The following is a 72,089-nucleotide window of genomic DNA, read 5'->3' as shown; positions in this document are numbered from 1 at the left end:
TAGGTCCCTATACCAATGATGGGGCTAATCTAAAACTCATATAGGCTACACTCAGTGTATTTTAAGTTTAATCGATGGTCCTTAATGATTCAATGATCGGATCCTCACTACATCTAGTCTTCAGGATTCTTAAGGGTTATTAGTCAATTTTATAAAAAAATTTATGGTCGTTACAGTGATTAAATAGTTGGCTTGGTTGTTTATATGACAAATCAAACTACAACAGTTTCAAGACCAATAAATGGTAGATTTTACTAATTGGGACTTAAAACAGAGAATGTACTGTTTAATTTTGTCCATAGATACTCCTTCTAAAGTTTTGTCATAAGTGGATTCCTAAAAATGAGTTTTCATGTGTAAAACTTTCAGATTTCAAGCATGGATCATGATATGTACACACAAATACATGTAACCTTATTCCGTTCTTCGAGGTAACACCTAAGGACTTCCAATACACGAGTATTAGATTACAATCTAGCCCCCTTAAATAGAATTTTGTCTCCAAAATTTTACACTTCTGCCTTGAATGGGAATGGAGACAATCTGTTTTACGGTGCTTATAAACATTCACTCCTTTCCCCGTGAAGTATATTTATATGTACAAGTTTATATGATTGACTAACTGAACTAGGGTTATTACAACTGTGGCGATGAGTTTACCGCTAATTTACAACAATATGTAGGGACTGTTAAAAACATTGAAATACGACACGAACAAGCCAAGTTTGCGGTGATATTTCAACTTATCCGCACATTTGTAAAAACTTTTATTAGAGCCTATGTTATTCCACATTAGTCATCTTCCAATTCATAAATCGTGAAATTTTAATCAGACTACGTTCGGTGGCTCAGCCCTTCAGGCGACAAAAGTTAGGGATGACCCCTTGTGCCAAAACCAGTTGGATGAGAGAAACAATGAATATTAAAATAATGCACATTATATTGGTATAATAGTTTATGGAAATTCATATGAAAAAAATACATGTAGGGCATATGGGCATTTATGGAAGTCGTAAGAGTCCGGAAGGTATTTCTTAATCACGTTATTCGCTTATTCTTCTAAGATATAGTGCCCCATACTCACTTAGGGTGATTATCAAATGTAGCATAATTATTTGCTAAATCTATATAGTTATCTATACACGTGCGTTCTTTTTGGGTGATCCAACAAGTAAATTCTCTATTCACATCAACATTACCAACTATACAGCGACTGCGCCATTGGTACTCTCTCCTCATGAGAGATCGACGTGTCTTCAGCAAATCCTCCATTGTAATATGAGATTAATCAAATTCGATCCCCAATACTCTTTATTCTTGATGATCATTAACCAGTCTACTTCAATTAGTTCAGTGTTGCCCACTTTAGACCCATAATCAAGGTAAAGTCCATCTCACTGAATTAGAGAATGGAGCCACTAAAGTCAAAGCCGATGTCACAAAGACATATGGTAGTGGAGTAATGGTCCAGTTGCCCTCCATCATCCTTCATCAAAATTAAGTAGATACCTGAATTAGGTTCTTTTAAACATATTCCTTCTGATAAGGAGCTTTGTTAAATTCATCTATCAAAGCAGGTAGAATTTGTACTGAGCAAGGGTCAGGCTCCCTCACATCGCAAGATGATTCTATAGTATATGAAAGACAAAGTATCATATTAAAAAATAATTGTATTTATAATAAGCGCATATATTAACAGAGGTCCATTGACAAAAAGCCACTGATATTCAATGCAGATCATCGATCTTAATTGTGGTCTGCTAATATTATCTGCGGTCCATAGTGAATATCAGTGGAATTCACCATGTACCAGGGATACTAACATCGGTCCATTGATTCACTATGGACCATAGATAATATCAGTGGTCTTCTGTTAATATTGACGATCCACGGTGAATTCCACTGATATTCACTATGGACTGCGGATATTAATAGTAGACTACTGATATTATTTACAGTCCGCATTGATTATCAGCGGGCTAGTGTTAGTATCCGCGGTCCATAATGAATTCCATTGATATTCACTGTAAACCGCATATGATATCAGCGGGCTACTGTTAATATTCGCAGTTTGCAGTGAATATTAGTGGGCCAATGTTAATATATGTGCTTCACAATGAATTTCACTGATATTCATCGTGGATTGTGGATATTAATTATGGCCCTGCTGATATGATTAGCGATCCACAGTGAATATTAACGAGCCACTGTTGATATTCGTAGTCCACAATGAATATCATTGGTCTGTAATGAATATTAGGGGTGCACACAGGTCGATTCGGTCCGGTTCTGGGGTGAAACCGGAACTGAACCGTTCCTAACGGTTATGAGATATTTGGAACCGAAACTGGACCGTTAGCACCCTAGAACTGAACCGAAATCAGACCGTTAAAACTAGTTCGTTTCCGGATTGGTTCCACGGTTCTAGGCTTTTAATAATCCAGCCCAATTGCATGTTTTATTTTATAATCTAACCCATGTCCATTCGTATTCTGATCCATTTGATGAATGGTTTAGATCTTGTATAAGGTGTGCAAAAATACATTTATAGAAACAATCAAATAATGCATTGTAAACCATAAAATCATGAGTCAAATATGGAAGCAATCAAAGGGTTCCTGGTTCGGTTCTAGGTTTGATTTCATGGTTTGGTTCCACGGTTCGGATCCACGATTCGGTTCTACGGATCTGTTCACAGTTCAGTTCGGTTCTACATACCCCAAACCGAGAACCGAACCGTTGTAATCGGTTCTTTGATTCTTGGAACTAAAACTGGAACCGGTGCACTCTAGAACTGTACCAAACGGGATCGTTTGGTTGGTTCCGGTTTGATTCCACGGTTCTACCGGTTCGATGTGCACCCCTAATGAATATTCGCGATCCATGTGGTCTCACCATTTATGTAACAAAAAAGAGGACCCCCGCACTATCCTCCATTTCACAAACCCCCACCATTCATACAATAAGAAAAACCCACAACATTTATAAAGTAACCTCCACACCCTCATTCCTTTTATAAACTCTCACCATAAACTCCTATATGTCACAAACACTCACTATTTATGCCCACCAACAAAGATAAAACAAAAAAACATAAAAAACTTAACTTTACTTACCATAACTTCTACTTTGGAGATTGTGCATGGAAAACTTAAAAAAAAAAAAAACGTCGGAAAGTGGTCAAAACTTTGTCAAAGCATGACTAGAGTTTTTTGTTGTTGCTTAGATAATGTAGACTTGAGACGTACAACTACTATCCATCGCAGAAGCTTCGACTTCACGTGGTCCCGGCTAGTGGAAAAAAAAAAGAAGAAAAAAAGGAAGAAAAAATGATCAAATAGTTCTTGCGTAGAAAGGACTCCACGTTTTGAACCCATCCATGTTTAATGTGGAGCCCATTTGGTTGTCTTTAAGTAAATTAATCAATTTCACATGTAAGAGATTTTAATTTAATGCCATCGGGCCAAGTTTGAGAGCAAATCTCATCATAGATGGACAACAACAAAGAAAAAAGCTTATAAATAACGTATAGAATCAGTATAGTACCGGGCCGCAGATATTTTCAAACAAAAAATGTGAAAATATCTAATGTAGGGTTTATGACCATTTAATTAAAATGAATGAATTAGATCGACCAAGAGGCTGGTTGCATTTCAAATTTTTGTGGGACCAACGTCCATTTTAAAAAAGACCTTTTATTTTTCGAGATGAGAACAGTACAAGTGACAATTGTGGCATGAAGCCATTTTCGTCATCCAAGAAATGAAAAAGGTAATTTAAAAGCTACAAAACTTTAAGTGTCCATACAAGTTTATGCCACGACAATGTCACAATACGAGGCTATTTAGACAAAAAACCTAAGGATGATGGGCTAGTACCAACAAGGTAACGCGCGGCTCGATGATGGGTTCAGGCTTGGGGAAGCGGATCGGTTGGTGTGCTAGTGTACCACACACCTATGACCAAGTGTGGGTACATGTCGCCTGAAGATGAGGGCTGACACTCCTTGAGCTTCTAGCTTTACTAATAGTTAAAAGAGATCAAAGTTACACTTATTATATCTATTCGTTCATTCATTCTCACTTTAACGTAGGGCCCGTTATAACGTTTATTTTCAATCCAATCTATTAATAAGGTCACATGTACCTTGATTAAGATAAAAAAATGTATCATATTGATCCAAAACTCATGTGACCCTTAAAATGGATTCATTGGTAGACTTTTTGCAATGCAGTACACTTGATATTTGTATCTCTCTTGTTTTTACGCTCCAGCCTTAGGGCCCGTTTGGACGGGAGTATTAGGGTGGAGTACGTTGCAGTGGGTTGGAGTGCACAGAAAACGAAGCAATTTATTGAATATCAGTGGATTGTCTCATAGCTAATTGGAGTGACAATCTAGCACCCGTATGGTGTATACGTTTGGACAGTCCAACGATTCCATACGTTGTAGATGCGGAGGCGTGTTTGGCCGGGCATGGGATTGCATGTAATCCCATCCAATCCAACGGCTGGAGTGTTTGGACGGTCTACGGATGCCTTTTAATTTTTCTTGTTCTTGTTCTTTGTTTTTGGCACGTTGTATTCTGGGCGTTTGGTGGGCCCTGCCATTGTCCAATGCAAAAGGAGGATCTATTCCCAAACATGTTGGGAACTTTCTTTTTCAATGCCTGTTTGAAGGGGTGGAGTTAAATGATGCTCAGGCGCGCAGCACGCTTGATGTGCGAGCACTCAGAAACTGTACTCCAGGCATACATGAGCTCAAGTTCAACCGACTAAATTGCGGAGCCCACTATTCCATTGTGACAGTCCTAAAATCATATTGTTGGGAAAATTCTGACGTCGTATTTTTGGACATTTTTTCGTCGAAATAGGACCGTGGGATATTTTTAATTTTTAACCGTCCAATTAATGTCCCCCACAAAGATAGTCAAATAAAAAAATGAGCTTATTTCTTTGTTCATGCTACATCTAGATTAGGAATCACAATTTAGATGGATTAATTTGACTATTCGTACCTGTTACAATGCATTTCCCAAGTACTTGCGTATTATCCATCATTCTCTGGCCAGAGTATCAAAGTTTTTCTCGCAGAAGGACTGTTTAGCACCTGTATATTTAAAGCTGTGGTGCCTCATCCATGTCACGCCTTTCATCCATGTATGGCAATCCAAACCGTCCAAATCATTGCCCCCATATCAAGTATTGTATTGTTCGAAATGGACAACGGTTGAAAATTTTTAACTTTTGATTTCAATATGGGCCGCACATTCATGGATATGTTCCATCCATTCTGTTCATATGGTTATTTGAAATAATTAGGAGATCCATGTCAAATTAAAACTAGAGATGTAAAGAGATATCAATGGCACAAAGAAAATATAAAATATTACACGCAGGCTATACTATAACAAACCATCACACGGCTATTGTCCACAAAAACCATAAACATAAGTAGAAAGAAATATTCAAAGTTACCACTGCTATATTTAAAATTTAATAATAATAAGCAATGTCAAAAAAAGAACCACCAGGCCCACGAAAATCGCAACGACTTTCTCGCTATCCGATGGAGCAAGATCATCAGTCGATGTCGCCCTCTCCACCACCTCCTGTCTTGTCTGGGTCGACTGATGGGTAAACGAAGTCGTAGCGTGCTGGATCTCGACCTCAGCAGATGCAGCGGCAACCTAAAAACACAGAGACTTTTGCAATGGTACGGATGACTCACAGGCCTTATGGAAAAAATTCTCCTAGCATGCTATGGCCTCCTTCCAGTTCCGAAACGCGCGGTGCCTGCCGCCACTATATCCCTCAACTTCTACTCGTGCCTCATCCCAAGTGTGATATATCCCAAGGCGTCGCCCGACAAGGACAACGTAGAACTTTTCTTTACCCATCTGCGATGGCATGCATGGATTATTTTTGTGATATATTAAAAAATGAATATTTGTAAGTTAAATAAGCAATTATAATCTTATTTTATGAATTTCAAAGTTGTATGTACGTACCCTTCTTGCATTATATGAACTGACTAATCTAATCCGAGTTAATGTGCGTAATGCAAAAAATGTGAGTAGATATATATGAACAATCTCCAAAACATATTTAGTCATTCAAACAACAGTCATCATGGTATACATTAGGCATATATACCAGCACACAAAAATTCAAAATATCAAAAAAACATAATGTGAGAGTATACGGAACCAAACATCACAACAGTATAAGTTATTACATGCCACCAAAGTAGAAACCAGCATAACAAACCCCAATAACCACACCCTGTCAGACAGAACCTTCACCTTCATCACCGAAGTGATCATGCAGTTTTTCCTTTAACCACTCCACTCGGCGCTCGGGTCGAAGACTAATAAAGAACGACCCCAACAACTTGTCCTTACTCAGGATCTCACCAACATCGATAAATTCTTTGGTGGTCAGGCCTTTCACCTCCTCGAGGACATCAAGTACTTTGTTAGTACGATTAACCTATTTATTGAGCCCAAATTTCATCATTGACTTGGCCACGGTATTTAATGAGGCCCTGAGTACATCACATGGACGAGCCGGGCGCGTTCGTTTCCTTATTACTTCTGTCACGCCCCAAACTCGGAGACCGGGCTCACAAAATTCCCGATCGCCGAATCCGGCGCCGACAGCCTCCGTAGAACCCCATTCTCGGCTCCCAGCGCCCATTCGCCAGGTTCCGATCCTGGGATGCTACAAGGAGGATTTGTACATCAGTTTGATTCGTAATAAGCATAACCAAAGGCATAACCCACAAACAACAACCAAAAACTCCATCACATTTCCACTATAATCAAAACTTTACAGGTACAATGAGCATAAGGGAAATACAATGAATATAGACCAAAACTCCAAAAGAAGATCAGCCACGCGTCCAAGCCTCAGCGCTGCTGCGATCCAACGTCACCTGCACGCAACGGTCGTGCATAAGCTTATAGAAAGCTTAGAGGGTGGTGAAAGTGTATGCTCAAGGTGATAATGTAGTCATGCAGTATCAGAGTAATGCGGAACATGCTGATGAATGCTAAGAATCCCATTAGCCGTACCAAGGCCATGCGGTGCAAAGAATGATGTCGGCCATACCAAGGCCATGCAATGCAAAATGCAAGTCAAGCATACAAATCCTCATCTAAGTCCACATGTCAATACGGCTCAAATCTGGAATATCACCGGGGTCTAGTACACTCCAAGCCAGATTGCCGCCCCATCGCGCGCAATAAGGTGAGTGGAAAAGACCTCACTATCCGCCTGCCAATATCGGGCTCGGCTCGTCAATAGCGGACCCATTCCTCGAGCTGGTCAGACTCAGCCTAGCATTGCCCCTACTCTCGGGCGGGTAAGGCCGCACCCCCTTCCAACCGACCACGACACAGTGGAAAGCGCAACCGTCTGGTAATCGGCACTCAGCGCTCATGCACCCACTCGGTCTAGACGTTGGAGCAACCTCCTGGTACCATAAGGGTTTAGGGACTTTCACCCAGGGATATCTATCGCACCCCATGTAGAACAGTATTTCCGGTATCCAATCCTGCCAACCACGATGCGTCTGTGGAGGCTATGGCCCTGATGTCGCTAGGGCGTAGAGTAACCATATCACACAATGCGAATGCATGAATCACACTATTCAGTCATGCAGCAATCCTGCGCGTATCGTGCGCTCATGTAGGGCAACACCCCCTATGCGGGAGTCCCTAAACAATCTACCCAAAGACTTATGCTATGATCAGTCATCTCTCATATCAAGCATACATATGATGCATATGATCATGAATTTATGGAATTTAAACATGCTATATAGGATGGATGACATGCATAACGAAGGTGGGCCTAGACGACCTGCACATAACACGCATGGGCCCGCCAATGGGCCCTAGGGAAAGGCATAATGCGGACATTTAACCAACATCGTACTTGCAATGTGGACGTCAAACCAACATTGCTCCCAAGGCACGACTGTCATAAATCATGTCGGGATTGCACATTGCAATGGACCTTTGGTATATCCCATTGGGCCTTCAATACATCAAATGAGCCGTATCGTATGGCCTATATTCATTAAGCGGGCCGCACCAATGGGCCTTATGTACATTGCAATGGGCTATAACCCGGGGGCTTCAGAACATATCAAATAGGCCTAAGCTTATGGGCCTTACACATGTCAAATGGGCCTCGACAATTGGGCTCCATATGTACATCAAATGGGTCTACTCACCTGGCCTTATATGAATCAAATGGGCCTCACCAATTGGGCCCCATGTACAAATCAAATGGGCCTCAACTCATTGGCCCCATTACGTCAAATGAACCTCGACCCATGGCCTCTAATACATTGGATGGGCCTCAACCCATGGGCCTTTTATATACATCAAAGTGGGCCTCAACCATGAGTCACAGGTACTGAGGTGGGCCTCAATCACGGGCCTCAACATTAGTAAAAATAAAAAATAAAATAAAAATATATACATATAATATGGTATATAATATGTATATATAGTATATAATATATATACATAATACATATATATAATATTATATGAAATATAATATATATATATATATATATATATATATATATATATATACACACACACACACACATCACAGTGGGCCCACACACTCATCACAGTGGGCCCACACATTCATCACAGCGGCTCCACGTCCACCGTCCAGGCGGACGGTGAGACTAAAACACTTACATCACTGTGGGCTCCATGTGGGGCCCACCATAATGTTTATTTTCCATCCAAACCATTGATGAGGTCAAGCAGACCTCGATGAAGGGTGACAAGATTTTTCACCCTGATCCAAAACTTCTGTGGACCCCAAAAGAGTTTCAAAGGTAAATGTTCAATCCCACTATTTCACACAGTGTGGGCCACCTGAGTCTTGGATCAGGCTAATTTTTGGGGTGGGCCCATGTCAGGTAGTGGCCCACCCTATGAACGGTTTAGATAACATATAAACATCAAAGTGGGGCCCACAACCACAACCGTGGGGGGCTGCTTGACCGCCCGTCCGTTGGCGCTGGCGGGCGCAGGCAGCGCCTGCTGCATTCTCTGACACAGCAGCGTTGCTGCTGTGTTATGATTTTTTTTTTTTTTTTTTTGAAACTGAATTCCTGTGGTTTTTCACAGGTGGGGCCCACGTCCGATGATCCACTCCGTCTAATGGCCTCCCATGCTTCTAGACAAGCAAAACAAGCCCAATATTGGGCATATTTCAGTGTTTAGGAGCAATAGGGAATGTTTCAATGGTGAGCGCATTGTTTGCCATGCTATGGCCCGCCTGAAAGTCTGATTGGTCCCATCTTCTGGCTCAACGCCTAATTATGGCTTGGGAAAGGAATGGATGGTGTGGATTTAATACATACATCAAGGTGAGGCCTACATAAAGGGGCCACCCAAAGTTGCACCAAGCTATTATTTGTGTTTTCCCATTGCAACGTCCAGCGTCCAGAGACGCTGGACGGTCTGCCATACAAGTGGCCTACTCAGGTGGGCCACCACTGATAAATGGTGAGGGTACTATACTTATATGGTGGGCCCCATTCAAATACAATACATACTACATGGTGGGGTCCATTCAAGTGGGCCACCTAACCTCATAAACATCACAAAAAAAGAGACTAAAAATAAAATAGAATAAAAAGAGAGAGGGATAGAAAGAGATAAAGGACGAGATCCGCGTGATGGAGGGACCCCGGCACTATGGGCCCTCCCTTGTACTAAATCATACATCAAGTGAGTCCCATTTCATGTGGCCCATTAAAACTTAATCCAACGGTGGAGATCCCATCTCCACTAAATTAAACGGTCTAGATGACCCTAAATATGCAAGAAAACAAACATCATGATGGGGTCCATGGAGAATGGCCCCATCATGGAATGATCATGGTAATCCAAGTGGGCCATTGGCCACATCTTAGGGTCCAAAGTGAGATCCGAACCATTGATCGGTTGGCCTCACTTGGCCCATCTTAAAAACATCAAAAACTATCCTATCCAAACACCCACCGCTTGATCTTCTTGCTCCCTTGGCTTCCTTAGCTCCTTGAGCTCCTCTTTGATGGTGGAAGATGAGAAATGGATGGTTGAGATGAGAGATCAAGGGGTAGGAGATGGGCCACACTTGAAACTTGGGAGAGAATGGGAGAGGGTCTCATACGTATGGTGCTCTCTCTTTTGGATTGGATTTTTAAAAAAATGAATAAGAGAGATAGTTGTAAAGGGAGAGAGAGAGAGAGAGAGAGAGAGAAGGAGATGGGTGATGGAGTGATGGGGGATGGTTTGGGTTGAAATTTGTGAAAAGGTGTATGGTTGTTGTTGAAATTTGGAAAAGAGGAGTGGTGAGGTGGAAAGAATGGTGGACTTTTGTAAAAGGTGGAGATGGGTTGATGTACTTGAGGTATGGGATGCTTTAATGGTTGATTGATGGGACTAATAGTAGAGATTCCCTCGAAATCCGCAACGCGCGGTGTTTCTTCGGAATAAACGCTGATCGGCATCTTCTTACCTGGGTATCGGTTTGGTGCGCAAGTCACGGCGTTGGAACCGCGGCGACGACGCGGTCGCTATGATATAACTTTCAGACCAAGCCGACGTCGGTGCGCGGGACCTGGCTTAGGATCATGCGCAAATACCGAATACGGTGCGAAGGTTGCCGAAATTTGACCGGAAGGACCGCGGAAGCTAACGGAACAGTACGGATTAGGACACGGGTCTTACAACTATCCCTCTGTGAATACCATCAGAATCAGAAGTGTGAGTGAGAGTGTCACGGGACCCGTGATGTCCCATCGCAGGACTGTCCGATGGTAATGGAATGGTCCCTGTGGAGTTTGTTACATAATCCTCTTATAGATCTATCATATCATCCATATCGTCATCAATAGAATTTCATGCTTCATAAGGTCTCGCTGCAGACGAGAAGAAGATGCCAACACAGCCATACTCCTGCTGCCTCGCACATAACAGCCCGTGGCCTGGTTGGATCCACATATCACTGCGAGGTCATCCATCCTGTTAATTCGTTTACCGCGGAGTCTTACAACGTTTGGATGAGACTGCCAGAGGAATAAGACAGATGTAATAATAGGTAAATAATACATAGAGATTGATGATAGATAATTCAAAATCAGTAAAACATACCCTAAGATATTGATCCCAGACTTCATCAGGGGCTGTCACAACCATCCTCTCAGAGTCCCAACCGAAGCCACTCGCTGCCAGCATGTCCTTCACTGCAGTATACTCTCACTTGTAATATCTCAATCGATTGGACATGTTTTGCCATGTGACAATTACCTCAGTGTGCTTTGTAACTTCGTCGGCCGTAATCTGGTATGCCTCCCGCTTGAATCCGTTATCAGCCTTACGGCCTAGTGCGATCTGTTCAATGAATGTGTCGAACAGTATCTGGTTCATAACACTTGTCCATTTGATCTTCGGTGCTCTAGGTGAAGGCTCCATGAGAGATTTCGTGGTTTTAGCACGTGGTGAACATCGAGTGGCTACTAGCGGTGTTTTTGCCGGTGACTGGGTCGGTGTGGATGTATCGTTAAAAATGTCTGTCATTTCACCAGAATATGAAAATTGTATGATTTTTTTACAAATTGCAACTATAATCGTTAAAACAGTAAATATTAAGATAGACTTATATAACATAGATTCACTCGTCCTTATAAGTATCCGACAAACCACCAAGTTTGTAACTCGATGACTATTCACTATTTTTCGAAGTTTAATAAACTTGAAATATAGCATGACCAACTGTTGTAAGAAAATTAAATAAAAAGTATCATCATCTACTCCTACTATTCTGTTGAGCATCTGCCCACATTCTGGCTGCAATGTCATCGCGCATTCGATTCCAAGCATCTTTTTTACGTTGCGTTGCTCGAAGTGACCATTGCCGCTCGTCGTTTCTTGATAGCTCTTGTGGTGTTGGGATACCCTCCACATCGGCACCAGATATAGCAGCAAAATCATTGTTCTGTGGAGACTCATCTTGGCCAAGTATATAATTGTGTAGGACACAGCAGGCTATCACAATTTGGACTTGTGTTTGAAAGTCATACTGCATAGCGCTCTTCAAGATCGGAAATCTACATTTCAATAAACCGAAACATCGCTCGATTACATTGCACAATTGTGCATGTCGGTAATTAAACAGCTCATTCATATTTGCAGGAGCTCTCCCGGTTCGATATTCTTGTAAGTGATACCGAACGCCTCGATATGGAGCCATAAATCCAGGTGAATGAGCGTATCCAACGTCAACAACATAATATTTTCCTATATATTCGAATCAACGTTATATTAAGTGAGAAACTGGATACAGTCATAATTAACAATTAGATGACCACTTTCATAACACAGTACCATTTGAAACATGTAAGGGATCATCTGATCGGGTCATTGCGTTGTGTAACACTCTTGCATCCGAAGCAGAACCCTCCCAATCAGCCAATACATATAAATTTCATATCGAATGAACACGTTGCCAGTACATTTTGGGAGAGCACCCCTTTATGATTACGGAAGCTCTCGTGGTCAATCACCAACACATGCACTGGAATGTGTGTACCATCAATTGCACCAACGCAATCCTAAACGTAAAGAATCAACAACCATGAAGCGACCATACATTGGAGTGAAGTAAACAATGCGGGCTTAGAAAACACACCTATTGCAAATATACCTGAAAGTAAGCAGACCAATTCAGATTTGTTTGGATCTATGATGACGTCTTGGTGTCGGCCGGTTTAACTAAATCAGGGTACATTGATATAATTGCTTGTAACACACGATGAAAGTGCCGACTAACTGTCTCACCCAATCGAATAAATCTGTGACCTATGACCCGATTACGAACATTGTGCCCCAATGTGTGAAGGGAAATCACTACTTGTTCTTCAAGACTAACATTACGCATATCACGGAGTCGTGTCTTCTTGCGTAGTAGCGTACATAGTTCAAAAAATGATTCTCGATTCATCCTAAGCTGATCTACACAATCTTTGTTGCTAGCCCGAATAATGGAATTGATGAACCTTGCTCGCTCATCATCCCCATGACGCGCCGGTTGCTTGAACATGTACATACGACAATATTCCCCAATAGCTTGTACGCAAGTTGCCACTGCTTGAAACACAATTATACTATTCGGTGAGTCCTCATCTGATGAATCCATCGTCGACTGATAACCTACACTATTACGTGTGTATTTCTCATAAATATACATTGCAAATAACAGTGGGTACAAATATAAATGTTGGACGAAGGGATATATCTAGAGATATATATAGATAAAATATATATATATATATATATATATATATATATATATATATATATATATATATATATATATATATATATAGTATATGACTACTTAGACCTCCATGGTCGAACGCCAGCAGTGGCAAAAATGCTTATATATATAGATATAATAGTCTTCAAGTGTAGTTGATTCTACAAAATGATCTCATAAGTTACGCAGATCCAGACTGAGTGGAGATACATCGTTTCAACACTTGGGGTCTTGGTATCGATCCCTAGTGGGGGTGGCTAACATGGAGTGTGTGTACTGACATGGGTGTGTACTTACAAGATAACTCCCCCCCAAAAAAAAGTAGATCCGGATGGTTTGTTTGACCATTAAATATTTATTATGGGCTACATAAGGATTTAAATGAAGCCTATCTTTGTATTTCCCCTCTATCCAGGTTTGATCGACCTTATCAAGGGTTTGGATGGAAAATAAACATTACTATAGGCCCGAGGAAAATGTTAATCGAAGTTCAATCACACGATCATTTCCTGTGGTGTGGTCCATCTGAGATATGTATCTGCTTAAATAAACAGTTTTATTGCACCTAAAATTCATGCAGGGGGGCATCCAACTATAGCATTCAACATAATATTTAAGCCCTAAGCAATTATAATCCTATTTTCTGAATATCAAAGTTGATGGAATTTGTATATGGACAGCCAACAAATATTTCAACAAACAATAGTTCAAAAGTGCTTCATATAGCCAATGATATCAATGATTAAGAAACTAAAAAATAGTAGAGAAACATGTGCATCCAATGATTAAGATACAGTAGAATAGTTGAGAAAATTCTACAAATGACAAGTCTGATACCTAGGATTTCTACCACAAAATGATATGTTAACTTCTACTCTGCTAGCCATTCAAGATTTATCTGGCTCAGAAGTACGGCTGAGGTTCTATACATGAAGAACCTCGTGACAGCTTAGATGGTCACAAGTTATCCAATTAATGTGATTTTGGCATTTAAAGTGTCCACGCGATGTGGCCATCAAATCAACGGTCCTCAGTGTAGACTAAAAGCTTGTTTGGCAGATGTCAAGGACTGGCAACCAGCATCATGTGGTCCAACCGAAGCCAAAAAAAGGCATGAACTGTTGATAGGGGTCTCTATTCCACACATTCCAGATGGTTTAGATCATATTGTTGTATTTGGGTATGGATCATTAGAGGAAAGTTTTCAACTCAGGGACTCAGCAGTGTAAGCATTCATCTAGAATGAATATGGGGAAGTGCTTTTCAAGCTGGGAAATTACCATAAAGCAATTAGATCCAAAGAGCATTCAGTTTCGGTCCTAAACATGTATGAAGCAACATATGCTTATCAAAGTCAACATATCCTTTGTTATCAATTTATAGGAAAGACGGTAAAAGGACAATACCGTACTATGTTGGTACTACAACAAATTTCAATATTTACCTGTCATTTAGTCAAAAAATAAGTGAATTAAATAAACATCAAATCATATATGGAGAACCAAATAAGCAAACAGTCACATTCTCATTGTTTATCATGTGGGCCCTATTATATCATGTGGGATCAGCTATATGCTGGCCGCTTTCCACCATTGACGCTGAGAAAATAACCTACAAATCAATGAAACAAATATTCTTTCCTCTATCGTATCATCCATGTCTCCTCTCTCTTGGAAATCAAACAACAATCGAAAAAACTCAACTTGTTCGAAATATGTAAGAAGAACCCATTTCAAAATCCTCATTGACCGCCCCAAATAGCATCTAAAAACACCTTAAAGCAGCTTCTATTAAGTGAAATCTCCCCCACCATCTGCCAACACTAGTTCTTGCTGAAGAAACCCAACGCTGGTCGATTTTATTTTATTTTCTGTACAGTATTAAGACGCACCCATTTTAAGATCTTCCGGACTGACACCCCAAAAGGAAAAAACAAAAAACAATAATAACAATAAACCATTGCAGCTAAAAGCTGCTTCCTTCGGGGAAATCTCCAAACATTCTTTCAGCAGTAGAGCTTATTGAAGAAACTCTACTCAACAAGAACATAAAGCCAGATTATCTGAAATGATTTTTCTCCAAATGAGATTGAAATGCCAACAATCTGGACTCATAAATCAGAAATCAAGAAAAGAAAATGAAGAATAACAGGTGGAAATTCAAGAGAAGAGAATCTTTGGCTTTTTCTAGGAGCTAAGAAACACAAGATGAAAATAAACAAAGCAGATAATGTTTGATCAACTGAGTACAGATTATCTGGAAAAAACCCATTCATACTCTGACAGCTATGTGCCATCCAAACACAGGCACATAGCCAAATAATACGTGAGATGAATGCACCAAAATCAAAATTATTCAAACAGTAGGTCTCATTCCAGAAAGGTAACAAAATAGAAATTTAACTGAAGAAGTATTGTAACTGGAAGGTAGAAAAATCGAATTTAAAATACACAAGTTGCAAAAATGCATTTATCAGCGTCTGAATATGATTGTAAGGATATGATCCATCTGTGGGTGCCCCACTATTTTGATGGTATGATTTTTTTTTCGTTTATACATGGTCTAAAGAAGCATCATACATGTAATAGATGAGCATAAGGACTTCCAATGTGGGAGTACATAGACCCACATGTAGACATGTGAGCAGAGGTAGCATTATAAGAGTTCTATTGGCATTGCAAATATCAGGAAAAGTCACAGATTCTTCAGGCGCAGACTGAGAGATTGTAAGGCTCCTAGATTGATTTAATGATCAAAACAACAAATTATTCATTTATATTAGTTATTTATTTTATATGGAGTTGGTTTGGTGTCTCATGGGATCTTCACTGCAGGCTTACTTCCATATAAAGCAGGGCCCACATGATATATATGGGCACCATGACCGCTATAAACACCATATGTGAAACAGACTTATCAAGTCATTCCCCTCTTCAATCCAAACCATCCCCCATCAATCTGTCTATGCATATTTCTAAAAGACTCCAACTACCTTGCGACACCCAAATATACCTTTTGGACTGAATAGTAGCAACTATGCAATGCATGTAGAAATAAACTATTTTCATAAAAGACAACAATAACATCTCAAAACATGAAAGTAAACGTAAGCAAACCAAACCATCCCCTTCCAATAGGTTGTCCCTACCATGAGGATGAACAACAAGAACCAAAACAACAATGCAAGATAAACATGACAAATAGTGAAGACCTAGTTGAGGAAACAACTCAATCTCGCCACCAAGATGACAGAACCAACTTCATAGCATTAAATACAGCACACAAAGCGTTCCAAAATCAAACGAACCAACTGAAAAGAATATTTAAACAACAATAATGGTAACAAAAAATCAAATTCATGAGTTCCACTTTAGGAAAAAAAATAAAATCCAGAAAATGGAAACTATGTACTGCGACGGCGTCTCTGATGTCCAAACACAGCGTGATGGATGTCAAAATCCATTCTGAAACTTAACAGAGAATCCAATAATCCAGAAACCCCTAATTTCCGTATTCACAAATAAGCAGAAATTATATATCACAATACCCCCAAATCCAATTATCATTTTCCAAAAACATTATGAAAATCAAAACCATCTACTGCAACGGCGTCATTTCAAGGCCAAACACATTAATTAGAGAGGCAAGAAAATCCAATTGTAAATAATCAGAGAGGCAACCTGAAAATCCACAAATCCCCAATTTTTGTATATTTAAAAAGCAAAAAATCAGAAAAAATGTAAAACCCCTAAAATCCAGAAACCACCACCTCTGTGACATCCCATTATCGTGTTTATTCCACATAGATTATTAAGCTCAAACAGTGGTAATGAAACTCATGGCACAACCGTATCCGACAATACATGCATGACGCAAGACATAGGCCCTAAAACAGCGAGGTGGGATGACATGCATGTAGGGTTTCATGGCGTCAAAGAGCTTTCAATGCCATAGAAAGGGAGAAATCGTACCTTTGCTACAAGCGTTACAAGCGTTGCTTGATGTAATGGTCAGGATGAATGAAGAAGAAGAGATTATATAACAGAGAAGAAAGGGTACGAAAATTACCTCTCGCCACCACTCTCGAGACCTTACCGTCTTCAATCCCATCTTTCTTTGACCGTACGGACGATTGCGGAAGGGATTGGGATTGGGCTCGAGGCGCAATCCGGAGAGAAAGACGAGATGACCAGGCACTATGCCGAATCCAGCAGGAGAAATCCAATCCGGTTGCCAAATCCAGCAGCAGAAATCCAATCCAGCTGCCAAATCCAGCTGGATCGCTGGTGAATCCCATCGGCCTTCAATCCCTTGCTAGTCCAAATGCATCAGCGACTGTATTCAGCTTCGTTTTCTGTGCACTCCAACCCACTGCAACATACTCCACCCTAATACTCCCGTCCAAACGGGCCCTTAAGGCGCATTAGCCAAATGTACGTACCGTCTGGATATAGCACATATCTCATAATGGGACCATAGAACTTGGTGACGTCAACACATCAGCCATGTGTGGTACACCAGCCGATCCACGGATTTCCTGCCAAAGCCCTTCCTAGGAAGTTCCTGCACACCTAGGTGAGGCCCATTGTGATGTTTGTGAGAAATCCACACCGTCAATCTTTTTTATTAGCTCATTCTAGGATACAGGACCAAAATTGAGAAGGATAAAAGACTCGAGTGGGCTGTACTGAATGAAAAGGTGTTTTGGGAAATTCCTGTTGTTGAAATATCCATGGGGTTGACAATAATGTTTACATTCATTCTTACTGGGATGAATTGAAAAAACAAATATTAACATGATTCAAAACTTCTCTCGGGGTCACCGATATTTCAACCCTGGAAGTTCAATTCTTACGTTTCCGGCATACTTGCGTATTGGATCTGAATCATTTTTGGCCTCATACCTTAAAATGAGCTCACAAAACGGACGAACAGTATAAATTTCTCGCAAACATCACGGTCAGCCCCACATAAGTTTCCAGCGCAGGAACTTCCTGCAAAGGGTCTCGCAGGGAATCCGCCTCCCTCCTTATGTTGTTAGCCCCGCCTAATCGCGCGAGTAGAACCCAACAGCCGTCTTCTCACGCAAGATCTACTCGTCTTCATTTCATCAGAGGAGAAACCCAGACCTTCGAACCAGAACCAAAATGGCTTAGACCCCACCCCCTCTTTCTCACTTCAATCCCCCAAAACCTCAAAAAATTACCAAAAAAAAAACACCCCTACCTCCTTTTAAGAACACTTCTAACCTCCATTCCCATCTCTACTCTCCCTCACAATCCTAAATTCTCCCCACCAGAACCCAAACGTTAGAAATGGACATCCTCTTCGCGCAGATCCAAGCCGATCTCCGCTCCAACGACGCCCTCCGCCAATCTTCCGCCCTCCTGCAGGCCCTCCAGCAGTCCGCCGCTGGCAAGGACATCTCCTCCCTCGCCCGCTCCGCCTGCGAGGAGATCGTCGCCTCTCCCGCTTCCGCCGTCTGCAAGAAGCTTGCTTTTGATCTCATCCGTTCGACCCGCCTCACTCCCGATCTGTGGGACACTGTCTGCACAGGCGTCCGCTCCGATCTCGACTTCCCTGACCCCGACGTCACTGCCGCTGCCATCTCCATCCTCGCCTCTATTCCCTCCCACCGCCTCGCCCGCCTCATCTCTGACGCCAACAAGGAGATCTCCTCCTGCTTTGACTCCCCCTCTGACAACCTCCGCTACTCCATCACTGAGACCCTCGGCTCCATCCTTGCCCGGGACGACCTTGTCCTCCTCTGTGAGAACAATGTCAATCTCCTTGACCGTGTCTCTAGCTGGTGGAAGAGGATCGGCAGCAACATGCTCGACCGCTCAGATGCTGTCTCCAAGGTCGCGTTTGAATCTGTAGGCCGCCTGTTCCAAGAATTCGACTCGAAGAGGATGTCACGGCTTGCTGGGGATAAGCTCGTGGATAGTGAGAATTCTCTTGCGATCCGGTCGAACTGGGTGTTGTCTATGGTGGACTTTGTGTGGAAGAAGCGGAGCGCGTTGATGGCCCGGTCTCTGATTGTGCCAATAGAGAGCTTCCGGGCCACGGTGTTCCCAATTGTGTATGCAGCAAAGGCTGTGGCTTCTGGTCTTGTAGATGTCTTGAGGAAGGTTACGAAGGCAGGGGGGAGTAATGTTGGGAGTGGGCTGGATTCGGGGAGTAATGCAGAGAAGGTGGTGGGTGTTTCGGATATTGTCTCACATCTGGTGCCATTCTTGGCGTCTTTGGATCCAGCGTTGATTTTCGAGGTGGGGATTAATATGCTGTCATTGGCAGATGTTCCGGGAGGTAAGCCAGAATGGGCTTCGGCGTCAATCACTGCAATTCTCACGCTTTGGGATAGGCAGGAGTTTTCGTCTGCTAGGGAGAGCATTGTGAGGGCTGTTGTTACGAATCTCCACCTCCTTGATCTTCATATGCAGGTATTTCTAGAAATGGTTGTAATTAGTAGATTTGTCAGTCCTAATTACAGGTTTTGATTTGTGTTATGCTCCTTTTGTGGGAAAAAGGAGTCTTTGCCAATGCACGGCATTGATCACATTGGCCTTTGCATTGGTTTTTTGTGCCTACTGGTATACTGTGAATCTCAAAATCTTGTTCTGAAGTCAGTTGGATGCATAATTATTACATAGAATGTTGTGAGGAGAATGCTGAAACTAGAATGCATGTGAAGAATTACACTGTCCACCGAATGGCAGTGTAAAATAGGAAGCTGATGAGATCTATAATCTCAAAGAAACCTTTTTCTACTAAATCAGTTATGGAACTCAAGTGCTGGTCAAATCATGCCGCATGTCTAATTGATCACAAAAGTTAACTTGCTTTTTGATGCAACTCACATAGTGCTAAACCTGTCATACAGTTAAAAGCAATGTCTACGTGTCCTGTTTTTCATGCTCATGCATATTAAATGCCAACAATGGTTCATGAGATTTTTTGTGGCTCATGTTACAGTGGACTCGATGCACACTAAACAACTATTAGATATAACCTACTACAAGACATGAGTCAGTAATATACACGCAGATGTGGATGTGCACTCATCTTTGTGCATGTATGTGTTTGTTGGCATGTATATAGTTGACAAAATAATGCTACCGAATTCAACAATACACATGTCCAAATGTTACTGACATATCTAATCCCATAAATTGTAATTCCTGAGTGGCTGTTGAAGCTCCTGTTGAGTGAGATTGACATCAATTATATTGCAAATCACGCGCATGCTTATTGAAGGGTTATGAAATTTTACCGAAATGAAAAAAAAAACTATACAAAAAATGATGATAAATCTTTTGATTACAAAAAACAATTAGACACTACACTAGTTCATGAATCATGATAAGAATTCAAGGAGAGAATAAACAAGGATCTCTTATTATTCAGTTTTCCTATTGTGATCCAAGATAAAAGGGGGAATAAAAGCCCCAAAAACCCATTAAAAATCCCCCATAGGATCTTAGATGCCATAGTGCAATCTGTATATTGTTTTAAGCATATCTTTACTTCATGTGATGAGAGGAGATGACACGGTCACTGGTTACAGGGGCAAAAATTTGTAGGAAGGTAGTTTTTGAATGGTGAAACTACAAGTTGTTGTTAAAGGACATGGAAAGGGCTTTAAACCAAAGAACGGGCGTTTAGGTAATTCTTGCATACATGAGATGCTATTCTTCTTGATGACCTTGAAGCTTTTGTTTGATGTTTTGGTCCATTCATGATTCTCTTAATACATGCAATTGGTACCGGCCTGATAATAGTGCTGATGTTAGGGTTGTCCATGAGTACCCAATACAAAGCAATTGTTTTGTAAAATCCGAAAGGAAAGCAATTCATCACTTTAAAAGGGAAGGGTTTTATTATCTACGGCAAATGTTAATCAGAATCATTCCCTTTGCATATTGCCTTTTTTTTTTTTAATAGATAACTGTTTGCCATTTTCTGTTATTTATTTAATCACCATACAATTAGATAAAATAGAATTGAAACTTCTCATTGAGTTTGAGCTGTTGTTGAGTTGTATTATTGGATCTGAGAACAAAACAATGCCACTTTACTGACTGAGGTGGTGAAGAAGTGGTCAGTGCTTTTCATGCATAGTGTGGCCTGTGCTTTAACATTTAGGCATTAGACATGACTGGATATTGTATTCTGCTTGCAGGTTTCATTATTTAAGAGGTTGCTTCTCATGGTGAGAAACCTGAGGGCAGAATCAGACCGAATGCATGCTTTGGCATGTATCTGTCGTACAGCTCTTTGTGTCGATCTTTTTGCAAAGGAAAGTGTACGAAGAGGTCAGAAGCCCCTTCCCGGAACTGACATTGCTTCGCTTTTCGAGGATGTGAGGATTAAAGATGACCTTAACAGTGCTACAAGTAAAAGCTTATTCAGAGAGGAGCTAGTTGCTTCATTGGTAGAAAGTTGCTTTCAGTTATCTCTTCCATTGCCCGAACAAAAGAATTCTGGTACAGAGAGCAGAGTGATTGGAGCTTTGGCTTATGGAACTGGTTATGGTGCATTAAATTGGACGGAGCCAGCTTTGGAGGTGGTTGAAGTTTGTAGGCCTTGCGTGAAATGGGATTGCGAGGGTCGAACATATGCTATAGACTGTTATTTGAAGCTGCTGGTTAGGTTGTGCCACATTTATGATACCAGAGGGGGCGTTAAAAGGGTTAAAGATGGTGCTTCTCAAGATCAGATCCTGAATGAAACGAGGTTACAGACTTTGCAACAGCAACTTATTAAAGATCTGCGTGAGGTTAGTATACACTTACAGTTAATGCTTTACCCTGCTATTGAATGAGCATGTTCACTGTGCTACTGCTTAGCCTCGGAGTCTATCTAATTCGAGGCATTCATCACTTTTGCACTGCACATGTGCTTTTGAGAATTTACTTTGATTGCTGTTAAGTGCACAGATCAAGTGTATGTTATACTTCGTAGTGGAAATCTGTTTTATGTTTTTTTTTTTTTGCTAGGGATGTTTGCTACGTAGGAATCACTCAACAGGTTTGCTCATTTTTAAGGGTGTTTTGGTTTCCACTTGGGATTTATAACATAACCCATCAAGCTCCATCCTGATTACTAAGTCCTGACTTTCCAAAACGTACTCCTTTCAACATTTGCCTAAAATGCTCAACATCATTTAATTGTGGCAACAATTGAGTAAGTTGACGGTTTTTTTTTTTTTTGTTCAGTTTTCTTTTTCTGCATGCTATTACTATTGGTATGCATGTAATCATATGATTGATTTCCACGTTCCATCTATCTCCTATAGACACCTAAGATTTTAGAAAATTATTGTGACAAGAATTCTAGGCTTTGAGCATTGATTATATTATGGTCTCTTTTATGAGGGCATGTGTGTGGTAAAGGCTTTAAGGCAATGTAGGATTTTTTTCTGCAAGACGGAAGTGTAAAGCTTTAAAAACTTATTTTTAATTAACATGTGATTGATTCCCCATCTAGATACAATCAAATTTGAAAACCCTAATTCGAATGGTTTAGATCTTACTTTAGGATAGCGTTTCAGTAGCCCACTCGCTACTCAACCTGTCAGTATCTAATCCGCGTCCGAGAGAGCTTCTGTTTTTATGAAAGTCTCTCGTCTTCTCCAGAAAACCTGCAATACGATTAGATTTCGATATTTTTCACTAAAAAAATCTGAAAATGTCTCTAGAAATTTATCCTCTCCTTTTTCAAATCCGAACCCAAATCCCTGTAAACCTTAGTGAAATCGGGTTTTCTTTCAAATATTCTCTTTGAAGAAAAAAAAGGGTTTTTTTTTAGGGTTTTCGTATCTCTTAAAATTCAGAGCAATCAACTGCGATTGGCCCACTATATCCAACTGAAAGCCACTTTTGCAGGTAGATCTCGAGAAAAAAAAGATAAGAGAGATTTTTTCTATATATATTTTATATTTATTTCATTTTTTTTTTCCAATACTAGGGAGAATGATCGCTATTTTTTCGATAAAATCGAAAATATCGCTGATATTTCGTCGACATTGGGAAGATAAACGAAAATATGGGGTTTCGGTATCACTGGTTTAGCGACACCGATAATATTGCCGATATTGTCGATTTCTCGTCGATAATGAAAACACTGGTACCACCTCACACGAGTCACCTGCCTCACATGGGTGGGGCCTGCCTCACATGAGCCACCCACCTCACATGGGACGCCCACCCCGAGTGTGCCCCTACATCCCACAGGCAACCCCACTTGAGCTTGGTGTGAAAATGCCCCTGCATTAATGTCTCCCATGCATCCCGCTGCTTGACACTGCAGGTAGCCCACGACAACTGCATGTCTGTGGTCCTAACCCTTTGAATGTGGGCAATTTTGTTACAACCGTCTGGTTTTTATGAGCCATAGATCGGATGGTTAGCATCACCACCAATGTACTTCTTTGAAATCATAACCAACCCTTGGTGGGACATGTTTGATAGAGTTTTCAAGATGATGATTGCACGGGCCTACTGTGTTTGTTTGCTCGATCTTGACTGTCATGATCTTTGCACCATGGGTTGCCCCTTGGTGGTATGATTGGACTATCCAAAGTGGTAAATAGTCGTGCTTTACTTGAAAGAGCTTCAGGGACATCATTGACGTCCCCAACACCAACCCCCCCAACCAAAAAAAAAGGATAAAAAGAGACACCCACCATGTATCTATATATTTATAGAACACACGGATGTCAAGGTTGTTGTGCAAGTTTTGCCTTATCATAAAGTTCTATGTTCCCTGATTTCTCAATTCTCTGGTCCTGTTTTCCGTTTTACACCAAACTTTCAAGTTACTGAGAGTACATTGATCGTTGAATCCCTTTTATTTCCATCTTCTTGTGGTTAGTGCATACATCCTCTCTCTGTATATTATTTTCATCGGACATCCTTGTACACTTGTCAGGTGAACACACCAAGAATATGCGCACGCCTGATTTGGGCTGTTTCAGAACACTTTGATCTAGAAGGCCTGGATCCTCTTCTAGCTGATGATCCTGAAGACCCACTGAACATAATAATATCAAATATTCACAAGGTGCTGTTCAACTTAGATTCATCTGCAACTACTTCGAATAGGCTTCAAGATGTGCAGGCAGTCCTCCTTTGTGCACAGCGCTTAGGATCACGGCACCCTAGGGCAGGACAGCTGTTGACTAAAGAGCTTGAAGATTTCAGAAATAATGGCTTAGCTGATTCTGTGAACAAGCATCAGTGCCGTCTTATCTTGCAGATAATTAAATATATCACAAGTCATCCAGAAAGCAAGTAAGAATTTTCTGCATGAAGTGAATTAGAATCATCATGGATATCATTAATTTTCTTTTCTTGGTTTACGGTGCGTTTGGCTGCACCAAATATAGTGAACTTTCATGATTAATCAGTTTAATTTGGTGCAGAATAATCATGAAATTTCATGATATTTGGTGTGACCAAATGCACCCTTAACTATTTTGAACATAAATTCCATTCAGCATAGTTCTTTCCATGATTTTATGTGTATACAAATTTTATGTTATATTTCCAATGATGCTACATGCCATTCATTCTTGAATGCAATATGGGGAACACAAATTCAGGTGAACAGTACTAATGGATTATCTGTCCTGCTACATGACCTTAATCTTTGACTTTGTAATAACATGTGGTATATTGCTATGGGATTTTACTCATGCAGAAATATGGCCATGCTGACATCTGCTATTCTGGAACCACACTTACCTCATCTGGTTTTCCATTCTTACTTCATTGATTTTGATGGGCCATTTTAATGCCAAAAGCCATATGCAAAGCTCATCTTGCTTTTTTTTTTCAACCATGAATAGGTGGTGTGAAGTTACTAGCCACTTAGGAAGAGTTTTGAAGACTAAAAACCTAACTTTGGGAAGGAGATTTAGAGAAAGGGTTTTGGCAGGAAAAAAAAATGGAATTGTTGCCTTCAATGTTTTAAATAGCACGTAGCGTATTGTGTAGCGTTCATCCCTCTATAGCGTGTAGCACTACATCGCATGTAGCGTAAGCCAATGTTCAAAATATCATATTGCATTACATATCGCATCCTTGGGATACAGATATATATCGGTCATCGCACGGGATATGTTGTTTGTATTGGGTAATTTATCGCACTTTTTGGGAAACATGGGGAAACATTGGGAAAATGGTTGAATTTTTCAATGAAACTTCAGGAATTGTTAAAAAGACATTAACACAAACTTTTAAATCATTACATCTCAAAAAAGAAGTGCACATAATAGCTTTTCTTTGTATAGGGTCCTGAGTTATGCACTGTTTGACTGAACTAATGCAACTATATTCAAATTGAATGCAACTACACACTCATTTAGAGTGTACATGATGATCATTTCATCAAACACTTCAAAATACTTCTTAATTACTCTCAATTAATAGCTAGTTGAGGGGAAATTTTGAAAAAAAATATTTTTTATTAAATTAAAAAATGATTTTTATTTTCTGAAAATTGACAAGGACTTGACAAATCAGTAGATCGGCTCTCATACATGCTTGATTTCATGTTTGGAGTGCAACATTGCAAGTAATTTGAGAGTAATTGGGGAAATTTCGAATTTTCCCTAAATTTCGAAATTAGAGTGTATGTGATGATCATTTCATCAAATACTTCTAAATACTTGGAAATTAGTCTTAATTGATAGCTGATTGAAGGAAAAGTTTGGAAAAAACATGGAGAACATGAAGAACCAATGGATATCAAAATCAAAGCTCCAACTCCATGATTTTTCATGCAAATCATTATGAACCAATGGATTTACAACCATTTGACACTGATTTAATATAATTTCAACAAAAAAGGGATCGGAAATTGAAAATGGTCATTGGATCGAACATGTGGGATATATCGGCACTACTTGTGCGTTTCGAATTGCACAAGTGGGATACAATATATATCGTGGGATATATCGGCCGATATCAACAAAAACATTGACGTAAGTTACACGATTCTTATATTTTTTAATTAAAATAATAGGAAAAAATGATAAATAGCAAGAATAAATATATTAAAAAAACAAAAAATTCAAAAAATGCCTAAAAAATGCTGTCTTTTCCTATAAAAAGTATGTTAAAAACAACTTATTAATTATCATTGATCAAAAGTCAGTCCATTTATATTTAAACCAACTGTAGCATGGTGGCCCACATGATGGTACGGTTAGAAAATAATAGGCAGCCACTACCAAGAAAACAAGACCACCACCGTCATCACCTGGACACTACACACTACACTACACTGGACAACCACTGCACACTACACAAATGGTTGTAGAACGAGCTTATTCTATATTGCACATTACTGACCCCCCAAATCAATATTAAATCAATAACAACAAAATGAAAACAAATGGAAAATAGAATCAAAAGACATCCTAAATCAATATTAAATCAATAACAACAAAATAAAAGTTATTAACTGAGATAAAGAGTAAAAGAAATACTTGTATTGAGCTTTTAATCGATAAAAAATTCAAATCTTCAGCTCCACAGCTGTATGCACTTCAAATGGGAACTCTTGAAGTTCTCCTTTGTTTGGGCTCCAATGCCCATGAAACTTCAGCCGTAGGACCTCCTCACAGGGCCAATCAATACCTTAAATTTTCGTCTCCAATGGTTCCTGGTATGGGAGAATCAAAATAGGAAGTTTGGTGGAAAGAGGGCTTGCCTTCAAGGGTATATAGGCTTTCGATAGAGGGCTTTTGAAACCCTCTTTCGAAACCCTTTTCTTTTAAAACATTTTAAATGTGACCATTTGATTTTTCACACCATTTGGAAAACTCATAAATCTTCTGTTGTACATGTGTAGGCCTTTGTATTGATGGTCTACCTGATATGGTTATATATAAAAATATTCTTCATCAACAATAGGACCCACAATTTGGATGGTCTGGATAGCTCCAAATCATTGCCACATGTGAGAAGGATTGGTTACCACCATTTTACATCGGCAGCTAAACTAACATAAAAGGGGATCTTTTTTATTTATTTATTATTTTTTTAAAATAAAATAAAATTGGTATTATGGTGTAGCATACGCTATGCACGCTACGAGCTTGTAGTGTATGCTACATGGGAAACACATTATTTACTTACGCTACGTGGTGTGTAGGCTACACAATGCTACATGGTGATGCTACTTGCCTTTAAATTCCCAGTGGAGCAATATGCAGGTATTTGTTCAGTTAGCTGCAAAAGTCAGAAAAGTGAAACTGTGAAAGCCTATTTGCAAAGACGTGATTTCTTTTGAGATATCTATTTTCTTATCAGACAACCAAGATTTGTTAAGAAATTCGTGAAATTGGACTATTGACAAGTTCAAGGGCAATTCAAGAAACTTGCTTTCTATATGGACATCTCTGATAAGCTAACATGCTACAAAATTTGACTTTCGGCAATTGGACAGTTAATGTTCCTTCAAGAAGATCCCTTTAAAAAATCATTAATGATTTGCCTTGTTTAGATGACAAATAAATAACCACTCTTCAATGCTACACCTTTTTGTATGAGAATGGGGCGGGCACTCTTCTGGCATTACGTCTTCACTGGTTCATATTGAGTAGCATGCATGCTAGTTGCAATGGTTTTGCATGGATAGCTAATGCCATTCCAGTGTTATCCATAAGATGATGGTTCCCCATTAAGCAGAAGTTCAGTGTTATCCATTAGCTGATGGTTCCCCGTTGAGCAGAAGAATACTAATCCCCGTTGTTTTATGTAGTGGACGCATTTGTTTCTCAATGTGCTTTGGAGACGCAGCCTTTTTTTCTTATGGGTGCTTTAGGACAGATGATTCGGTATCTTTCCTTTTCCTGTTGTCTGCTGTCATGGTAGCAGCAAACAACATACATTGTGCATGTATATTTTTTGGTGCAGATTTAATTCTGAGGTTTGGTCATCCTTTTTAAATATCGTACAAATGATTCCTTGCATGAAGAATGAAAAAAGAGAAAAGATGATTGGCTGCCCTTCATATTCTTGGATTTCGATTGTTGAGCTTACTTCTGTAGGTTAAAACACAAATGTTTGCCTTCATCAATGGGTTTCTAACTTTAATCATGTGTGGTTTTCAGGTGGGCAGGGGTTGGTGAAGCCAGAGGTGATTATCCATTTAGCCACCACAAACTTACAGTTCAGTTTTATGAAGCATCTGCAGCTCAAGACAGGAAATTGGAAGGGTTGGTTCACAAGGCCATTCAAGAGCTTTGGAGGCCAGATCCTAGTGAATTAACTCTTTTGCTGACGAAGGGCATTAATTCTACATTCCTTAAGGTGCCTCCAAGTGCATTTACTTTGACTGGTAGTAGTGATCCTTGCTATGTTGAAGCTCATCATTTGTCAGATTCAAGTGATGGAAGGATTACACTACATCTAAAGGTAAAGTCTTTCTTCTACTCAAAGCTGTTTTGGATGCTTTTGTAAATTCTTCGGGTTGGAGCATCCCATATGACATTGTCCTTCTCGTACGTACACACACACATACATACATACATACATACATACATATGTACGTACGTACGTGTGGGACATCCACACCGTGCATTTGGTGGGTCCCCTCTAGGTCATGGGATGCCCCATGTGAGTGTGTTGGACATCCACATTGTGCATTTGGTGTGTCCCCCCTAGGTCATGGGGTGCCCCAAAATTCAGCTATATCCGAAACTCAGGTGGGCCACACAATCTGAAACTATGTAAAATCATGCCTAAAACATCCAAAAGCACTTGGTGGGACACACAATGGATGGGTTACATGTTTGAACCATATCTCTGTGGGCCTTATAAATAATCAAGAAGGTTTTAATTGGGTGGGCATCCATTCTCAACTGTTGTATATGGTGTGGCCCACCTAAGTCATGGATTGTTTTGATTTTTAGGCCCATGGCTTATCATTGAAGGGTGCATCTAATTGATGGTGTGGATGTTTGATACATTACAGTGGGCCCCGTAGAGCTTGACCTCATGGGAGCTTGCCATGAGGTCGACCTCACAGAACCTTTTACCACACGGCCACACACACACACACACACACACACATGTATGTATATATATGATAGAGTGCATGCGTGCGTGAAATGCTTTTGTTTTCAAATCAACTTTCTTTAGCACATGAAATAATCGATGTGACTGAGTCACATACCATAATGCTAGTTTTGGACATTGAAATGAGATTCTCCACACGAGAGCCTAAAAAACCTGAAAACCTATCACATTTGCACTGTTGTAAAATAATATCTGAAACGTATATATTTTTTTGAAATATGAGATTATATTAACAGAAAAACGAACAAGCAACACAAAAGAAAGAAAAGAACAAGAAAAGAAAACCTGGAATAATAACAGAGTTCCCAAAACTCAAAACCCAACCCCATACACAATCAAGGAGCCCACTCCTTAATCCATCGAAACGTTTTACGAAGGACCCCACTAGGAGTCCCCTAACTTCCCAAGAGTGAAGATGGTCGTGAATGCGAGCTGACACCACCTAAGCCATATTAGCTTGTTGGAGAATGCCATTCCATATGAGAGAGGAGAAAAGGCAGTGGATGAAGGTATGATCAACAGGCTCTGCATTTGCGATACAAAGGGAGCAGATAGTCGGAAGAACAAGGCCTCTCTTTTGGAGATTATCGATGGTCAGAACATGGTTTCCCGTAGCCAAATAAAGAAAGGCAACCCACTTTCGTGGGAGCTCCAAAGGATCAGACCATGTCAGTGCAGCTAGGAATGGAAGGAGTTTTAGGGTAGGCCAAGGTGCTGTAGAAAGCCTTGACAGAGAACTTGGCAGGGGTCCAGACCAATGTTTTAAATATCGACGATATCGGCCGATATCGTCGATATATCCCATGATATATCTTGTATACCACTTATGTGATACGAAACGCACAGGTAGTGCCGATATATCCCACGTGTTTGATCTGGTGAGCATCTTCAATTTTCAATTCATTTATTTATTTATTTTTTGTTGAAATTATGTTAAATCAGTGTCAAATGGTTATAAATCCATTGGTTCTTCAAGTTTTACATGAAAAATCATGGAGTTGGAGCTTTGATTTCAATATCCATTGGTTCTTCATATTCTCCATGTATTTTTTTCTTTTGAAAATTTCCTTCAACAAGCTATCAATTGAGACTAAATTCCAAGTATTTAGGAATATTTGATGAAATGATCATCACATATACTTTAATTTCAAAATCTGAGTGTAGGTGGCCTTATTTGGGGAACATTGTGGAAAATTCAAAATTATCCTAATTTCTCCCAAATTGCTTGCGATGTTGCACTCCAAACATGAAATCAACCATGTATGACGGTTGATCTACTAATTGTTAAGTCCTTGTCAATTTTCAGAAAATAACAATAATTTTTTACTTAAAAATTAATAAAATATTATTATTATTATTTTTTCGAATTTTTCCTTCAACCAACTGTTAATTGAGACTAATTTGAAGTATTTAGGAGTGTTTGTGAAATGATCATCACATATACTCTAAATGTTATGCATTCAAGTTGAATATAGTTGCATTAGTTCAGTGAACACATAGCTTAGGACCCTATACAGAGGAAACCTGTTATGTGCACTTCTTTTTTGAGATGTTATGATTTAGAAGTGTGTATTATGGTCTTTTTAACAATCCCTGAAGTTTTGTTGAAAAATTCATCTATTTTCTCTATGTTTCCCCATTTTTCCCAAAAAGTGCGATAAATTACCCGATACAAATGATATATCCCGTGCGATAATCAATATGTATCCATATCCCAATGATGCGATACATAACACGTTACTGATATTTTGAACATTGGTCCAAACAATGGAATCTTCAGCCTTTGGATTAATTGCAAATTCCTTCAACAGAGAAAAGAGGGAGATTAACTCCTCTATTTCATTGTCTTTGAAATTTATATGAAAGGAAGGGGACCGAGCTCCAATCGAGCCGGTCGAGGAGTAACACTTGGCCACAAAGGCTTGAAGGGAGGAAGAGATTCGAGCCAAAGCAGGGAAGGAAGATGTAAGGGAGGGGAGACCGCACCAGGGGTCCAACCAGAATAGGACATTATTCCTATTTTCCACGGAGAAGGATATATATTGGAACATCAATTCTCCCACCATGTGTATCTCTTTCCAAAGATTAGACATCCTATACATGGAAGAGCTTTTGGATCCCATCCACATTGATCAACACCATGCTTGGCCCTGATAACAGATTTCCACAGGGCCCCCTCTTCCTAAGCAAACCGCCAAGTCCAGTTACTAAGAAGGGCAAGGTTAACTAAATCTAGATGCTTTACCCCTGAACCACCTTCCTAAATAGGCTCATAAACCTTATCCCACCTTAGTAGAGGAAACTTTCTGGAGAGACCCCCCTTGCCACAGAAAATTCCTTCGAAGCCTGTTGATCTTGATCAACACCGATTTAAGATAACGAAGCAAAAATGAAAAAAATAAACAGGGAGGTTTGAAAGGGAGTCTTTAATGAGAGAGATTCTCCCGCTCAAAGAAAGAAGATTGCTTTTCCATGGGGAAAGTTTCCTTTCCATCCTCTTGAGGACATCCCAAAGATGCAGTGCATGTTTACTAATTCAGAGTGGGAGGCCCAAGTAGGTGGAGGGAAGAGTTCCCACTCGACACCCAAAAGCAGAGGTGAGTGAAGCCAATTTAGGCTTAGCAAGATGAATTCTGAAAAATTTGCTTTTGGCTCTATTAATTAATCTTAAGCCCGGACACAACTTCAAACCAATAGACAATCATGGCTAAGCAATTAATATAGGAATCAAAGGGTTTGCAAGATAAAAGTGTGTCATCAACGAACTGAAGATGGGTTATACCTTGCTGAAAATTGTCCACTATAAAATTGTGATACAGACCAACCTCCTAGCCTCTCGATATCATTTTACTAAGAGCCTCAGACACAATGATGAATAGAAATAGGGACAGAGGATCACCCTGCCTAAGGCCCTTAGAGGATTTGAAAAAGCCAAAAAGAGATCCATTAAGGATAACAAAAAATCTTGCTGATGAAATGCAGTTCTGAATCCATCCATGCCATTTAACCCCAAATCCCAAACGATTCAACATGTAATCCAAGAATTTCCAATTAACATGATCATATGCCTTTTTTATGTCAAGTTTGCATAGAATTCTCTTTTTACCCCACCCAATGATAAGAATCATGAGCAAGCAACGCATAGTCCGGGATCTGTCTCCCGAAGATAAAAACACTCTGGAAAGTCGAGATCACATTAGAGGGGATCGTTCTAATTCTCGAGCTAAGTAGTTTGGAGGTGATCTTGTAGGGACTCCCAATGAGGCTGATGGTGCGGAAATCCTTGAGACTTTCAGCCCCTCCTCTCTTGGGGATTAGTTTGATGAAGGAGCACTCTATTTTTGACGGAATTCGACTATAGTAGAAGAACTCATGGACAAAATCAAATACAACTCATGGACAAAATCAAATACATCTTGTTTAATCAAATTCCAAAAGGATTGAAAGAACTCTATTGGAAATTCGTCAAGAGTAGGGGCTTTGTCCCTACCTAAACTCAACACCACAGCCTTAATTTCATTTGGGAGGAATGGCCTTTCTAAGGATTCTCTAACATCGGGAGAGATTTGGACAAATGATAGGTCATCCAGTAGAGGCCTATCCAGGTTATCATAAGAGAACAAACAAAAATAGAAGTCAACAACAACCTTTGAAATGTTTTTTTTTTTTTTTTCTTTGAGTTAATCTCTCACTCTCAACAATGGTAGAATAAATAGAGTTACGCCTAGCCCGAGCACTGGCTATGCCAAGGAAAAACTTGTATTTTTATCTCCCTCTTTGAGCTAGAGGACCCCATCCCCTTTTCTCTCAAGCCAAAGGCCTTGCGATGCCACACCATCATTTTTTCTTTTAGCATCCGCATCTTCTTGGAAAGCCTGAATCCTGGTTTACCCTTGATCGAGAAAGAGGACCACCATTCGCCAACCAAAGTTCGAAAACCTTCCAACTCTAGCCAGGCCAATTTAAACCTGAAAGGCCTAGAGCTCTAGTTAATTTCATCTACTTCGAGAACAATTGGACAATGATCGGACATTGGCTTGGGCAACCCTCTTTGACGGGCCAGGGGAAACTTTTGAACCCAATTAGGGGAGACCAAGAAATGATCTAAAAGAGACATAGCTAGGGGACCCGCCCCATTAGACCAGGAGAATCTAATATCGCCCATAGGAAGATCAACCAAATTGTGTTTACAAATCCCTTTGGAAAACCGCTGCATACTGGCCGAGACCTTGCCTCCATTAAGTTTCTTGTGAACTAAACAGGTGAAATCCTCTATAATGCACCAAGGAAGCTGCCATCTGCCCCAAACAGAAGAAAACACCGCCCGTAAGGACGTATGGAGAGAGGGGCGGTTAGGGCCATAGACAACAGAGAAAATCCAATGGAAGCCCGAGGAGGATTCGGAAAATACTAAGTTAACAGAATACTCACCTGGCCAATTTTCTTCCTTTCTCCAATTAGTAGGATCCCACACTACAAGAATGCCCCCTGTAGAACTAGAACCCAAAGCATCAAGCATTTCCCACTCCACACCCTTATGACTCTAGCTACGTCTAACTTTCTGTCCACTGATCGATGCTTAGACTCTTGAAAAACAATCATACGAGCCTTCGATGTGTTGCATGTTTCCTTCACTATGGATCGCTTAAGAGGGCAACCCAATCCTCGAACATTCCACGAAAGGATCTTCATGGGAAAACCATCTTGCACCCTCTCTCCCTTCTAACTGATTGATGAATAACCTCTTCCCTAACATTAGTTGTTGCTCCCAAGTTAGCAAGTTCCTTAACATCAGTTGTTGCTCCCAAGTTATCAAGTTCCCTATTACCTTTAATCAATTTGGGAGGGCCCTTTGGGCTGCTTAATGAAGAAATGCCAATCCCTCTCTCTGCCATCAGACCGAAGAGGGCTATGCAATGTTTTAAATATCGATGATATTGGCCGACATATCCCACGATATATCTTGTATCCCACCTGTGCAATACGAAACGCGTAGGTAGTGTTGATATATCCTACATGTTCGATCTGCTGATCTGATGAGCATTTTCAATTTTCGATCCCTTTTTTTTTTTTTAAAATATTGAAATTATGTTAAATTAGTGTCAAACAATTACAAATCCATTGGTTCTTCATGTTTTGCATGAAAAATCATGGAGTTGGTGCTTTGATTTCGATATCCATTGGTTCTTCATGTTCTCCACATTTTTTAAAAAAAATGTCCTTCAACCAACTGTTAATTGAGACTAATTTCGAAGTATTTAGGAGTATTTGATGAAATGATCATCACATACATCCCAATTTCAAAATTTGAGTGTAGGTGGTCCGAGGAAAAATTCGAAATTTCCCTAATTTCTCCCAAATCGCTCGCAATGTTGCACGCCAAACATGAAATTAAGCATGTATGAGGGCTAACCTACTGATTTGTTAAGTCCTTGTCAATTTTCGGAAAATAAAAATCATTTTTTTAATTAAAAATTAATAAAATATTTTTTTCTCGAAATTTCCCTTTAACCAGCTGTCAATTGAGACTAATTTCAAAGTATTTAGGAGTGTTTGATGAAATGATCATCACCACATACACTCTAAATGTTATGCATTCAATTTGAATATAGTTGCATTAGTTCAGTCAGACATCACGTAGCTTAGGACCCTATACAAAGGAAACCTGTTATGTGCACATCTTTTTTGAGATGTTATGATGTAAAAGTGTGTATTAGGGCCTTTTTTAACAATCTCGAAGTTTAACTGAAAAATTCAACTATTTTCCCAATGTTTCCCCATGTTTGCCACAAAGTGCGATAAATTACCCGATAAAAACGATATATCCCTTGCGATAACCTATACGTTTCTATATCCCAAGGATGTTATACGTAACACGATACCAATATTTCGAACACCGGGGCTACGTAGTCTTCATCCCATTCCCCAAAGACAACTCCAAGAAGCCTTCTGACATGACGAATGATGTCCTTTTACCTAACGTTTTTCTATAATGAGAGCCAAAAGATTATCTATTTGGTCTTGGGAGAGGCTTCAAAGTTTAGGACTTGGAGGAAGAAAGCTACCATTAAAATTGAAAGAAGCCCTAATAAGGGAGATCACCAAGGCTTTCGGCATTAAACCCTAAGAAAATTGTCTTGACCCCAGAGTCCGAGGATCATCCCTACCCACTGATGAGCCAGGAGGAGAAAAAACCAGCAGACAAGAGGCTATAGCCAGCGGACCCATGTTATGTGATCCAGAGAGGTTGGAGCTTTGAAACCCTTTGGAGATTGCAGGGATAACAAGAGAGGAGAGAAGAGGGGGGTATGAAACATCTCTGGAAGCTAGGGGTCGGATGCAGGAGAGAGGAGATTATAGATGAAGAAGAGGAAAAGTGCTTCAATCATCTACCTAAGGCGATTGTTGGAAAGTTCGGGACGAGCTTGTTGATGTGGCCTCATACAGTTCACCATTGGAAATATCTTTTGACGTAAAGGAGGACATGTTAGAACATGAAGGAGCGATGGTTGAAGAGTCTTCGAAATTGGATTGCCCCTGCTCTAACACGTGTAAGCCCCTGACACCGGTTTCCTGAGAGTTAATAGCCACATTAACACCATAGTTGCCAGGTGGCGGCTTCTTTGAATTCGTAGCAAGAGTTAGGGGTCATGTGCCTTCCCTATCGGAGGAGAGAGAGAGAGCCCATCGCCCCAAGAGGGGCTCTCGGATTTTCAACATGCGTCTCCTCGAGCCCCTTACCATTGATTAATGCAACCGATGAAGGGAGGATGGATAGAATAACCTTCCCATTAATAGTGGCCTGCGGAGGGAGTTGAAGAGATTTCTTGGGCATGGATGTTGAGACTGGCCTCAGGAGCGTGTCGGCCTCCTCCTTTTGATATAGGGGAAGAGGTCGATCTTCGGGAGTCAGGAGTCATAAGGGGTAATATCTCTCGCGATGCTAAATTCTAGTTTCGAAGGGCCAGTTTGATGTCTGAGCTGTGAGTGGGACCAACACTGAGGGGGGAATATCCATCGTCCAATACTCCGCAACCTCCCCTAATGAGAGGGCTAGGGACAACATATTCTCAGGACAAGATGGAGGCGGGAAACAACTAAAGGGCAGGGATATTTCAGCCCTTGTGCCACATAGCACACGCTCAACCACATCTTGGCCCACACGGTTCTCATATGCCACACTCGTCACATGGGGTCCTTGGCACGGTTCGGATGTAGGCACTCCCTGGGGCAATGCCGAGGCTAGCACAGTAATGGCTTGTGGATCCACAACGATGATCTTTGACGCGAGAGCTGGGGCAGGGGTGGGGGAGTCACCTTGGAAGGCACTAGGCAGTGGATCCCTCTTTTAGGGTAGGGATAAGCAACAACGAGTTACTGACCGTCACCTTAATCTTTGACAACAAGGAGACTGAGTTCCCAATTCGGATGAGATGTCTTACCGCTCGTGGCTCCTCCTACTTCTCTGACGCCTCGTCAATGACCATAACCTCTCCTAGACTAGAACCCAAAGCATGAAAGTAATCAAAGGACCAAAGTTCCTGAGGAATACTAGGGAAATGGAACCAGACATTAGAGGAACCAAATGGAGACCACCCCAACCATTTGACAATGGAGTCTATTGGGCCCACCTGGTGGATGTTAGTGGAGAAGTTGATGTTTTCCAAATCTACTGCATCTCTAAGGGATACCCAAACTAATTGATGATCTAGGTGACAAAGAATGAAATCTCCTGAATCTAAGTTATAGTAGAGCCCAAACCAAATAACCAGATCTTGCAAAGAAAAACATAAATAGATGTGTAACCAAATAGCCCAAACATATTATGAAGTATAGGATGTGGATGATTAGCTACATACATAGAAACAGACTAAAGCTATATAAAATTGTGTAAAATTATACTACAAAAAGATAAAAATAATTAACTACCGTGTTTGTTGCATCAACATGTTCTTGACACATCAATCAGATTCTTGTTTGCTAATTTTTATCTTTCTTAAATAGAATGTCCTTGTTTGGATTCATGATGAAAGTTATGGAATAAGTTTGACGCCAGCTGCTAATCTGATGCAACCCTCTATCCGTGCTGGGGACCGGCAGCGGGAGCAGAAAACTCCCACAGGCGCAAGCAATGTAATAGACTATTACATAGGTTGACTGTGATTAAGTGCAATCTAATAGTCTATTACCTAGGTTGATTACAATAAACGAGTAAGAGAAGACTTGATGATCTATGGTCTAACTGAAGGTATGGGCCATATGTTCCTTGATAGAGTGGAATGGCGGAAAAGGATTCATATGTCCAACTCCAACCTCAATTAATTGGTGTAAGGCTCAGATGGTGATGATGATGAAGAAATAAAATGTCCTTGTTTCTGTCAGACACCAAATACATAATCCTTTTTGGCATTAGGTCTAAGCCTCCCCTATTTAAGGTCCAATTTCTAGTTTGAGCATTTTAAGTTGCAGAGATCTAGAGAGGCTAGCATGGAGTTTAACACAAGCTCTACTCTATTCATTGTTACAATGAACTTTCATATCCAGAGATTCAGTTCCTTTTCAGCTGTGAACAGGCAGTTGGGCTCTGTGTATTGTATTTTGGTTTCTCAACAGGTTAACAAGTCTGGTCAGAGAAATTGCAAATTTTCTTAATCATTTAAGGATGTCCCTATGTGGCTGTGGGCAAATGACTTGGGAATACAGCTCATTGCAATCGACATTATCATTCCAAGATTACATGCCTGAATGTGGTGTATTTCAGAATCTGAATGTCAAACATATTTTGGGGCTGTTGCTGCTTCAATTTGTTAAGTTCATGGCAACTGGTAGTTTGTATTAGTTCGTTTTTTCTATAAATTGCATGGCTGTGCTCACTATGTGAAATTTTGCAGGTTCTAAATTTGACCGAACTAGAACTTAATCGAGTGGATATCCGTGTTGGGCTATCTGGTGCTTTGTATTTTATGGATGGATCTCCTCAAGCAGTGCGGCAGTTGCGTAATCTTGTTTCACAGGTTTAATTAAAGCTTTATTTGTACAAGTTGCCCTCTTTTTTTTTTTCCTCTATACATAACTCCACCTTTAGAGTTTGCTAAGCCCATGTATCGTATTGTGTCTATTTCAAATTTTAGCACTCATGATTCTTTTTGTCAGTATTGTTGCCCGTGCATCAGTTGCTCACTTTTTTCCTTATATGCCAAAACAAAATCAGTCCTTTTTTTTTTCCCCTGTAGCTTACATTGTTCTGGGATGGATCTCCTATTCTCTTCATTTTGGATATGCAAATATTTTATTCAGATGTTTTCTTATTTATAATACCATTAAAGATGAAATGCTTTATTTTTCTATTGCTTAATAGGTTTTTTGGCTCTGACTCTTTTAACATTACATTATTTACTTTTTATATCCTATGACATTATTGCTTAATAAGAAGCTATTGGTTGAGGATGGTGAGGTTCGTGTGAGGTGGAGAAGCTATTTCCGGAATGTGTTAAATGATGGCCACTCTTGGAGAATAGGGATAGAAGGAATCATAAACTCAAATGATGCCAGAGAATGTGGATACTTTCATGGGATTTTGGATTTCTAAAGAGAAAGAATCTTTTAGAAAGATGAAGCTAGGAAAGGCCCTAGGACCAGATGGTATATCGGTAGAGGTTTGGAAGTTCATGGAGATATTGGTTTATTTTGGTTGACAAAGTTGTTCAACAAGATAGTAAGATCAAAGAAAATGCCAAACAAATGGAGGAAAAGTACCATGGTACTTTAAGGGGCATATGGATGGAAAGAAACAATGGGGTCTTTAGGGGAAGGAAGTTAAATGCGACAACGTTGGCTGGAAAAGCTTTAAGGGCGTATGGATGGAAATAAACAATGGAGTCTTTAGGGGAAGGAAGTTAGATGCGACAACGTTAGCTAGAAAAGCTTCAAGTGCAGTTATGGAATGGAGTAGGGTAGTTCTATTTAGAAGAATATACCACAATTCTTCACAAAATCAATTGGTGCGAAGATTTAAAGTGGAACTTGGTGTGAGAGGGTCAACAATGTTGGTAGACTGCTCCGCCAGTTGGTTAGTTCAAGCAAATTTCTGTGGGTGTTCTTTTTGCAACTTGGGATACTCCGTGGTGGGGTTTTGCATTTTTGATCGTGAAGGTAAAAGGATAATCAAATTCCTTGGGCCAATCGGTGTTTAAGACTCATTCTTGAAAGTTGTTGCGCTGTTGTAGGTGTGCAAATTGATTACCTCGAATGATCTTCGACACGCGGTGATCAAAGGAGATTCCATGAACACCATCATGTGGGTTTCGACTAGCAGAAGCCTATGGAGAGTGCATCGGATAATTTGAAGAGTGCTCGATCAATGTAAGGGCGTTCCCATATCCTTAAAGCAAATAAGGAGAGAAGCTAATGCCTACCATGACGGTCTACCAAAGGACGGATAATCTCAGAGTGCTTTAAGGGTTTGGGGTAAGGTATTTAATAACTGTAAGTTCCATAGCAGTGGCCGTAATAGCCAACCTTATGGTCGTTATGATATGGGTTTTATTGGCTGTAACTTACGACCCTATAACGGTTTATATTTTTTTAGAAGGAAAGAATGTATTGGTTCATTACGGGCCCTTTTTCCCCCTTCACGTTGGGTGTTATGGCCCCGTATTGCGTAACGGGCACCACTGTAATTGTTATGTAACGGATGTTATAGGCAACGTTTTTAGTATCGATGATATCGGCTGATATATCCCACGATATATCTTGTATCCCGCTTGTGTGATACGAACAAGTAGTGCCGATATATCCCACTGTTCGATCAAGTGAGCTTTTTTTGTTGTTGTTGTTGTAAATCATGTTAAATTAGTGTCTAATTGTTACAAATCTATGATTCTTCATGTTTTGCATGAAAAATTGAAAAAAAAATCAAAACTTTCCAATTTCTCGCAATTTGGTTGCAATCTGTGTCCAAACACAAAATCAAACATCTATGTGACTTGATTTAGTGACTGTTGCTAATTGGGGGATTTTTCAAAAAAATATTATTTTTTAATTAAAAAATTTCAAAATTCCACTTTGTTCAATGGTTAATTGGCTTCCATGTCAAAGTATTTAGGAGTATTTGATGAAATCATTATCACATCCACACTAATTTTGGGATTTGGGAGAAGATGGGCCGATTTGCGAAAAATTTGGGAAAATTCGAAATTTCCCCAAAACTTCTCAAATCAGAGAGGATGAGTACTGGCATTATGTTAGAGAGCGTCGTCACTGGTATCATTCTACTATGACTTGAGTATAGTATTGTTGGGTTGTGGAGCAACAATACTATACCCAGTCCTGTAGAGATGATGATTTTGAGCCACTGTGCAACTCTGTGGGTTTGAGCCACAACCACATACATTATTCACATTTATATTTTAATTTTTTAGTTCTTTTGCTTTTGAATGTATTGCTTGAGTTTCCATACACATCTTCTTATATTTATAAATTATGTGAATAGACTTTGAATATACTTGCATCGGTTCAATTAGATAGCGCATAGATTAGGACCCATTAGGCTGTTACAAAGGAAACCTATTATGTGCACTTGTTTTTTTGTGATGTTTTGATTTCCAAGTGTGTATTGATGTCTTTTTTTAACAATCCCTGGAGTTTCATTGAAAAATTCGACCAATTTCCCAATGTTTTCCCATGTTTCCCAACTATAACGATACATTACGCGATACAACTGTTAAGGCATGAAACATGTATCCATATCTTAAGGGTGGGATACATTATGCGATAATGATACATAAAACATTGGTTATAGGAATGATCAAGCAAAGGTTAAGGCATGAAACAAACATATTGAAATATTAGTTTGGACTTATGCCAGGAAGGTCGACAATTAAGGCTGTTTTAATACTTAAACAATTGATGGAGAAATATAGTGAGAGGAGGATCTTCACATGGTCTTAATTTACTTAGAGAAAGCATATGATAAGGTCCTTAGAGAGTTAATCCGGTGGGTGTTGATAGTGAAGAATCTCAATAGGATATATTGACACGATGAAGGATATATGAGGGCATGAGGCAACAATAAGAGAACTTTACGAAAAGAAGGCAATAATAAGAGTGGAAATGAGGAAACAATTAAGATAACTAACCAAGAAGCACCTCGAAATGACCATTTTTGATATCTTGGGTTGATAATTTATGAGAGTGGAAATATTAAGAAGGATGTTACTCTTAGAATTCAAGTTGGGTGGAAGAAGTAGAGATGTGCCGCGTTCCAATCAAATTAAAGGGAAAATCTTATTGGTTAGCTATAAGACCATCCATGCTTTATGTATCAAAATGTTGGGTAGTTGAGGAACAAGATGCTCATAGGATGAGTTTAGCTGAAATGAGGATATTGAGATGGATGAATGACAACACAACGAAGGATAGAATTAGAGATGAAGGCATTTGAGGGAACTTAGGACTATGGTTTTGAATGTCGATATTAGTGGGCATATTTGCCAGCCAAAAACTATATGGTACAAGTGTCATGTATCAGCATCGGCCTGTATTTGTTTAATTTTTTTGAGCCAAAAAATTAGTGAAAAAGTTAAGGGGGAAAAAAGATATTCAAGAATATCTTTTGTGTGTGTGTGTGTGTGTGTGTGTGTGCGCGTGTGTGATTTAAACATGTACTCAAATGGTCTGTCACACCATTCTTTGGTAAGAATGTAGTTTGTTTTCTAAAGGAAACCCCAATCTTTTTATCCATCGAGTTTTGCGCGCCTCTAATCCATCTTTTTCTTTGTCTTCTTGACTAGCATCAGCTACTCGGACTGGTATAACACTTATTGGGTCATCATGCTGTAACGCAATTGGAGTGCTTGACTCCTAAATAGGGTCGATTTTCAATACCTCAGAGAGTTGGTTCTCCGAACTCATCAGCTGTTCGGAGGGTGTAGCATCTTGAACCACTTGCACTTCTGCCATCTTCATAGATGTTCCACCATCGATAGGCTATTGAAATGCCACTAGCTCCATGGAAGGTACATTGGATTTGGCTCCTGTAGCATCCTCGAAGGAAGGCCGCTGGATAAAGATCCTCTCCATTGATTTTTGCGTCAACCCAACGAGGTTCTCGACGTGACTAGAGAGATTTGCGAAGAGGGCACTCTTTTTAAGATGACAGGATGTCACGTGTTGAAAACCATCCCACATGCCTCAATAGAAATCAATTCAACACATCCCTCAGGCACACGTGTTAGGGAGGCAACCCTTGTCCGTTCGGGACCAGCTTTGGAGATGCCTGCTTGGACAATAAGGGATTCTTTGTGACACGTGTCATGATCTGGTAGCCTCTACAGGTCAAGCATGCTTTCGTCATTCCAATCTGTAACCCGAACCTTAGAAAAGCTCCCCGATTTCTCTCCACATACTTTCGATACCACGTGCCAGCGAAAGAAGATAACTCTTGGCATTAATATGCCAAATGCCATTTCTAGTTGACAACGCTTACACCATGCGTCCTCCGAAATTCGATTACTATCAAGAGGATTGCCATGTGTTGTGTAGGGAGCTTCAGAAGTGTCATAATCAACCAGGCTTTGCAGCGAGACAATGCCACGTGTCGCCTCTAGGTGAAGCGATGTCTGGCACTGCATCCGCATTGAAAATGCTTGAGGTCATTAATTCTTGTTGATGTAGATCGTCCATGTGTTGAACGTCTCTCCACATTGATGTGGACCTTGAATCATGCGTGGCCCACTTTAATTACCCATATGGCTCAAAATATTTTTAATGGGAAGATCCTAACCATCTTATCAATGGAACAAAGTGGATGGTGTAGATTGCCTACAACAAAAAAGTCCAATAGTCTACCTGAGTTGGTGGTCCCCCACTTTGGATTTCCTCCGTCTATCAAGAATCTTCTTGATCAGAAATGGGTGACCATTCATGCCGTCATCCACCTCTAGTTGAGTACCATTAAAGAAAGGGGTGATCATTAACGATTGTTACAAGATTCTTAATGTTTGATTGAGTGGATCATCATTACATGGATAAATTTGAAAGATGGGGAGATTAAGGATTTTGAGAACCTTATGAGATTCCCTGACAAATTCTGTATTGCTACAAGCATAAAGGATGGAAGAATTTCACAATTGAACGCAAGTGGCTTGCTTCTAAATCATTTCTTTTTGGTTTTCACTATATTGAGAAGGGACCCCTTCCCTAGGCTCTTGTTTGGGGGAAATCTGTGCCATCTAAAGTTGTAGCATTTTATTGTATTGCAGTTGCTGATGAAGTCCTCACCCTAGATCATCTTTGTCATTGTCAGCATCACCTCCAAAATTATGCACTTTGTGTGCAATTGTGTCTTGGAAGAGATGATTACAAATTGTAGCACAAGAAGTTTTGTGTGGTGTGGATTTTTTAAGCTTTTTGGCATTATGTTGGTGCTTCAAGGATCAGTGGCAAACGTTTCTCAGGGAGTAGATGTCATTTGGTGCCAGCATGTGCGTTGGAGGATGGTGGGAATTTTTTTAAGCTCTTTGGCATTATGTTGGTGCTTCAAGGTTTAGTGGCGAACATTTTCTCAGGGTGGAGTAGATGTCATTTGGTGCTAGCATGTGTTTTAGAGGATCCTCCATGTGCCATTTTATGGGCGATATGGAAGGAGAGAAATAGGGAGCTTTTCGGTGTTCTTAGGGTGTTCCCCCTCTCTTGTATTCTTTTCCCTTTTGCTACCGCTTGTGGGCCTTTAATAAAATCTCCATTATCTTTCAATAAAAAAAGAAAAAGAAGTAGGGAGCTTTTGTAAGTAAGGAAATCTTGGTGGTGGTGAAAGATGTGTTTGCAACAATGAGAGGGTCTCTTATAGGTTGGGCTCTCTCTTGTAAAGAGATTGAAAGTTTCACCCAGCATTCTGGTTCTACTATTGGAAGATGCTCTTGAAAGAAGGGCTGAGGTATGTAGAGACTGCGATCTTTCTAGTGACTCTAGTCCCCCCTTTGGGATGTATAACCTTAACATGGGTGGCTATGCATCGAGCAATTCGGGACCTTTAGAATGGGTGGTGCACTAAAGGATTGGTGCCATCAAACTCATTTTTCTGTTCCCACTAGGATGGGGGACCCATCAATGACCAAATCTAAGGCTTTTTGTAAATGACTGTGTATCCCATCCAATTCATCCCATTGGCTCTAGTGGCATTCTTTGTGCATTGTAAAATAAAAACCTTGGAAACCATGCCAACTATTCCTATGTATGGTCTTATCCTCGATAATAAGCCTTTTGCTGTATCCCTTCTCGCTATTTTAATAAATGTTCTCATAGGTCTTCCCCTCATATTTTCCTTTCCACCCCCCCTCCCCTCTTTAACAAATGGAAGTTGTTAACAGATGGGAATCAAACCACAACAATTGGAAGAGATTCATGGGGTGCATGTGAGAACTAATGTGCCCGTTAGCTATGAAGTAGACCTTTTGATGCAGGACTGATGCATGAACTCAAATATTGCGTGAGATCAAGTAGCAAACTTAAAAGTAATTAGCAAAAACAACATAACACTTGCTATTATAATCACAAATATCAAAGAAAACCAAAGAAGATCATGCACAGTCCTACCCTAGGTTACTAAGCATCATTTTACAAGATCATTAAATAAAGGAAACTAGGATCTAATGGATGTAGGGACATCCAATTAGCATAGGGTAAAACCTATTGCAAAGTAGAAGATCTAATGAAAAGTTGAAGAAAAAGATGATTTGGATGGTCTTGAATAGGAAGGGAAGAAGAGAGATGAAGTTTTTGGAAAAATACTTCTTTTGGATAGAAAGGAAGAGAGAAGGAAGATGATAGATGGAAGCCTCACACCTCCGTTGAATGGGGAATGGAATCACACCACATCTAAGCTCCAAATCGCATGGAGTATTCTTCACCTTTGTGGCATTCCCAAAATGTTGACGAGATGGAAAACGTGTTCAACCTTGCAACTGACTCTCTCTAATCCAACCTAAAATAGCTGGAACAAGGCTATGATGATGATGATACTTTTCCTGCCACTTTCATACCATATTCGAATTTCTAGTCATTGGGATTGATTTCATTGTCTCAAAATTTCCTAGCCCAGATTGGCTGTCTTCATCTTTTTTCAATTGCATATATCTTTCATAGCCCACAAATCAATTCACAACTGCTCAAGCAACCTTGACAAGGTGTTTAGAAGAGCTTTTATTACTATTGTTACTATTATTATTATTAGTATCATTGTTATTAACTTACATTATTATTTGGTGTTTAGAAGAGTGAAATTAAATGTGGTCGCATTGGTCAATTCTATAAAGTATTTTGATTGTAAAATTTGGACTTTTTTCAATGCCCAGGCTGACTAACCTTTATCAGGTTAATTGTGGTCACATGGGCCAAATCTATAAAATCTTTTGATTGTAAGTTTTTGGACTTTAATTTGTGCCAAGGCAGCTTAGCCTTTGGTGATGGGGTGATGATTTCTCATCATTGCTCCTCTCTATCTGTTTTTTTTTTAAATTTTTTTTATTATTATTTTTTTAAATTTATTATTATTATTATTATTATTTTTTAAAAACCTTAGAATAATTGTTTTCTCAAAGAAAAAACAATTATTTCTTTCCTTTTGAGCGTTCAGACAATGCTCCCTTTGTTAGTTCAACCCTTAGTTTTTGCGCTCTATTTCCTCTAAAAGTATTTAAGGAGGTTGTCCTGCCACTAGGTTGGGACCATAATAATCAATGCTTACTTATTTAGAAATTGCACATGACAGTGGTGTCTGCATTCCAACGCCTAGGTGTTTCTCCTACCGCGTTTCATGAAAAAAAAGAGAGAATTCTTTTGTGATGCGAGGTTTTTTTTTTTTGGTGATGTTTACGTAAAACCTACGGCAACTAAGAGCAAAGGCAAATGTGTCATTAGACTCCTTTGATTTTGTCACCTGAATCTTCTACGTGCTTGGCTGCAGAATAGTTCACCATAGAACCTTCAAAAGACAAGCTCCAATTATTATAACCGAAATCTCGCTCATATGCCTGAAAAAAAAAGGGTAGATTATTTCACAGCCCTGCCCTTCTTTTAATGTTTAGTTTTAGACCTGGAAAAAAGTGAATCAGATTTAGTTGATGTACGTTTATAACAGAATGGATGAAGGGATTGGACTTTGGATTGTATTCGTTGTCAACATAGAATGGTTCTCTTCAATATCTAGGGCTTCGTGCTGCAAGCTGCATTCCTGATTCTTTGATATGTAATTTATGCAGGCTACTGTACTTATAACCAGGCATCAAAGTTTAAAACCTACTTATCTCTCAAAAAAAGTTTAAAAGCTACTGACACCAGAAAAGTAGCCTCTAGGTTTGTGATTAGCAAGAAAGATTCCATGTGAGATAATTGGGATTGCAGTTGCTCATGCTAAGGAGGGCATGACTAGGCTCACTAGTTGTTGGCTCTTCTTATTCATCCTCTGAATTACTGGATTTACATTCAGTGAAATTTGGGGCACTGTATGTCATCTTGGTTGACAATTGATTCTTGTTCTCTTTGATTTCAGTGCTCACTGATACACTGTCACAAGACGAGAGGCATTGCCCCTATGACACTTTTGAAATGGCCATTCGTTACTCTTGCCTCATAGTGAATCAGTGTATGTTTTTATGCTCCTACAGCACATGACATTTGAACCCATTTTAAGTAATTACAAATCACTTATTGGAGGCTAGATGAAGTGGAGGGAGACTATTGGTATCTGCTCGTCTAGTACCTGCATTTTGCATATTACTTCACTGTTACTCTAGCATATAAACTTAATCTGTTGTGCATTTTCTCCAAAGAATTGTGCAAGATTTTTCTTACACTTGATCATTTTACCAACTTTGGGTTACTGTGCCTTATAAACTGACATATGCAAAATATTTAGAAGATTGCCAGAGTTTTGGAGATTGTCCTGCAGCTATTTTAATGTTTCATAACATTTGCTCTTCAGATATCTGAGGATGTTCTTTCTTTTCTTTTAATTTTTAAATTCCATTTGGTTTTTGTTGGGCATTGTTAACCATGTATTGAGCAATTGCTGGGGGTGTACAGAGGCATCTCTATTACCATCACATAACTTTGCACTCTTCTCTTTGTTCTAGGATCCAGTGCCCTGCAGTGTAACTGTGGGGGTCTCCCACTTTGAGAGGTGTGCACTGTGGGTTCAAGTATTGTACTATCCTTTCTATGGCAGCGGTGTAGCAGGAGACTATGGTGAGGGAGACTATACAGAAGATGATCCTTCTCAAGTCATGAGACAGAAGCGAAGCTCAAAGCAAGAACTAGGAGAACCGGTGGTTTTAAGATGTCAGCCATATAAGATTCCTCTTACTGATCTTCTTTTGCCTCACAAATGCTCGCCTGTTGAATATTTCCGTTTTTGGCCTAGTTTACCATCTATAATAGAGTACACAGGTGCATATACTTATGAAGGCAGTGGTTTCAAGGCTACCGCCGCACAGCAATACGAGGCTTCACCCTTTCTCAGTGGACTCAAATCACTATCATCTAAGCCTTTCCACCTAGTTTGCTCACATATCCTTAAAACAGTGGCAGGATTTCAAGTAAGCTTTAGTTTTGTTATTTCTTGATGCTTGAAATGGTGATGGCTAGTTGGATATTTTCACATTTAACATTTTTTTTTTTTTTTTTTTTGTTTTTAAAAAAAAAAAACTGTTTGAACTATGATCTTTATGTCAAGGATGTTACATATGCCCCATTGAGGTAAATGCTTTGTCAAGAATTTAACACAACATTTGTTCCTGTACAATGTTTTTCACTAATTCATCCTCACAAGGCAGGATATTTTCCATCTCATCCATGCACAAAAGTTGATAGATTAGAAAATGTATTGTTAAAATAATGTCTTCTAAGTTCTAAGATATGTTAGCAAGTATGCAGTACTGAATGCTAAAATTGAAGTTATTAAGCACCCAGTCTGAATGTCATGGCACCTGGCACACAAGTATGAGATGTGGACTGTTCATCTATTTTGTCCCACCATGTATAGGCCATATGCCAAAAAATCAACCAGTTGACACAGATGTAGAGGAGATATGCCAAAAAAAATCTTAACTATTTATTGGGGAAATCTGACCCTCGAATGCTGATGTTGGTTGGTCTTATTTGTAAGTGTCCATTTATAATCCTCAATAGTACTCCTCTTAGTGGCTTTGATCACCCAATCAGTGTGATTTCTGGGGTATGCCCCGTTCACGGTAGATCACAATAGATGTAAGGTCCGGATCTTGTAGACTTTCTGTCTATGCAGAAAATGAATGCTTGATAACCAACTTAGATAATATTGATAGTACTTGATCCTCTCTGACACAATAAATCCTTTTTGCATATAAAAGCATGAATGCTCACTAAGGTAGCCATGAAACAACAATACCCTAACAATCTCTATGTATTGGAAATTCTTTTCCTTTGGCTTGACTTATCCCTTCTTTCCTTTTAATCAAATTGTTATCTTTCAGAAAAAAAAAGAACCCTAATCGGTGATTGTGAGAAAAGAAACAGTATTGGTAAAAGTATTTCTAGTTTGAATAGAACTGTTCCAACAGTGCATCCATTGAACACAGTAACCACTGTTCGAAACACATCAACCATAGAGAATTGTTCTCAATGGCTAGCTTGAAATGATGTTTACTTGTCACTAACTTGTGCTGGTGTAAGTTCGATATTTAAGTCATAACGTTAGATATTTGGCTTTTAGGGCCTGTTTGGATACCACCAAATAAGTTATTTTTTCTACTTACAACAGTAGATAAGTAAATTATTCGAGATAAGCTCGGTTTAAGATCAATTGTAAGTAACTTTTTCTACTTAAAGTTACTTGATTACTTCAGCTTAATAAGTAGAAACCAAGATAAGCCACTTAAGGCATTAGTAGCTTATCTTAAGTAACTTACGATCCCAACTCCCCCTTAGTTGTCACTATTTTTCCAAATTTTATATCAGAGAATTAAGAAGTTGGTAACATCTAAACATGGAAGCCAGGGAACCCACTTTTCTTAAGGTTAGACCGTGAAACAGGCTACAGTGTTCATCTGCCATGACTCAAGTATGCTGTAGCAACTACCCATTCATGTGCATAAACATGGTATGCATTCATGCCAATCTGGACTGTTCAAATTAGGGCCCCTATTGCAGATGGAGCATGGCCCAAAAAGCCACTTGTATCAAATAGTTCTAACCTTTCGATGTTAGCATAAGGTACCACCCTATTGAGCTACTACACCAAATGTGAGTCAACATGTTATTTAGAAGTCCAAGTTTCAGTTTACATTGACAACCTGAGTTTGGGGTTGAGACCTTGCTCTAGGATTCAACTTAGTGACTCCTAACCTGAACTTTCTCATGATAAAATCCACGCCATGGCATGGCTAGTAGGAAAAGAATCAATCAAAAGCCAGGCAACACAAATCCATAATTAAATAACTTTATCTGAACAAAACATGCTGCTACTTGCTGCATGGAATATGGATTCATCTGTTCAACAGCACACCTTCAGTCTATCCGAATTCAATACTACTTTTCTCTATTTCCCTTTTGAATTCCTGTTTCATTAACACCAGCATCATTCGGATCTTTCTATGTACAGCTATGCTATGCTGCAAAAACTTGGTACGGTGGCTTTGTGGGTATGATGATCTTTGGTGCTAGTGAGGTAAGCAGAAATGTTGATCTGGGAGATGAAACGACAACCATGATGTGCAAATTTGTTGTCCGGGCATCTGATGCATCAATCACAAAGGAGATAGGGTTGGATCTACAAGGATGGTTAGATGATATAACAGATGGCGGTGTGGAGTACATGCCTGAAGATGAAGTGAAAGTGGCTGCAGCAGAGAGGCTGAGGATCTCAATGGAACGGATAGCGTTGCTGAAAGCAGCCCAACCGCCGCCCCAACCTCCAAAAGAAGAAGTGGAAGAAGAAGAGGAAGAGGAGGACAGCGATGATGAGAAGAAGAAGAAGAAAAAGGATAGCCAAATTGAAGATGGTAAACCCAAGGGGCCTTCAACTCTATCAACTTTGACTGCAGAGGAAGCTGAACACCGAGCGCTTCAGGCAGCAGTACTTCAGGAGTGGCATATGCTGTGCAAGGAGAAAGCAGTCAAAGTCCGTTGATTCACATCTGTTTCAGGTTTGTCTATTCTTTTTGTATTTTGTGTAATCTAATTTTGATTGTGGGATTGCTCCCTTTCTTTGAGGTTCGTTTACCATTTTTTCTTGTATATTTCTTGGGTGTGTTAATTTGTCTTGTTCCATTTTAAGAAATTCAGGAAGAAAAGTTGTCCTAGTTGTGTTCTTAAAAGCTGTGTCTTTTGATAGATAGATGCGAAATGTTGTTTCTACATCGGAGCATTGTTTAAAACATCAGCAAATATTGAATGTAGTTCGCTCTCAATTATATATTCTATGTCAAATACTCAAAAAATATTTCCTCTTCAATTCATTTACTTATTTCCTGATAACTTTCTATCTTTACATTTCCCACTTCCAACCCATTGTCGTAACCTTGAAAAAGAACTATCCAAGGCAAACTTTGTAATGAATCTTAATGTGGTCCGCTTATGTGGTGGATATCCGGTAAAACCCTTTCTGGTATATACAACACTAAATATCATCTGCTTTCTACTAAATATCATCTATGCTATCACTATTTGCTAACCGACTAAAATCTTCAAAGAGAGAGTATGAGTGAGAGAATATCTTTGACGTCCAAATCTCCTGGGTGGCTCTCTCACTCGTCCAGGCATTCCAGGCGAGAATCTCGGCTACACAATCATCAAAATCGGGATAGCTCTTGATCCCGAGAATCTCGAGTAAATCCCTCATTTCATTGAGACATTGCTGACCAAAATCAAGGAAGATCCCGTTCTTCTCGGAGGAGTAAACCTTCATCTGTCTTTTCGACGGAGCAAATGAAGGGTTTCCAGTTTGAGGAGTTGGTAGAGAAGCATTAGCAGCACTGGCGATTCGAGAGATCTTGATGGAGATTTCATCTCCGAATATTCGAGAGTTAGAGCAAAGAACACAGATAGAAGACAACCCCCATACGGAAATTCTGGGCGTCCCTCACCGAGAAGATCACAACAGGACTATGCATCTCCCTCAACACCTCGTCAAGTAAGAAGTAGAAAAAGAGATGAATCAAAAGGAAAAGGTACTATCGGAACTTCTGTTGCCCCTCTGGAAAGCGAGAATGGTGCCTGGATTCATGTCATAAGGGTATGAACTAGAACCAAAGGTAAGAGTGGTATCAGACGAAACCCCCTGAGGGAACTCCCATCTCTTTTCGTTGCCACTTCCATGAGGAGTGGATGGAACTCCATTTCTTTGGGGTGTTTGGGAAATACGCTAAGGTCAAAGAGGTAGTGATTCCGGGAAACAAATAGACCTCCATCATGTTTTGCGTTTGTTAGGATGGGGGAGGAAGAGAATTTGTTCAAAGCTATTGAGGGGTTGAATGGCCAAAAATTCTATGGGAAGGCCATTCAGGTCCAAATAGCTCGGTATGGGCCCAAGGAGGTGAATCAGGAAATATCCAGAACCGACAATGGAGATAACGATTCTAAATAAACTTGATAAATTTAAAAAAAAGGAAGAAAAAGTTTGCAACTTTGCTCCTCTCTCCTATCTTGAAAGGTTCGGAATCTTAGGCTACATCCCCGCCCTCTTACAGGGAAGCCCTGATGGGAAACAAAACCCCATCTCCCAAACCTCAACTCCTATCTGCTCCAATTACCCCCCTATCATGATACTCAACACAGGATCTCTTAATCCCTCCATTTCTCTTCCTAAAGAAGTTATTCCAAAAGTCTGGGACTCTTATCAGCATTGCATCGTAGTATCCATTCGACCTGGTTTTTCCATGGTTGACCTTCAGATCTGGTTTCAGTTCTACTGCAATATTGGTTCGGAAAATGTTGTTATGCATTTTCTTAATGAATTGACGGTATGTGGTTCCCTTCATCCGTCAGTTGATTTGGATATAATCATTTTTACAGGTTTGCTACATCAGGTTGGTCCGATGGTGTCGATTAGTAGATGGAAAGATTGGTCTCAGTTTGCCTTTACTGATTGTTGGTTTCGATTTTCAGGAGTCCTGCTTGAAATGTGGTGCTCTAAAATTTTTTTTTTTAAATTTTTTTTAATTTTTATTTTTATTTTTAATCCTTAGGTTCTTGTATCGGGGAGATGATTTTGGTGGATCCATCGACGGAGAGGTGGGAGGAGCTCTGCTGGGTGAGGCTCTGCATTCGGGTAAGGAAGTTGAAGAGGACTCCAGATAAGATTTCGCTCCAAGTTGGAGAAGATGTTATTCACATCGGCGTGCAAAAGGAAGGATTGCAAGCTGTTGAAGGCCAAATTACAGTAGGTCCTTAGAAGATAGTAGGGAATCCGGTTAGACCCCCGGCTAGAGAGGAAGGTGAAGGAACTCTCTCGTCCTCCCGCGGACCTCACTGATTTGCCACCACAAGTGTGAAGCTCCATCACCACCTCAGAAATAGGGGAAAAAGCTTGGACATGGTTATGCCACGTAGGCTGCCATTGATTTATGAAGAAGATATTTTCCTTAATCTTGACCCTGATGTTCTAACCTCGGCGTGCCCGTGCGCTAGAGACGATTCGAGAGAGTGTCTCATGTGTGAGCTTACCACTCCGTTTATCCTAGGTGCGTGCCGAGAAGGGCATCCATCGACATCTCGATAGATGGACGAGATGCAATTACGCTGCTCCCAAGGACAGATGGAGGAACACGATTGTATCCAGACACTGATGGAAGACATTAGCACTACCACACAAAAAAAATCATCTTAATTCTCCTGGCAACGAGAATTCCGAGCTTCGATATCGGGATGCAATTTTGGATCCTTGCACTCTCAATAGCAGAGCTACTGCAGCTGGAATTTCTCTCGTTAACTACGTGATTTTGAGGGGCTCACAGCTTCATCTCATCTACTTTGAAAAAGAGGGAACAATTAATACACCTATCTTGGAGCAACAATCTTCGCTAGTAACACTTTACACCCGTCAAGAGGATTTTGAATGTGTCTAATTTCGGAGCACAGATATACGTGGCCCGTGTTTAAATTGTCGGCGATATTATCGAAATATCGCCGATAATATCGGTGTCGCTGCACTGGCAACCTTGAAATCCCATTTATTCGTGTGGGTTTCAGGTTTCGCCGATAATCTCGCTGATAATATCGGATTGTCGGTATTTTCAGAAATCTCACCGATATTTCACTGTTCCCACCAACCACGGGTGAGAACCGTAGCCAACAACCCACCTTTATCGATAAAATGGGGTAGTTGTTGGCGATAAAATCACAAAAAACACAAAAAATGCCTGTTTTTCGCTTGGATCTATTTGAAGACGCGAATTCACGGTTATTGAGTGCAGATCGGCAACTTTTCGGTAAGATTCAACTCCAAAAAAATCTTTTTTTTTTTTTTCCGTCAAAAAATCCTTTGGCAACTTCTCCAGAAAAGAATCAGCTTGTGGGCTGAGATCTTGTTAGAAAATAGTGGTTTTTTTATTTTTATTTATTTTTAATATATAAATTTGGGATGAGGGAGAGGAATTTTCGGGTTGAAAATTCAGAGAAATTGGTGGGAAGGAGATGGAATTTTGAAAAATTTGAATGGGGAGAGGGATTTTTGGGGTTTTAATGTAAATTGGGGATCGGTCTGAAATCGGATTGCCTACTTAGTTACATAGTACGCTCTTATCGTATTGAGTACACTTTGTTGAGCCCACCGCGAATGTATCTGGTCTATCCATGCGCTCCATCCATTTTTTCATCTTATTTTAGGGGTTGAGACCAAAATTTAAGTGTACCAAAAGATCAAGTGGGACCATACCATTGGAAACAGTTGGAATAATGACTTACACCGTTAAAACCTTTCTAGGGCCCACAGTGATGTTTATTTCTCATCCAACTAGTTCATAAGATCACACATACATGGATGAAGGGAAAAACAAATAGAAGTTTGATCCAAAACTTCTGTGGCCCCCAAAAATTTTTCAATGGTAGATGTTTAATTCATACTGTTTCCTATGGTATGGTCCACTTGAGGTTTGGATATACTTCGTTTTTAGGCTCAACACCTAAAATTATATGTTAAAATGGATGGACGAAGTGGATAAAATATATAAATCACGGTGGACCCCATAGAGTTTACCCAATACGCTTAGCATATTGAGTTATTCAGTACGCAATCGGCTTCCATCGGGTTTGGCGATTTACAGTGCAGGTCGGTGCTCCATGGGCCCCACCATGATGCGTCTGTTGTATCCATGCTGCCCATTAATTTTTAAATATCATTTTAGAGCTTGATCTAAAAAATGAGGTAGATCTAAAACTCAGGTGGACCACACCACGGGAAAACAGTAGTGATTGGATATCCACCATTTAAATCCTCCTAAGGCCCACTGTACTGTTTATTTGACATCCAATCTGTTAATTAGGTCATACAGACCCAGATGAAGGGAAAAAACAAAGATCAGGTTGTTCCAAAACCTTTATGGCCCCCAAAAAGTTTTTAATGGTCAAAGTTCATTCAACACTGTTTCCTGTTATGTGGTCCAATTGAGATTGGGATATACCTCATTTTTTTCTCACACCATAAAATGATCTATAAAAATAGATGGATGGCATGGATGAAATACATAGCTTGTGGTGGGGCCCACAGAGGCCCACAGAGCACGACAGGGGGAGTAGCCAATTCGTTTCCGTAGTGGATGGGCGCGGATCAAGCCGATATTTGTGTTTGCTTTCATCCGGGTCTATGAGATCTTACGAACAAGTTGTATGGAAAATAAACATCACAGCGGGCCTCAGGGTGGTTTCAATGGTGGACATCATTATCATTGGTGCTTCTTGTAGTGTGGTCCACTTGAGCCTTGGATTAGCCTCGATTTTGGGTTTATATCCTAAAATGATATGGAAAAATGATGGACGGTGTGGATAAATCCATACATAACAGTGAGCTCCTCAGATCCCAGCCTCTTCTGAGCACGAGACAGGCGGGGTTAGCACCCAATCCGGGTCTAGTATTAATGGTACAACCCATGGTAAGACCTGGCTCGTCAGGTGGACAACTGTCATATCACGTGCATCTTACAACGGGGTCCACTGTGAGGATATCAGTGGTCTGTTTGCATGTTGTGGGCTCTATTACTATATTCCTGTTTTGCCATTATAGAATTTGTAAACAAACACCTTTTTTTTTTTCGGCCCCGTATAAAAGAAATTGTGATCACTGCTTACTTGGGGTGTTTTTAGTTCCTACAGGTTCGTAGTTGAGCAATCCGAACCGTTGATCAGTTGTGCTCTACCGTGGATGAATCATGCCTTAAATTAGTGCACTGTAACATTGGAGATCATGTTATGAACATAAAAGACAACAAAGGTTCACATTCAATTGAAACAATTGCCTAGTAAAAGGTCGTTACCTTTCCAATCTGTATGGCTCTTGGGAGCGGTCCATCAATGTTTGGGCCAAAAACTAATAGTCCGGATTAGTGAACCATGGGGCCACGTACAACTGTGCGTATGCTTAGCTCAATGATCACTTATCAATTATCAGTGGCAGTTATCTTTCATTTATTTTGGTCGATGCAGAAACGGTTGAGGTAGACGAACTACCTTGACTTGTCTAATTCATTTATTGATTAGACCGAAACTCCCAACTCCGAACCTGAACCCTTCATTCGGTGGACCTAAAGATTCAGTGGGAATTCAATAGGTAGATGGACCATTTTAATCTCCTGAGCAATGGTGGTTGGAACCATTCATTCAGTTGGCCCCACTCTAGTTGGCCCCACTCTAGATGGACCATTTTAATCTCCTGACCTAAGAAGTTTTGAACGGTGGATGCCACTGTCCCCACTATTTTCTATGGTGGGGTCCACTTGAACTTTATTATGGGCCACAAAAGTTTGGTATAAAGCTGATATTTGTTTTTTCACTTCATCCATATTTATGTAACCTTTTCAACAGGTTGGATGGAAAATAAACATTATGGACACATTACGGTGGGTCCTAGTAAGGTTTTAACGGTGGACCGTACAATCACAATTGTTTCCTTTTGCATTGTCCACCTGAGACTATCTGTTTCATTTTTTATCCAGTACTCTATAATGAAATACAAAACCAGATGGACGGCGTGAATATAGAATAAATACATCAAGGTGGGCCCCACGATAAGGACCGCACTGTCATGGATGAGGCTGGGGCTGCACCTAATCCTCTCCCCGTCCATCCTATGAAACAGTGAATTTTACTCCAAATTCCCAAAAATCAGGATGATCAGTTAATTAAATGGGCTACATTAGAGGGAACAAGTTGGGAGATAACGTCCACCTTTATTTACATGCACCCATCATGTTGTATGTATAAATTCCATTCCATTCAGATCTGGTCTGGATGAAGGATCAGACAAAAAATCAGGCTGTTTTTAAAATTCATGTTTGCCCTTGTTTTGATCAATGGTGATCGTCCCTCTCAATTGTTTTTTTTTTTTTTTTGGTGATATGGCCTACTTGAATGTTTAAAAAGTTGGGAGCGCTATATCTAAGATGGTTATCTCGAGCCATGTACCGGCAAATGCAGCAGCTAGTCCTCACTTTAAAAATATGATTAGGGAGGTACAGCGTGTCGGGCTCGGTGTGAAGCCTCCCACGCCATAGGAGATTCTTGGCGTCTACCTCGATCGGGAGCATATGAGGAGATGCAGGCTTGGGTACGTGGACTCAAGCCGAACTGGAAGCAGTACGGGGTGACAATCATGTGTGATGGGTGGACGAGACCCACGAAATTGTCCATTATCAATTTCATAATGTACTGTAGAGGGCAGCCTGTTTTCCTTAAATCCATTAATGCATCGGCCAGAATAAAAGATTACAAATACATATATCTCCTAAAAGGAGTAATTAGAGATATTGGGTCCTAAATTGTTGTCTAAGTTGTGACGGACAATGGCAGTGCGTTTGTTAAGGTGGGAAAGAAATTGACGAGGAAGTATAATCTCTATTAAACCCCGTGTGCGACACACTGCATTGATTTAATGCTCGAGGAGATAGGCCAGAGGGATTCTGTTAAGAGGACCATCCAGGATGCGAGGAGGGTGACAAACTTTATATATAATCACTCATGGTTGTTGGCTGCAATGCGTGAGTGTTGTGGAGGGGACATCGTTAGACTAGGTGCGACATGGTTCTCCACGAACTTCATTGCACTCGACAGCTTATACAGGCATCGCGTGAGTCTCAGAAATTTGTTCAGATCCGAGAGATACATGGAGTGGAATCAGGGGAAGACTGAGGGTGCAAAGACCTATTCGAAGAAAGTGCTTTCCGATTCCTTCTGGGATAAAGTTCACAACGTCGTTTCCTTCCTGCATCCGATGTACAAGGTCCTACGAGCCGTAGATAATGATATGTGGCCTTCAATGGGGTCAATGTATGAGCTTATGAGAATTATGAGAGGGGATAATGACTGCAATCCCCAGTTCATATTAGTGGGTGATCAATATCATCGATCATTGATGGACCGGGACTCTCGAGCATCCACTCCACCAAGCTGGTAAGTTTGTTAATACAATTGAGTACTTTAAGCATCACTTCTGTTTGCATGTTAATACAACTGAGTAACTAATATTTGGGTTTCAACATACTACCTAAATTCCAAATTTCATTATAAATGTCGGCTCTATGAGAATAGTGTTTGATGATGGCCGTCCACGAGGTGTTTGAACGATTGTTCCCAGAATCGATAGCTCAAGTAGATTTCGGTAACTAGGTAATGCAATAAATTTTCTTCCTTATAGTCTTTAGAAATATGGGTGATTAAAAATAATGACCTGTGAATTCGTGTTTACAGTTGTTGCGGTTTAGGGATGCGATGGGTACGTTTTCATCCGCACTAGCAAAAGCAACGACTAAAATAATGATGCCGTATGAGTATGGTAATATAATTAGGTAATTGCATTTTTCGTTTAAACTTCAAACTAAAATAAGCTCCTCATGGATATATAGGTGAATGGTGGGCGATGTACGGAGTTGACACACCTGCAATGCAGTTATTGGTAGTCCGTGTTCTTGCACAGACTATATCCGCTTCACCGTGTGAGAGGAATTGGATCACATGGTCACTCATACACACAAGCAAGAGGAACATGCTGGCATATGAAAAGTTGCAGAAGCTCGTTTACTGCCACTACAATATGAAGTTAAGAGAGGCAGTTGTGGGTAGACCGAGACATGGAGGAAAATCAGGACCAGCTGGACCTGTTGTCTATGGGTAACATGGCACAGATAGGTAATGATGATGAGGACCCACTTTATGAGTGGGTCAAATTAGCTGATTTAGATGATGCGGAGGGAGGCCTTGCTTCACAGGTAGCCGAGGGAGTAGTGTCTCTGGGTATCGATGTTGATTTGGTAGTAATCCAACAAAAGGCGGATACAGACTCCTTTGATCATTTGGTGAGGAGTTTAACATGTTCCAATGAGGGGGAGGAAGCATCTTCACGGCCCCCTCCCCATCATCAAGTTGTAGTGAGTGATGATGATGATGAGACTCAACCCCCACTCGACACTGGTCCTAGGGACGATGACGACGACGACAGTGATGAGGGGACGGAGGCACGGACACTAGTATAGGTGGTACTAGTTGGGGTGGGGGTGGCAGTGGTGGTGGGTACACTACGGCTCAAAGCCAACGATCCGTTGGCCAGTTCACTGTGGAGCAGAGCTTTAACCATGCCACTCATGATGAGGACCATGGATCTCATCCGCCATCCAAGGCAAGAGCATCAGAGCCCACATATATGTTCGAGCGTTGTTCGAAGAAGAAAGCCGGACGCAACGCGGCTAATGCTCTTACACGCAACTTGTCATTTATGGACATAAGTTCAGATTAGGGGAGCTCCACTTCTGTCCCACCTTATGCTCATGGGGGATATCATGGGTATGGCCATGACAGCTCTGACATTCAGTCATGCTCATCTACCCATGAGTACAGGCAGCCGGAAGATAGTTCTTTGAGTCATGACCCTTTGACAGGAGGATATTCGGGGTACCCGTATGACTGACAGCAATACTATCAAGGAGTCGGGGTTGAACTTGATCTGTTCGCTCAGCATCCTGCTCAGTAAATGCCGTCGATGTATGTCATGCAATTCCCACGTCTAGACGTACTCGTACAGTTCGGGGAGAATGACTATCAGAGGTACATAAGAGAGTTCCTCAATTGATACGAGCAGAGGATGACCTGGGAACAGTACTGCCAACATGTTGGGCAACAGTACTACTTTCAACTGCTATGGTATCCGGACAATGATTACGAGCCACCTCGTCACTCTATGTGGGGATGAAACATGGCCAGAAATGTGTATTTGTTTGAATTCATTTACTTTTGCATGTCTTAATTGTTGTAAGCTTACATTTGTATTATATAAACTCATTTTGGTTACTATTTGAGTGATTTCTTATGACAACGCATGCCTTTTAGCCCCCATTAAATGGAAACTTCTAATTTAATGTATTCTTTTTGTAATTTTTTTATTCTTGAATATGTAAATATGTGTATTTAGGCATGTCCTAAAGTTTCACTGAAAAATTCCACCATTTTCTCTATGTTTCCCCCCTTTTCCCTGCATTTTCGGTTATTGGTGAAAGTATCAGTGATAACGATATTATATCTTTATCTTCGGCTAGCGAAACTTGTAGCGATACCGACAACTCGAACACTGCGTGGCCCAGAGACTCGGGGTTCATTCTCCTCTCTCCATAATGATACCCTCCAAATGCCCCGTCCTACTCTCTTTGCGGATGACATATGCATTACTCCAGAGAATGGGAAGCCCTCTCAAGAAGAAGAAGAGACTCTTAAGAAAACGGCAAAAGATCTCATTTTGAACAATCCTGAGAAATTTGAAGACTAATTAACCTTGAGTGAGATGATAGAAGAAAGGAGGGAGGCCTTCTCCTCTGATCTCGGATCGATTTATGCAAGACGATATAATCAGATCTTATGATCCCTTGTTTTACTCGGTGGGTCCTAGGTTCAGTTTGTAAGATGAAGAGATGTTGGAAATGAACGAAGCCAAGTACCGGGATTTGATGGGAGCTCTTCGTCCCTTCTCTCATCAAACCAGAGGTGATTCCCAGTCTTTTATAGATTCAGATGTGATTTTTTCTTCTTTCGATGAGGATCGTTTTGCTATGGTCCCTCATTCATATGAATTTGTCTTTAGCAATGTTTTACATGATGGTCTGCTCAGGGAAAGGGGTTTGGTAATCAAGTCGGACGAGGGATTACTGATGGAGGCCCTGTTAGTTTCCCCTCTTAGGGCTTCCCAAGGTAAGGTAGACCAAAGCACTAATTTACAAATCTGCTTTCCGATAGTCTTATCCTAAGACCAACTGCAATTACTAGTCGAAACCATCAAAAAGAAAAGATGGGTGAGAGATGCAGTTTTCCATGTTGGTAGACTGTTGGGCATAGTTTTTGGGAATAAGGACAGTGATTACTTTGATTTGTTTCGTCTGGTGGCAGAAAAAGGCATTCGAGTTCATAATGAACCTGGAACCAGGATTGTTTCCAAGAGGTCGAGGAAAAACAAAGAGTTAAGCAATTTGAGAGCGGAGCCTGAGGGGGCTGGCCAACCAGTCCCTAGGGCTGTGAGAAGGGGAAGGGAATCCTTTGCAATTCAAATATGAAGATCCTCTCCTAGAATTTGAGGGTTATCAGCTGTCCCCATAAAAGGGCAGCTGTTAAAAAGAGTTGTATGAAATTGAAGGCTAGGATTATAGTCTTACAGGAGACTAAGCTCCCTCAGATTAATAGCTCCATTATGAGAAGTATTTGGGGCAATCAGAGGGTGCAATGGGTGGCCTTGAACTCCCAGGGCTCTACTGGTGGAGTTCTGGTGTTGTGGGGTTCGGGGTTATGGAAGAAAGAAGATAGCTGGGCGGATGCTTATTCAGTGAATATCAGTGTTAAGGATCTATCTTCAGGATTCAAATGGTTATTTTCTGGTGTTTATGGCCTGAGTCGTGCCTCATCCAGAAGCAAGTTATGGAAGGATATATCTCTCATCCGAGAAAGATCTTCTCTCCCTTGGTGTATATGGGTAGATTTCAATGTTGTTAGGTTTTCGTATGAGAAATCTTAGGGTCAGAGTCAATACTAGTATGCACAACTTTGCTGATTGGATCTTTAAGCATGAATTAGTTGACCTTCCTCTGGGTGCTATCAGATATTCTTGGTCGCATGGCAGGATTCCTCCAACCTTTGCCCTTCTGGACATATTTTTAGTATCACTAGAATGGATCGAGGTCTATACTTTTAATTGTTAGAGGGGCCTTCCCAAACTAGTCTAAGACCATTGTCCGATCTTATTAGAGGCCGATGGGATAAATTGGGGCTACAAACCTTTTAGATTTGAGAGGGCCTGGTTAGAAATTGAGAACTTTCATTTTATGGTCCAAGAATGGTGGAATTCCTTTGAATTTTCTGGTAGACCCAGTGTCGTTTTATTTTAAAAACTTTAGTTGCTAAAATCTAAGCTCAAAGTTTGGCATCATGATTTTTTTAGGCTCTAGGGAAAAAGAGATGGACAATATCCTTAGTGTGATGCGAAGCCCAGACATCAAGGAGGAGCTGCAAGATTTGTCTGAGGAGGAACAAGTGTTGAGAGATAAGTATCATGCTGATTATAATGCCAGGGTTAAGGAATGAGATTAAGTGGCGTCAGCGATCTATGACAATATAGCTAAAAGAGGGAGACAAAAATACTAAATTCTTTCATGGGGTTGCCAGTGCTAGGGCAAGGGTTAACTCCATCTCTTCTATTGTTGTGGATGACAGGATAATCTCAGACAAAGAAGGAATAACGAAGGAAATTGTTAATTTTTTCTCGTCCCTGATATCCAAGGAGGAAGTTGATCGCCCTGGGCATGTTAATCTTGAGTTTTCAGTGCTCTCGAGTGATGATGCGGCATTCCTGGAAATGGGTATATCAAGGAGGAAATCAAAGAGGCAATGTTGTCTCTTGAAAATGAGAAGGCTCCTGGCCAGATGGCTTCCCCATTTTATTATTCCAATCTTTCTGGTCTATGGTAAGCAACGATTTATTCCTCTTTGTTGCTGATTTTTTTAGGACATGCCATCTTCCTAAGGAACTTGGCAACACCCTTATCGTGCTCATTCTTAAAATTGAAGGTGCTGTCAATATGAATGATTTTTGTCCTATCAACTTGATTAATAGTCCTTACAAGATCCTAGCTAAAATTTTGAGTCAAAGATTGCGGAAGTTAATCCCTTCGGTTACTTCCAATTTTCAGAGTGCTTTTTTTCGTAGGACGATAGATTTTGGATTCTGTCGTAATCGCTAATGAATGTGTGGATTCTTGCGTCAGGGCAAAAAGGCCTAGGGTGTTGTGTAAACTGGATTTTAGAGAAAACTTATGACAATGTCGACTGATCTTTCTTAGACTATATACTTAAATGTTTAGGATTTGGGCTAAAATGGAGACTATGGATGTCTTCTTGCATTTCTTCAGCTATGTTCTTGATCCTAATTAATGGCTCTCCCTTTGGTTATTTGAAGTTTGCAAATGGGCACAGGCAGGGAGATTCCCTCTCCTTTCCTGTTCATCATAGTTTCGGAAGCTTTGAGCAATATGTTAAGTTGTGGTCAGGATATTGGTCTCTTTCAAGTTTGTAAGGTGCAAAATTTCCTGATTCCTACATGTCACCTCCAATTTGCAGGCGATACGCTGCTTTTTTGTATGGCTAAAGATCATATGATTGAATTCTTAAGCATGTCTATATGCTGGTTTGAAGTTATTTCTGGTCTTAAGGTTAATAAATCCAAATGTGAGCTTTTTGGGATCTACTTTTCTATGGAAATTGCTTCTCGTTTGGTGAAGTTGTTCATTTGTAAATTGGGATCTCTCCAAACTTCTTATATGGGCCTTTCGTTATGCATGGGAAAGCCTCCTAATTTCTTATGGGACAGGATCATGGAAAGAATTCAAAGAAGATTAAATGTCTGGAAATGTAAACTTGATTTTCTGACTTTCCGGTCTATTCTATGTCTCTTTTTAATTGCCCTTCCTCGATTTTTCTTAGAATAGACAAAATGCATAGAGATTTCCTTTGGCAGGGCGGATTGGAAGATAGAAAATTTTATCTTTTGAATTGGAAAGAGGTGTGCTCTCCAACAAACTAAGGAGGTGCGAGAATTAAGAAACTAGATCTGGGTAATAAATCTCTTTTGGGTAAATGGGTATGGAGATTTTTTTCAGGAAAATGAGTCTTTGGAAATCCATATTGGTGGCCAAATATGGTACTCCTTCTAACAGGTGGTGGCTTAAACAAACTTTAGAGTATATGATGTCCTATACTTGCAAAACAATCAACAGATTAGCCCCCATGATATTCTCCAGATCCAAATTCCTGATAGGTGATGATAGTAGAATTCGTTTCTGGATGGACTCTTGGATTTCTGACCAACCTTTGAGTTCAATTTTCCTGGATCTCGTCGTGTTATTGATGAATCCAGAAAATTTTGGTTGTTGACTCTTTGGTGAGGAATGGAGAAAAGATAATTTGGACTCCCCCTAAGCGAAGGAACCTGAGAGGCTTTGAGATAGAATCTCTAACTTCTCTCCTCTCAAAATTGTAGGAAGCCAAGATGATTAGAGATTCTTAAGACTTAATCACATGGAAGGCTGCTGCTTCTGGAGTCTTTTCAGAGCGATCTCTCTATGTAGACATGGTTAAAGCTGGAGGTTCTATCTCTACAGTTCCCACTGCACAGATTTGGAAATATGGAGCTCCCCTGAAAGTAGCGGCTTTTGTGTGGCTAGTGGGGAGGAAAAGAGTGCTCACTATCGATAATATTAAAAAATGAGGAATGGTTCTCCCGAATGTGTGCCTCTTATGCTATAAGCAGGCTGAGTCTGTTGACCACCTATTCCTCCATTGCGCCTTCTCTTCAGCTATTTGGGTGCATATTCTGTCCCTAGCGTCGATTGCTTGGGTTATGCCGCGATCCTCATAGCTTGGCACGAAGAGGATGGGGGAAAGCTTGGGAGGAGGAAGTGGCGAATTGCATTGCTCGTGGTGTTGTGGGCCATTTGGGCAAAAAGAAACGACCTTTGCTTCCGTAATAAGAGAAACTCGGAGGTAGGGTTCTTCCTAAGGGGTACTCAATTTTTTAGGGATTGGACGCCTTAGTTATGGAGAGTTTAGGGTTTTCTCTTAGAGGTTGGGGTCTTTCTAAGGGTTTCTCACTTCTTGAGAGATTGGGGGCCTTAGTTGTTGAAGGTTTTGGGTTTCCCGGTGTTAGCACTAGTTGTTGTTGTAATTTTAGTTTTAGGCTTTTCTAATTTTTGTTAGTCTTTTCTTTTCTTGGCTCTACCAACTTTTCTGTTTTGTTTCCTTTTTGTTGAAGAAAATTTCATCTTTTTTTTTAAAAAACAAATATTGATAGCTCTGTGATTAATGCATACACTGAAATGTGGCCGGTCGAATTAGTTTGGGCCACATGTGCGAAAATCTAACTCCCCAGACTGTCTTGATTGTCCTGTTGGAATTCAAATCGACAATCAAAACTAGAAATGGTAGTAGTCCATACTCCATAATTAGAGGTGGGCATCGAGTTGAGTCGGACCGGATTAGGTCCAACTCGACTCGATCCGATTTTTGCAAGTACTTGACCCGAACTCAATCTGATTCGGGACCGAGTCCAGCAGGGTTGACTCGATCTAAACTAATTCCTTGCTGGCCTGACCCGAACCGAGTCCGACTTGGTTAGGGAAACCGAGTTGGATTGAGTTGAGTCTGTCCGGTTGATTCAGACCGGGCTAAGTCAAGCTGAGTTGAAGACTCTGGTGTTAGGAAGGAAACAGGAGAGAAATCGAGAGAGAAAGGGAGAGAAAGAAGAAGATGAGGGAAATCAGGAGAGAATGAGGGAGAGAAAGGAGGAGAGAATAAAGGAGATGAGGGAAATCGGGAGAGAGGGAGAGAAATGATGAGAGAAAGGAGGGAAGGAGAGGAAGTCGGCTCGGGTTGCGAGCAGGGTTAGGGTTCGGGTAGAAGAAGGGTAAAGGTAAAAAAAAAGAGAGTAAAATCTGACTTTATACTACCCGATTCTGGTCTAGATCGGATCGGACCAGATCCGATCGGATCGAGTTGCTACATGACCCGAACTCAACTCGTTTTAGCGTTGGATCCGAGTGGGTCTACTCGGTTCGGCCCAACCCTGGCTTTCGGTTCGGGTTGGATCGAATTCGACCGGTTCGGTCGAGTTAGATAAGATGCTGCCCACCTCTATCCACAATCAATTGGACAAAAGTTGATAATCAAAAGATTAGATCTGCCTTATCCCAATTAGGGTTGGCTACATGAATCCTGTTCCTGCATTCTCCTCTATCAAGGGCCATATCAAACCATAGGTAATCAAGTCTTTTCTTATTACCTTCATCCATGTCCTTTTAGGCCTTCCTTTGCTCTTTTAGAGCCTTCAACTTGTACCAACTCACTCCTAACCGAGTGGTTCTACGTATCTGTTGCACATGACAAAACCATCCAAGTCTTCTTCACCTCATCTTATTACTTATTAGTGCCACTCCTAAGTTCCCTCGAATGAATTCATTTTTAAATCTCTCCTTCGTCGTCTTTCCACTCATCCATCTCAACATCCTTATTTTAGCTAAACTCATCCTACGAACATGTTGTTCCTTAACTGCCCAACATTCTGTCCCACAGAGCATGGATGGTCGTATAGCTATCCTATGAAATTTCCCTTTTAGTTTGAGTGTTACACAATAATCACATAAAACTCCTGATGCACATATCCATTTCTTCCACCCAACTTGAATTCAATGGGAACCATCCTTCTCAATCTTTCCACTCGTGAATTGTTGATCCAAGTTATTAAAAGTAGTCATTTTGGGAAACTTCTTGGTCAACAATCTTAACTAATTCCTCATTTTCACTCTTATTGTTACTAAAATTGCCCTCCATATACTTTGTTTTAGTCTGGCTGATTTTAATTCCTTTAGATTCTAAAGCATCCCGCGCCTTCCCGTGTCTTGTCAATCAAAACTGTTATTTGCAAACAACGAACACCCATGGGATCTCTTCCTACAAATGCCTCATTAACTTGTCTGTAACCAATGCGCTTAATGCTGAGTCGCTGACCCCCCAGGCAACACTATAGTAATTGGGAACTCACTTCTCTCCACTAGTGGTCCTCACATTTGTTACCCACTCCCTCATATATATCCTTAATCACGTCAACATATCGTCTTGAAATTCCTTTCCTAACAACCAGGGGATTAACTCTCTATGGACCCTATTGTATGCTTTCTCTAAGTCAACAAAGACCATGTGGAGATCCTTCCTCCTCTCCCTATATTTCTCCATAAATTGTCCTAGTAGGAAAATAGCTTCAGTGGTAAACCTTTCAGGCATGAAACCAAACTAATTTTCTGTTACATTCATATCACTATTTTTCAAAGTTTCATAGCATCACTAATAAGGCTTATCTCATGATAGTTAGTCCAGCTCTATATGTTTCCTTTATTCTTATAAATAGGTACCATGGTACTTTTCCTTCATTCATTTGGCATCTTCTTCAATTTTACAGTCTTGTTGAACAACTTTATTAACCAAAATAACCCGGTATCTCTCATAAACTTCCAAACCTCTATTGGTATATCATCTGGTTCGAGTGCTTTTTCTGGTTTGCATCTTTTTCAAAGATAACTTTCACTTCCTATGAAAGTATTTATAGTCTCCAATGCCATTTTGAGTTTATGGCTCCTATCCCTATGCTCTCAGAGTGGTTGCCTTTTAACAAGTTCTGAAAATAGCTTTTCCTTGATCTCATTGGCCTTTACCAGTACCCTCTGGTTATCTCTCTTAATTCATCTAACGTGATTTAGGTCACTACCCTTACTCTCTCATTTTTGAAAGTTTGAAGACATCTTTCTCACCTTCTCTTGTCCCCAATCTATTTTAAAGATCATCATAAGTTTTAAGTTAGCCACACTAGCTATTTTGTTTGCAATCCTTTTGGCATTTACTAATTTGTTAAAATTTTTTTGTCATTTCTAATCCTTTTCCAGGCTTTTGAAACATGAACATTTTTCATGAATAGCTTTTTTACATTGTCATTCTATCACCCAGTTTCTTTATATGATTGGCCTTTACCCTACATACTCCTAGAACTTCTTTTGCCACCTTCCTAATGCACCCAACCATCTTATTTTACATAACATTTACATCTTCCTTGACAATCAAATTTCCTCACCAGCATCAGTTGACGTGTTTCTTGGACCGTGGTTCATATAGATGGATAGTCTGGATCATTGGATCATGATGCCATGCATACGTTAGGTGATGGATGTTGTACCCATGGGTGTGATCTTTTGTCTAATTTGTATCCTATTTTGCTTCATTTCTTTTCTGTATCCTGCATCAACTCGTCTAGTTCAAGGTTTTAAAAAGTGGACTGGAGATCGAATTGGTAAAGCTGCGGATTCAGTGAAAATATGTTCAGCTGTGTGGTCAAACAGGTTTAACCATGACATCGTTACCAATTTTATAGATATTGGAATATATGATTTTTTTTTTTTTGAAAAATAAAATCCAACTGCTCAAGCAGGTTCAACTGCCATGGTGGTTCAGTCCAGTCTGAAGGGTTTTCGAGTCTTCAACAGTTTGAATCCAACTGAACCCGTTCTTGGAATTAAAGAAAATTTATGCAGCTGGATGTGTTGCTGAAATTTTTGAATGCATGGTAGATGTGGAGCATTGATTGGTTCTAAGGAATGTGGTTTGTTTGAGTTGGATTGGAAAGAGTTTTTATCAGAGATTTTTAAGTGTCCTTTTATCAATCTTGTTTTATGCCTTATGTGATAATCCATGCCACAGTTTTCCATGGGCAAGTCATTCTGTTTCAGAATTTTTGCCGCCTATGGTTGGTTGTTTATGTTTCAGAGTGTCAGAATTTTTAATCGAAGACAACTATTATCAGTGTTTGATGAGAGTTTTAATTGAAGGCAGTAGGACCTGAGCATTGAGTATTTTTGGCAACATGATATGACAGGCTGCATTTGGAATTGTGGTCAAAGCTTGTTTATAGCAGAGACATTTTGGGGGACGCAGAGTACCTGCAACTAGGGGCTGCACTGTGGATCCGACCATGTTGTTTGTGTTGTATGCACTATCCGTCCAGTTGTCCAGCTCATTTTAGGCATGGGCATAAAACAGGAGGGGTTCCAAAACCCAAGTGGGCCACACCACAAGCAACTGTGGGGATTGAACTCCCATTGTTATAACCTTCATAGGGGCCACAAAAGTGTTGGATCAGGCTGATATTTGTGTTTTCCCTTCATCCAGGTGTGAATTACCTTACTCTTAATGGAATATAAACATCACGGTGGGCCCTAGAAAGGTTTCAAAGGTGGTTGTTCAATCTAGTTGCCTATGGTTTGGCCCGTTTTGAGTTTTAGACTTCTCTTGGTGTTTGGGTTCATGTCCTAAAATGAGCTAGTGAAAGAGATTGAGTGGATATTACACACGTTGTGGTGGGCCCAGAATGCATGGGGTTGTGGGAATCCCCAACAACACTGGCAGTTGCTCGAAATTGGTGTCCATTATAGGGCCACCCAACAATGAAAAGTGTGGCGTATGGGAATGAGCAGAGCAGATTCCTTCCACATTTAGTTGAGTACTGTCATACGGCCAGAAGTTGTTACCCCACTTGCCATCGTATAGGAGATGGATTGAGTGGGTCAATGATCATTCAATGGAGAAAAGTAATTACGTTTCCTAGTCTTGATAATGAAGAAGCAGGTCTCACGGGGCTATCCGTGAGAGCCAGAAAATTGCTGATGACAAGAGAGGGAGGTGAAAGTCCAAGGGCTCTTGCAAATAGGTCTGCATGAATGATTGAACAAGGCTTGATCCAAGCTCCCGAACCAGTCTCCTGACCCTCCTATCTCTCTTCGGCCTCCTTGTAATGTTCGTCTAGGCTGGTGTCAGCCTTAAAAGTTCTGCCCATTGTGAGCTCAAGGTCGTTGAAGAGTCACTCCAAGAAGCCTTCTTGTTGACCTTCTTGGACAGCAGAAGGCAGATAGTCTAGTTGGGCCAAAGAATTTCCCATTTGGGGCTGGAAGTATGCACTTCCTGTTCACGTTTAGCACGTGCAAGCCTGGTCCATGGGTCGTGTCGGAGCAGGGCAGGGTAGTTTATAACGAAGTCTGGGTCCATGGGTCCAGTATGTGCTTGTCTAGAGACTTGTCATTTCCTATTAAGTGCTGCCAAACAGTAGCAGTAACTTAGCTAAAGGTTCATTTGGATGGCATCCTTGCAAAAATCATGATTAAGGATAATCTCAATCTTGGTGGGTCCCATACCCTTCACGTGGGATTTGCATTGTTGTGTGGTATCCCACTTGTCTAGCAGGATCACCACAATGAAAGTGTGTCACCCCATCAGAAATTCTGTGGGCCATGCTGTTGGTAGGCCTGCTCGTGCTGATCGTGGACTATTTGATTGCAGTTATGGGTCCACTTAATACACTGTTTATCATTTAATCGCTACTTTTGCTGTTGTGGGCCTGGTGGGCCATCTTTGCTAAAGGATGTGGTGTGGGCCTGTCCTTGGTGATCTATCAGTTCTTTGGGCCAACAATTCAAGCTTTGGAATATCCCAGGTACTGCCTCTTGCCTAGTTTTTGAAATTGATCATAGAATATAAATCCCAGCTCTAGTCTCTTTGCTACATCCTATATATTTGGTAGAAATCATCGCCTATGAATTCTACCTGACGCTCCAATAGACAATCTGCAAATAAGCTCTATTAAGTTAAAAGGGGTAGAGAATTACTTGCCATGGGCTCGCTTTGTACACATCTTCCTCACATCAAAAGAACATCTAAAATACTTGACTAAGTGTGGACCATCTGAAGATACTGATACTATTGACAATGGAAGAAGGACAAGGAAATCTATGATATTCTTTAACAGTTACAATCTAATGAAAGTGACATTCGATGGATTGATTGATGAATGGAAATGCATCACCCATTAACCAAAGACATTACTCTGCTGCAGTGACGGAGGGAAGAAATTGGTGTAGCCTTCTTTTTCACAATAGCTAGACCCTATCGAGATCTAGTTAAAGCTCAAATTCTAAGGGGTAAAAGAGTTCTCACTCTATCAACGTGTTTGCTTGTCTACTTCTTGTATCTCTAGTTTTAGAATTGTCTACTTCTCATGGGTCTCATGACTCATGAGAATGCTACCATTCTTCTTACCTCTAGGTAGACATAGTTGTGGGGGTCGAACTAACATACGTGGAGGTCATGTCGGGGTAGAGGATGTGGCTAGACTAGTGGGCAACAACACTTCTATGTCCATTGCAAGAAGCAGAATCACACCGTTGACAAATGTTGGAATTTACTCCTAAAGACTAAAAGGAATTCAGCTCCTCGTGCTAACCCCGCATTAACTCAGTGGATGCCTCTCCTACTAGTGGAAATTCGTCAAATGCAGGAGACTTGGTTACAATTTCCCAGGGTAACCTTAAAAAACTACTAGGTTAGAACAACGTTATAGACTCTCCTCATTCCAAATCTCTAACTAATACAGGTAATGCGCTAGCTATATCCCCTGGATCATCACAATGGGTGGTAGGCTCAAGATTCAAGAACCATAGATCATGCGATAGGTAAACCTCATTTTTTTCTCCATAAATATGTTGTTTGTGGAAAATGAGTTTTCTCACCCTTTCTAACATGATTTTATTTTCTGTTGTGTGTGTTCCTAAATTTCCTCTTAATCTTCTTTTTGTAAGCAAATTAACCAAAAACTTAAAATGCTCCGTAACGTTTTATTATTCTTTTTGTTTGCCTTGGAATCTCAAGACCAATGTGATAATTGGTAGAGGGTGTGAGCTGAATGTACTCTAATACCTTGCACAAAAAGGAGTATGATAATCCCTTGCAACATGTGTTGTGTATACGGGATAACCCACATATGCAAGTACTTGTACGCCTACGCGACACCAATAAAGGCACTAAGGTTTAGTTGGAATCCATGTAGGAATTGATTTTTATGCAGTGTTAGTCGTGGTTACATGTTGGGAGTCTGTTGGTTATTGACATCCTATTTGTAGGAGTTGTGATAAGTCATGAGTCAGTCATGGGTCTGGTCAGTTGTCTTGTATAGATTTTTCCTATTTATTAGCTTATTATACATGTGAATTCAATAAATTAGAAGGAGATAATGAAGAAGGGATTGAAGATTATTATTACTTAAACTGTAAAGGTTGGTTTTCCCTCAAAGTAGAACCAACCATCTCTGTTATTCTCTTTTGTCCCAAATTCTCTTTGCTTTCTATCACTTCTCTCTAATTTGCCGCTCAACCAAGGTAGCTTCATGAGCCAGAGGCCGAGTAAGAGGTAGGGGAAGGTAATTAGGAGGTTGCACTGACCTTGTTAGGCACATCAGTTTGGTATCAAAACCAAGTTTGGCCAATGACAGGGTTGGTCATTTGGAAGCTGGGGTGGAGTCCCTTGGGCC

The 72,089-nt window shown here is 40.3% G+C and overlaps 1 protein-coding gene across 3 annotated transcripts; it reads left to right on the top strand.

The window, feature by feature from the left end:
• The first annotated feature begins 18,362 nt into the window (after positions 1–18,362).
• LOC131246295 (protein TPLATE) lies at positions 18,363–62,895 on the top strand. Of its 3 annotated transcripts, none has more exons than XM_058246257.1 (8): positions 18,363–19,783; positions 21,523–22,119; positions 24,273–24,634; positions 28,465–28,768; positions 38,323–38,445; positions 47,563–48,024; positions 50,067–50,610; positions 62,089–62,895. In XM_058246257.1, exons 1-7 carry the CDS (start codon positions 18,656–18,658, stop codon positions 50,592–50,594), a joined length of 3,504 nt encoding a protein of 1,167 aa, XP_058102240.1. In that variant the 5' UTR covers positions 18,363–18,655; the 3' UTR covers positions 50,595–50,610; positions 62,089–62,895. The 3 variants fall into 3 exon arrangements, with proteins under 3 accessions (XP_058102240.1, XP_058102239.1, XP_058102238.1); XM_058246256.1 differs by lacking the exon at positions 62,089–62,895 and adding an exon at positions 52,651–53,543; XM_058246255.1 differs by lacking the exon at positions 62,089–62,895 and having other exon boundaries at positions 18,364–19,783; positions 50,067–50,941.
• The last annotated feature ends 9,194 nt before the right edge of the window (positions 62,896–72,089 follow it).

The sequence above is a fragment of the Magnolia sinica genome, chromosome 5 (assembly GCF_029962835.1).
Source record: "Magnolia sinica isolate HGM2019 chromosome 5, MsV1, whole genome shotgun sequence".
Classification (NCBI taxonomy): Eukaryota; Viridiplantae; Streptophyta; class Magnoliopsida; order Magnoliales; family Magnoliaceae; genus Magnolia; species Magnolia sinica.
Note: the sequence above shows the minus strand (reverse complement) of the source record. Positions and strands in the feature narration are given on the sequence as shown.

What these genes read in the sequence shown, in the direction of transcription:
- LOC131246295 (XM_058246257.1), top strand. Translation starts at nt 18,656, where the DNA reads ATGGACATCCTCTTCGCGCAGATCCAAGCCGATCTCCGCTCCAACGAC. An exon ending in ACAAGTCATCCAGAAAGCAA is followed by an intron (nt 24,635 to 28,464) that starts GTAAGAATTTTC and finishes TGTGGTTTTCAG; the next exon opens with GTGGGCAGGGGTTGGTGAAG. An exon ending in GGATTACACTACATCTAAAG is followed by an intron (nt 28,769 to 38,322) that starts GTAAAGTCTTTC and finishes GAAATTTTGCAG; the next exon opens with GTTCTAAATTTGACCGAACT.